Source organism: Dermochelys coriacea, chromosome 12 (genome assembly GCF_009764565.3).
Source record: "Dermochelys coriacea isolate rDerCor1 chromosome 12, rDerCor1.pri.v4, whole genome shotgun sequence".
Taxonomy (NCBI): domain Eukaryota; kingdom Metazoa; phylum Chordata; order Testudines; family Dermochelyidae; genus Dermochelys; species Dermochelys coriacea.
Window position 1 is genome coordinate 17,540,634 of NC_050079.1, and position 72,089 is coordinate 17,612,722.

The 72,089-nt window shown below is 41.8% G+C and overlaps 1 long non-coding RNA gene across 2 annotated transcripts; it reads left to right on the top strand.

The window, feature by feature from the left end:
• Nucleotides 1-9,054: 9,054 nt before the first annotated feature.
• LOC122456286 lies at nt 9,055-58,614 on the top strand. 2 transcript variants are annotated; one of them, XR_006275107.1, is made up of 5 exons: nt 9,055-9,590; nt 34,333-34,411; nt 37,889-38,017; nt 38,125-38,212; nt 58,508-58,614. It is a non-coding gene; the product is annotated as an uncharacterized LOC122456286 (long non-coding RNA). The 2 variants fall into 2 exon arrangements; XR_006275106.1 differs by lacking the exon at nt 58,508-58,614 and adding an exon at nt 38,351-39,211.
• The last annotated feature ends 13,475 nt before the right edge of the window (nt 58,615-72,089 follow it).

Consider the following 72,089-nt stretch of genomic DNA (forward strand, 5'->3'; position numbering starts at 1 on the left):
GGGAACAATTGAAATTTATAAGGAAGGATTCATGATGGAAGGCAGTGGGGTTGTTTTCACTTTGAGTTATAATTTGCACCAAACCGTTGTCTCTCTGTGGTGGGGGACTCCACACGCCTGTCTTTATGAAACGCACGTTATTGCTTTCCCCAGAAGCTTTTAACTGTTTCCCTGCCCACTTTCTCTCCCCTTTCCATTCCACGCCTTAGGCTGGTGGTTAGTACCCTTTTTTTGACACAGGAGGACCCTAGAAGCGTCCCCTCCCCCTTTACATCCATGCGTCTTGCTTGTGATTTTCCTACGCCTCTGATCACCCCCTCAGCCTTTCTTTTACTTGACTTGTGATAAATCATGGACTTGAGTCTCCAGGTTCTACGTCAACGCGTGAATCCATGGCCAACAGTAGCGGCTCCTTCACCCCTTGTGAGAGGAGAAGGGGTTCCTCGTTGGAGTCTTCCTGCAGCGACCTCTCCACTGTAGGCTCGATGATCAAAAGGGAAGACAAGGCAAAAGTCGTCGGCATTCCGGATTAAATTACAGGCCTGATCCTGCAGCCGACCCTCAGGCAAACCTCCCTTGAGATGCCGTATGGGTTTTGGTTGTGTAAAGACTAAAGGAGCCGGTCCTGTAGCTCATATGTGCCTCTCCCATAAAACGAGCCGCGCCCACACAATACAGAATTGTTCCACAGGAAAGTCCACACAGGCAAAGGCTGATGCTGCTGTTTTACTCTATGAAAATAAATCGCCATCTTCCCATGACGGTTTCCCCCTGGTTGTGAGAGTCGCGTTAATATTGTACAGTTGGAAATTGGATTTCCCCCAACTGCAGCAAATCACCGAGCTTCTGCCATTGAAAACTCCACAGTTGCTGCCCGGAAAAGTCTTGCTCAGTCAGTTTCCGTGTTATGAGCCCCTCAGCTCCCCTTCACAGCGAGCCCCCTCCTGGCGATTGCACGGACATTCATTAGGCGGGCTCGGAATGATTATACTTTTATTAGTCCAGGTTAAGCAATACACGAGCTCAGCAAGTCTTACTTATCCAGGGGTGCTATGCTACAAGGAATGCTTAATGGGCCCGTGCAGCGGAAGGATTCCCTTGCAGCAGCTGATGAGAATGGACTCAGTGGAAGGGAAGGTAGCACACAGAGAGGAGGGGAGGAGGCAGGACTCTGGTCTAGTCTGGATTCTGGAAATCTTTATATGCCAACGAGTGGCAGCTGTGCAATGAGCTGAGCAAACAAACACGCTCCGTAGTGGGACTCCGCAACCCACCTGAGCCCCGAGCTACGGCCACAGAGCAGCAGTTCTCGGAGCTGATTGGCAGCCCCACGTTGTAAGGTGGCAGGCTGATGTTTATGGGAACTCAGACCAGAAACTCCTGGCAGACTAATCTTGACTTTCTAGTTCCCTGGCATGATCATGGGAAAACGTTCCGGGCTGCTGGATCAGGAATCTGTAACATAGTGTGGGCTTTTTTCTTTCATTCCTTTCGAATGGATTGTTGTAGGTATTTTAGCTTGGTAATAATGGAAGGCGAGGAGCAGACCCTACTTTCAAAAGGTTGACGTGGGATTTTCTAGAACGCCCTTTTGTAGGGCTTGTGAGTTGGCTGGAATATCAGAGTTTCTGGAAAAGACTAAAATATAAAAATCTGAGATCATTCCAGCATATTGGCTCTCTCCATTTTGCATCATATTTTACTCTCATTATATTTCCGGGACTGGAATTTATGGTATTTGATTGCGACCACGTGTACTGGTGTGATATGACTGTAACTTATTAAAAAGCGGGGTGGGTATAGGCATATTATTTTCTATATATAGTAACTTATTAAAAAGCGGGGTGGGTATAGGCATATTATATATTATAGCTTTTAATAGATATAGTGGAGACGACGACAAGGAGCTTAGAAGCACTCTTTGAAACTTACTCAATGGATCAACTCAAGGGACATGGAACTGAGAAGAAAAAAGGCGACACTGCAACCTCAGAAAAGTGCATCTGCCCAAAGCATGGAATAAGATCAAGGCTGAGGTGCTATTTGAAGGCCAGCATGGGATCCATATCTTTACTATTTTGATTTTGTAAAATGTTGGATCTTTTTACCAATTTCTCATGCTAGGTTTCTTAAATCCAATATTCTGAATCTAAGGGATTGTATTTCAGAGTAATGCAAACGATAATACTTTCCAAAAGCTTTACCTTACAACCTAGACTGTAAAAGAAAAATCCTTTCAATGATCCCATTGAGTTCAACAGGAGTCGGATCCAGCCCTAAAAAAACTCTAGCCTGAGCCACTGAAGTCATTGGGGTTCTGACATCCACTTCAATGGAGACAGGCTCCCGGCCTAAACCCACCTGTTCTTTTTCACGACATTAGGCTGTGGAATATTCCTCCAAGGCTAGAGATGGGAGGCAGGTAGCCTAAGACCTACAGATCACACTTCTGTCTGGACATACTTTTAGTTCCTATGGGTAAAAGTAACCCCCGAAGAAGAGTAAAGCTGAAAGAGAACAGAGATTTGTTTGTCCCTAATGTTGATTGTTTACCTTGTGCATTTGACTACACTTTTTGTATAGACCGCTCAGACTTTGCCCTACACAGTCTGGCCACTTTTCCCTGCTGTTTGTGGAGGGCCTCTCACAGTATAGCAGGGGAGAGCAAAGCATTTTAAATAAATGTGACTGTAAAATCAACTGTAGTACCTAAAACTACTTGAAATTCTCTCTCTCTTTTTTAATTGACTAGATGTCAAGTGGAAAATGGCCCTTTAAAACACTAGACCGTATACTATGGGAACACTCCTGCATTGGCAGGAGGATTGACTTATTATGTGTCTTGCATTTCATCACAAAGTCAATGGGAGTTAGGCCCTTTAATATCTTTGTGAATCCCACCTACTGGTTAGTAGGGCTAGAAACCAGATTCTAGGTCAGAGTCCTCATGACATACTAGCTACTCTCCAAACTACTATCACCATACATACACCATCACACTTATAATTCTCCATCTGCTCATGCTATAGCAATTGTATTTTGAATTATAAAGAAAAGGCAGATCGGTCCAGATCCATAACGGTATTTAGGCTCCTAACTTCCATTGACATCAATAGACGTTAGGAGCCTGAATGCCTCTGCGGATGTGGGCCATGGTATCTCGTGCTAAATCCTGCTCATTTTACTGACACCAGTTGTCCCATTAAGCCATAATGCTGTCGTGTCGATCAGCCAGTTTGTGATGAAGAGTGTACTGTCTGGCCGCTATATATCTTAAAGTGCTGCGAGTCCTCTGAGAGCCATTAGATGATAAATGATACTAGCATGCAAAATCCCACTAATAATATGCATTACCATCATGTCCGTCATTCATTATACAGTATCGCTTTAGATATATGCCACCAAAGAATCAAGTAAGTGGCAAATTAATTTGTCTGGTTTGAGAAACATCTTTTTTTTTTAAAATTTATTTCTGAAGATGCGATTTGCGGTTAGTCAGTATGAACCAGTTCATTAAGACGCGGAGAGGCTGGCAAGACCTGGGGGGGGGGGGTCTGGAAAGAAGTATTTCGGTTCCCACTGTTCAGCGCTTAGCTAGTATATGGGGAGGGGCGACAGGGAAAATATTGATTGGTTCGATTAGATCAATCTATTTTCTGTAACATTATTTCTTAGTTCAGTATTTCGCCTCTAAATAATACACAACCATCCCAAGTGAGAGAACCCCAGTTCTGCGCTGGACAGGGATGGCTCTAAAGCGGAGTGAAGGATCTACACCCAGTGGCCGCCGAGCAGTTAGAATTGGTTGGGTGAGCATGGAGTCTAAGGCTGCTCGCCTTGCTGAGCTCCTGTGATGTGCTGGGTTCCTGTGAGCACTGTTTCATTTGCTCGTCCTGCCCAAGCAGGAGTATTTATTCAGACCATTCAAAGTTCATCTCACAGCTAAGGGAAGGAGACACAGAGCGGTTAGGTGATTTGGCTAAAGTCTCACATAAGCGAGCCAGGGCAGAGCTAAATAAATTTCCTGCGCTGTACTCGAATCTAACCAATAGGCAAAGCTGTCTTCCCAAGAGAACTGTCTGCGTATGTTGGACAGAAGCTTTTGTTTAAACACAATTATATTTAATGAGCAGGAGGAAACGATGTGTAAGCAATATTAAGGTCAGGGCACTGACAGACGCCAATGTCTTTGGAAAGGAAAGCTCGCCCTCGCTTATTGTGTCAAGCCGTGCACATGCTATGACCCCTGCACATTTTGGGCACAACTAGGTAAGGATGTGTGCCAGCCTTCACGACGATTTTCCTTTCTATTCGCTTGTTGTTATAGCATTAAAGTGACATTAGTCAGCATGTGGTGTGTGTGTCTGTGATCACAGTCAAATCAGAAAAGGAGTTGTGCGGGTTGAGGAACTTTTTCTCCACAACAATTAAATTATAAGGAGTTTGTATCTCTCAGATTTATGGCCCAGGCATTAAAAAGTTGGGACAATTAGGCATGAATACTTTACTTTTTTGTGAGCATCGTATACTAGTATTGTGAGTTTCCCATTGCTGTTTTAATGAGGAAACATTTAATGTTTGCATCATAATTTCCCTTTTTTGGGGGGTGGGGACGGTCCTTTAGTGAACGATATTGAAGTACTTTAAGTTTTAAACACAACCCACTGGGAAGAGGAAAAAATTCCAGACTCAGTACAGGGGCTCTCCCAATGTTGGGTATAACTGTGGAATTATTTAACACTGGAATAATATTTTGGATTTGATCTAACGGATTGGGGGGCGGTTGCAGCAGAAGTATGAAGATGCTCTGAGAACCAGTCTCAGTCCGGGTCAGCGGCAAAGGAATAATAACAATAATAAATCCCTACAGCTAAGCTTTTATTTATAAGTTATACACGAGAATTATTTTAATAGAAGCACGTGGTCCGCTATATCCAGAGCCAGAAGAAACTTTTTTATGAGAGCTCATTTGATTGTTCTTTATATTGAATTCCGCGCCCCGTACAATGATCGGGTGTGTGTGTATCGTGATTGTGAGGAGCTCACAGTGCACCTGGTTTGTGAGCCCGTCGTTCTGCGATCAGCACGAGAATCACAACTCCAGGGCCACTCCTGCACCGCACCGCAGAGCGAGGGCCCGATCCTGCTCCAGCCCTAAGGAACAGCTCGTCTGAGCTCATTTGCTGTCTTTATGAAGGGGATACGAACCCACTCTGAACTGTCACCTGGATTTCAAATCCCGTGTTAAATCAAGAGAGCAGGTTCCTGGGAATTTAGCTTACCTAGAAACGTGACTCCCTGCGTGTTTGTTGCAGGTAACATAAGCAATGGAATTTCTTCAATGCAATCTGCATCTGGGCTGGACATACGGAAGGAAAGGTGCCTTGACTTTGCAGTACACAAAGTACTCCCCGCACAGACAGTCCCCTCCCCAGACACCTCCCTCTCCTTGCTACTTAAGCTCCCACAAATTAAACATTCTGTTAAAGTCGGGGGGGGGGGAATCCCCCTGTAAGAATTCAACCAATCTTTACTCCCACCCAGGAAATATTCACGTGGACTCTATGTGCAAACATTATGGCATAAATACCAAGCACAAGCCTTTAAGTGTTGCATTCGTCTGCAGATCACACAGAATTAAGGGAAGCCTTTGTTTTTTTTATTTATTAGTCTTGGTGCATCTTTTTTCCTTTCAATTATGGAGTCCTAAAATACGTCTCCCTTGTGCTTTGGATCCCTCAAACCACTGACCACTCCCTTTTAACTATTTGGCAGACATCAATCATTTTCCTGCAGAGGACTCGGCGAGTTGCACTGAAATGAATTTATTTAAACATCCCTTCAGATCTTTTGATTTCACCTGATCCCAGTTAATAAAGCAGGCAAAGGAGAATCCTTCCGCATTGGATTTTGCTAAGATCGTTACATTACAAACTGATCCCTGTTTACATTCACCTCAGGATAAATCGTCATCTTCAGCTGGTCTGATGTGTAAACGTTCTGTGCACTTTACCCACTAATTTTCTAGAACGTGTAGGTCGCTTCCCTTACAGAAACCGAAGGGTCCCTTGAAGGGAGACAGCGTGGCACGCAAGAATACCCCGGGAGGAACTACCACAGAAGCCCGAGTCAGCGTTTGAACGAGGAGCTCAACTTTCGTGAACCTTTCTCCCTTCTGAATTACTCGTTTCCATCTCGCGGCAGCCTTGCCATTAGGGCTAATTACTACTCTTTATTGGCAAAAAGAAAAGGAGGACTTGTGGCACCTTAGAGACTAACACATTTATTTGAGCACAAGCTTTCGTGAGCTACAGCTCACTTCATCGGATGCATGCAGTGGAAAATACAGTCGGGAGATTTATATACACAGAGAATATGAAACAATGGGTGTTACCATACACACTGTAAGGAGAGTGATCAGGTAAGGTGAAAAAAGAAAAGGAGGACTTGTGGCACTTTAGAGACTAACAAATTTATTTGAGCCTAAGCTTTCGTGAGCTACAGCTGAATGCATCAGATGAAGTGAGCTGTAGCTCACGAAAGCTTATGGTCAAATAAATTTGTTAGTCTCTAAGGTGCCACAAGTCCTCCTTTTCTTTTTGCGGATACAGACTAACACGGCTGCTACTCTGAAACCTGCTCTTTATTGGACAGCTAGCGACTGGATTTTACTGAATTTACTGAAGAAGCACGCAACTAGATTGAAACCCCCAACATTAGAAACCAAGCCACAGTCAACAATGGGCTCAAATCCTACGCCCCCGTCCGACGTGCAGAAAGGAGGTCATTGGCTAGTTCACTGCGCAGAAGTGGGGGTGGCTGATTCCCCCCGGCCGCCAACCTTAAAATTATCCTGCTAAAAAGTGCAAGAATAGGTTTGGGTCAGCAGATGTCTGGGAGCGTAAAGCCGGTCACTGCTCCTGCCGCGCTCTTTAGTTGCAGGGCTTTGACAATTTACGATCATTAAGAACAACAACAACAAGAGCTCTAAAATCCCACCTCGGGATTTAAACTGCGCTTCTTACACAAGCCCAAAACTATGTGATTGACCGCAGAGCTTGGAGTATGCTTAACATCCTAGGATTTTATTAGACTTGTCTGCCTTTCCCTTTAACATCAGTGCACCACGCTCTGGCTTTTTTTGGGTTGCAATTGTGTAACTAGCTACACATGAGCTACACTGGTAGTAATTGGGCACAGTGTATAAGGTACACCCCGAGTTCAGCCTGCAGCTTTCTCCTGGCTCCTGTTGTAACAGCCCGTGTGTAGGGAGGATCTCCAGCTGCCGCAGGACAGAGCTTTGCCCCCCTAGCAAGTCTTTGGAACTGAACAGCTGGTTAGCATGAGGGGCCCTTGTGTCTGTTTTGCCATCGGACTGCAAACAGCATTTGGCTGGCCCGGAGAAGGAATGCAAAGGGTATATATAGCCTTGGGCCTCCGTCTCTGATAGAGGGGGAGACTAGCCCTTGGAGCGGGAGGTTCCAGGGATCCCCCTTAGGCTCTTCTGATTGTAGGTGGGGTTGGATGTCTCCTCTCTGCCGTATATATCAACGCTACTGCTAGTACCTACATCCGCTGCCCACATGAAGGTGGATCAGAAATGTATATGAAGGGCCAATATCCATACTTGTAGCGTGTAAAATCGAACCCGATTTCAGAGCTAGGAGATCGTTACACTCCCGTGCCTGCGCCTGGTTCGAGGCTGGTAAGGGGGGCCCTGAAGTTCAGGAGCAAGGAGCAAACCCCAACAAAACAGGGAGCGCGTTGATTTAAAATGCCTTCCCTCGGAATTCCCCAAACCCTGCCCAACCGCAGCGCGTGCGGGGGGTGGTGTCCGTGTCTGCGGTGTCCGGTGTCTCGGTGCTGCCTCTTGAGATGACCTTGCTGGGTCGGGCGCGAACTGAACCTGTGAACGCCGCACGGAGCCGTTGCCAGCAGGGCAGTGATGCAAGGTGGCTATCTGGCCCGCAGCAACTGGAGTTTGGGGCTTTCTGACAGCAGGCCTTGTCCCGCAGCCCCGAGTCAGGGAAACCCCCAGTTTTGTTACCACTAAGGTCTGCCCGAGGAGATTTTAAGGTCAAGGCTCCACTGTAGAAGATCAAAGCCCCCCTAGCTGATGAAATCATGTGACCTGTTCAGTCTCCTCTTTCAGGAGACCATCTCTAGAGCTGAGATACCAAGGTAAGGTGCCCTAGACACGCCTGGCATTTTAATATAGATGACTGGATATTCCCATCGGGGGGGGCGGGGGAGAAGGCGGATGTGATTTTTTTTTTTAACCCTGTGCTAGATTTTACACCATTATGCTAGAGGGAAGAGAGGCTCTCCCTCCTGAACTAGAAGACGTTGATCACGTTTGAGAGCGGTCATCCTCTCCGTTCACACGGGTCTCTGTGAGTCTATTTTCCCTGATTCACACACTCCCATGAATGAGTAGGGACGCGCCTACAAAGCGAAACTGCTGATTTCCCCTCCCCCAGTTCCCCACAGAGCTTCCACCTCTCGGTTTACACAAGCCCCCACACCTACTTCATTTCGGATCCTGTTTGCCCGGGCTTGGCACTTGGGACGCTCAGATGGAACCGTTCGCACTTTCTAAGAGCCTTGCATATATTTTCAATTGCTGTAAGTCATGTTTTGATTGAATTTAGCGCTGATTAGAGTTGAGCATCAGTTTACACAACAAGAATTTGTTTCATTCAGCTAAATTAGCATGACGTATTCGGTTTATGAGCCATATAGCTAATGGTAATGACCAGAGCTGATTGATTTCTAATGTGATTGTAATTACACAGATGTAAGGGAATTAAAAAAAAATCCACACGCCGTTAATTGGGATTTTTTTTGTGGGGGGAGAGTAGTGGAGAAAAAGGGGAGAAACCAACCCCCCCCCCCTCCCGGTTGTATGAACGATAAATGAATATATAAACGAATAGCTCTGGGCAGAGAGCAGATTTTGTTTAAAGGAAAAAGTCCCATGCACTTAACTCACTGAATGGTTAAGCTATGTAGCCTGTATTGCACCGTATCACTTCCTCTCTGCTAACCCCCTAGGCGCTTCCTAGATCCCAGTAAGTTTGCTCAGAAGCCTCACACACTTGTTTCTCGAAGAACATGCCCACAAAGTATTTCACAGGCTGGGGGCCGATTTCCTAGGCAACTCCTTCCTAGCCCGGGTGCGCTGCCTATGTACTTTGCCAGCCCGCTCCCAACTCCACTCTCAGTAGAAGTCGGACGGCCGCCGGGAACCGGGGCTGCCTGCTCCGGGATCAACGGGATGGCGGGGCCGTGTGAACGCTCGCGCCGAAGCATCCAGCGCTCTCCGGGTGTGGCAGGGCCGCGAGGCGTGCAGAGGCCTGGGAGGGGAGTCTCAGCCAGCATGAGTGTTTGGGGTCACTGAGCGACTGGGGGGAGCGTCTGTAGTTACACAGCCAGCAAGGCGGCGCCTCGCCCGCTGGCTCTCTGCGCGGGGGGCACCAAGATCACCCGCAGCGAACCCTGCTCTGGAGCCAGACACGGCACCAGCCTCCGCATTCGCGGGTGGAGGGCTCGGCGGGCAGAGACGGATGAGGACGCTGGATTTGCAACAGGTAAAGAGCTGGGGCGGGTCTGCAGGCTCCTGGGGCCGGAAGCTGGGGAGGCAGAGCTGTGCCAGGAGGCTGGAGCTGGACAGCTGTAGGGCACAGGCACCGGGCCGCCTGCGTGCAGACCCGTAGGGCGTTTCTCGCGCTTGCAAACGGAAGAGCTGCCGCTAACGGGCGCGGTTGTCAGCGTGTCAATGGGCCGGGGGAACGCGGCTAAAATCTGGGTTCGAGCGACCCCGCAACGTCGCGCAGGCTTCCCCGGGGCCCACGTCCACGCGGGGTGCAAGGCGTGAGGCGACAGCAGGCTTTGGGGTCCTCTCCTGGAGAACTAGGGCTAGGGATCCACCTGCTGGTAGCTTTTAGCGGGGGGGGGGTTGCTCGGCTGAGGTAGGTGCTTTGGGGGCGGCGGTGGGGGGCAGTGGACGCACGGCCAAAGGCCACCGGCGTTTGGCAGGAGCCCAGCTGCGAGGGGAGGGCTGGCGGGGTGTGGGCCGTGTGCACACCTGCTCGGCGTGTGTAAAACACGCGGACCCTTGCTACAAGAGTGGACTTCAAAGCCGCGCCGGCGCCGGAGTCACTCCGCTGGGGGCGCAGCGCCCTGCGCCTCTTAGGACGCCGGCTCCAAGTTTCCAGGGGGACCCGCGAGTAACGCCGCGGGGCAGGGTTTGCGAGTTGCCCGAAGTTCCGCTAAACCGGGGCGGGGGTAGGAAAGAGACCCGGATTTCAGCCTGCGGGTGAGCCCGCTTCCCCCGTCCGCCCCGCTTGCAGACTTGGGCTGGTGTCCCGTCCCCGGCCCTCCATGCACCGTGCTCGGCTCTGGCCCCGGCTGCTGGAAACCCTCCGGACGCCACCACGCTCAGCCCTGCGGACGGTCCCCGGAAAGTTGCCAGCCCCGGGCCCTGTGGCTTCTCCGGCCTTTGCTGGCTCGAAGCAGCGTGGGGGCGAAAGCTGGCTTGTGCCAAGGGGGCGTTGTCTTTGCCATGAGGCCTCTCTGCGGAGCTGGTGTAATGTATTGTCACTCACCTGCACCGTTGTTGTAAGGGGAATGAAACAAAGTTCCCTTGCCCTGAAACGGGTATGTGGGATGGCCAATTATAGGGAAATAGTTTAATCTCTAAGCAACACCTGGTACTCGGCACAGAAGGAAAAAGTACAGCCTCCAATTTGTATAATGGGGGTGCTGAGAGCAATTGAACCAAACTGTAAACCCTGGATATAATGGAAACCCCTTCAAGCCTGGGGTTACAGCAGCACCCCTAGCATCTTGATCACACCCTTCCACTGCTTTAGAACTGCATTCCAGAGAGGGTGTGGATACTTTTTAATTAGTTAATTTTAGCTGAGTTCAAAACCTCAAATATATAAGCCCTCCATCATCGAATGTTTCCCTTCTCCAGAAAGGCTGGGGGAGGTCTGTCACAGATGCTGCAAGTCAGTGTTTGTATCATTTTCCTCTGGGAGTGGGCTGTCTTGTTTCAAACCCTCATTAGAAGTTGGTGTATTTGGATAAGAATATTATAAGATATTCTAGCATCACACAGACATTTAAAGCTGGGAAGGAAATTTATAGACGGCACTCTATAGTTACCTTGGAAACTCTTCAGGGCAAGGAGTGTCTCTTATTCTATAATTGTACAATGGGGTCTGGATCTTGGTTGGGGGGCTCTTCAGATGTTACTATAATACAAAAAGGAACAAAGAAATTTCCGTATTGGAACAGACCTGAGGTCCATCCACTGTAGTCCAGTATTCTGCCTGACAGTAGTACTTTGGAGAAAGGTGTAAGAACCCAGCAATAGGCAGACATGGCTAACCATGGATATAAGTTTTCATCCTGATCTCTAATAGTTAGAAATTGACTTAACTCCTGACATATGAGGTTTAAAATCCCTTCCAGAATATTGTTAATTCTGATAATTCTGGATATTCCTGTTTATAAATGTCCATTCTCTTTTGTTAATTTGTTTTGCCACAGAAAACCACTGAGGTCATGAGTTCCACAGTCTAATTACATGTTGTGTGGAAAAAGTATTTCCTCTTATTGATTTTTGTCTTTTCTACTTCTTATATGATTGGTTTTTTTTTCTTTGCTCTTGTATTATGAGACATGGAGAACAGAAGGGTAAAGTGGTCATGTGGTATAGGGACATGTCTTTTGCTCAGAGTGCCAGAAGTTCTGAGATCAAATCTCAAGGGAAGCCTGCCTAGGGGAGTAATATTTTATTCTTAATAGAGCCCTGTATCTTTTGCAAATATGAAATAACACAAAAGAAAATGAAATAGATCATACAGAACAAAAAACTCTCCTTGCTGCTAGCGACAGCATCTGTTGATTCAGTCACATGGGGCTGCATCTGGCTTCCTGTTCTACGCATTGCAACATGGCACATGGGGTCACAACATTGTTCAAATTTGGCCTGGCTTCCCCTCCATCATCTTTAAAAAGGTACGTCTAATTCAAAAGGAATTATTTTTGGGAAGTTTTATGGCCTGTGTTATACAGAAGGTCAGATTAGATGATTACAATAGTCCCTTCTGGCTTGGGAATCTTTGAAGTCTCCTGAGCTACCTTCTCTATCCTATTCATTATTTTATAAACATTTATCATGTCCCCCATTCTCATTCATCTCTTTTCAAAAGTGAACAATCCCAGTCTTTTCAGCCTTTCTACATGGGAGTTTTTCCAGGGCCTTGATCATCCTCAGAACCTCCCCCACTTCTGGAATATTTGAGATGGAGTGACCTGTTCTGCTCCAGTATTCCAGATGAGGCTGCATTGATTATATAAAGGCATTATAATATATTCCATATTTGCCATCCCATTTGTTATACATCCTAACATCTTAGATTTTTTTGACCACAGCTGCACACAGAAAGCAGAGGTACTAATAAGCTGTCTGCAGTGATGCCCAGGTCCCTCTTGGGCTAATACAGTTAATTTATTTCCCAGTAAGGTGAATGAGAAGTTTAAATTTTCTCCTCTAAAGTGCATATTGCTGCATTTACCAATGGTGAATTTCATTTACCATTGAATATATAACAAACAATAAGGTTTGGTAAAATATTTAACTGGGTTTTAGCTATGGTGACAGCCAAGTTGCCAGTGATGAAAGGTTCTGAAGAACACAGGACATCCATGTTACCTGTAAAAGGCCCACTTGCTGTCCAAAAGTACAAATGTAGCCTGCTCCAAAGCCCACTGACGTCAATAGGAGTCTTTCTGTTGACTTCAGTGGACTTTAGATGAGGCCCATGAATTGAAACATAGCTTCTGTCTTGAAGTGTATATATAGAATGGTGGCTCTTTGCTACTAAAGGCAGGATTCAGGATAAGATATGGTCTGAAAGTGACCATTTATCTCTTGTAGGGTATTAGGCCAGATTCTCCATTACATGAGATTTTGCCAATTGTTTTTCATAGGGAGAAACAGAACAGGAGGTCATGATGGAGATTTCTTAAAATATTTCCTAGAATGGTGTTGCAAATGTATAGCCCTGTCCTGCTGCCCTTAAACACACAGTTTCATTGACTTAAGAGGTCTTCTTGCATGGGTCAGAAATTACTCAGATGCATAAGGATTTGCAGGATCAAATTCATATTAACCTTCTGGTCTATTTTTTTCCCCCTAGTTTGACCATTGGCCTACATATCTGTTATGTGAATGACCAGAGCTTTCTAGATCATACAAAACCCCGTAACCACTTCATACAGCCATGTAATATATTGACAAAGAATATCTGTGAGGCGGTATATGGAGATGTAATATGAAAAAGCATTTCCAATATAGTTTGAACACTGTTGAGTCCACAAACTAGGTCAACAACATACTTATTTTGTCTTGGGCCAAATTTTTAAATTGGATAATCTTGAGTCAAGTTGCTCATTTTTCTGCAACAGCAGATTATGGTGGGTCTTTATGTTTTAAAAAAATATGACGTTTATAATATTACCTCACAAGCGCACACTGGTAGAGCAACTAACTTTTGTAACCAGCAGTATAAATACTAGATGCTGAGGGCTGAGGTGGAAAAAACTCAGAAGATATTTGGTCTTTCTTGTGTTCTTCCTCCCTGCCAGAATTACTTCCTTGGGCAATGTCTGCATATTCATTTATATTTCTTCAGTTTATCTCTGCTGAAAATTGCCTTTCAGGTATTGTAGAATTTCAGGATCTATCAGGAGCTAATATATAATTATCTATTGATATTTCTGTGGCACCAAATGCAATGAATAACTGAGTGTATATTTTTTGGGTTGGCATAGAAGTGCTGCAGTACAGGTAGAAAGGAATTGGCAGATTTTGGAGATGAAGAAATAGTAGGATTAGCAAAAGCATTGTTCAGGAGAGTGGAGTTGAAAATAACACTGTTTGCAAACCTGAGGATGGTTGAATTGCCGTGGTGATCAAAATGTGTGTGTGGGGGGAAGAAGGCTAGGGAGAAAAGATAAGGAGTTCACTTTGCCTCATGTTTAGCTTGATTTCATGGTGGACCTTCCAGGCAGAGAGATCAGTCAGAGATGTGAGTCTGAATGGAGGGGAAAAGGTATCGCTGGGAGTTCTCCATCATGACCAATGCATCTTTATACTATGACTCTGCTCCTTCATTACTCCCATCAAGCAGTGTGACTATATCTGGGTACTCCAGAAGAGCCTTTCAGTTGGGGAATCCACCGCTGCAATTTATCCAAGGTTCAATTTACTCTGTCTGGTCCAAACTACTGGGCTACTCTAGATAGAGTATGTGTGTGTGAATACAGACAGAAAGAGGGTCAGGCCTGGAATTTATCTGAGCTATATACATGTTGGAACTGGGAATGGTTAGAGAACTAGTAGCTGGGATTTCCTGTGCAGGCGGAGTGTGACTGTATGCTGTGACGCTTCTGTCTCTGAGAGAAAGATGGGAAGACATCTGGCTTCTTCTGAATTTCAAGCTCTTATCAGTACTCTAAGAATTTTCCTGTTGCTCCAGAAGAGGCAGCAATGCTGTTGCTGGAAATGAAAAACAAGCCACACAATACTGGGGCATATAGAGTTGTATGTAGCATCTACTGCCCAGTAGAAACCCACAAGTGTCCCACAGCTAGCACCGTGTATGCTTTTATTTTTAAATTTATGGTGTACATGCACAGAGGTGCGCACAAGTATGTGATATGATAGCTGTTCCACAGCCCTAACATTGCCCTTTTTTTCAATGCTTTGGTAAATCTATCCATATTTCAACATGTGCAAGAGACATCTGGTGCTGTGTATTCCATAAAGCAAGAGAAGGAAAAAAATCCCTAAAGTAATGACAAATATATATAGCCTTGTCTTGGGATAAAAAAAGTGCCGTAACTTTTGTGTGTATGCAATATATAATATGTAAATGGCTCACATCAAAGATAGAATAAAAACTGCACATAGTATAACAAAGGTACCTCTTTAAAAGGTTAGTGCTGGCAGTTTGAAGAATAAAGGCTTATGAAAAGAATGTTGGCAGATCTCTGCATGCTGACTTCCACTAAAGTTAAGAGTTTCAAAATGTTTCCTTTGTGCGTTAGTGCATGGGGAAGTTTACAGAAGTGTACTTATAATAAACCTACATTAATTTCAGTAGAGTGGCACCAGTATAAAACTTGTGGAACAGAGAAGAAAATCAGGCTCCAAGTATTTTTAAAATGTAAGATGTACATGCTCAGATTCCATGGGCCAGTGGTTTTCAACCTTTTTTTCTTTTGCAGACCAGTAAAAAATTTGAATGGCCTTGGAAATTGTGTTTCCCCTTTAAAAATCTTACACATAGTCTGTGGACCCGCAGGGATCTGTGGACCACAAGTTGGAAATCGCTGCCCGAGGACAGCTACCTAATACATGGGCTTTTGACACACAACTTCTGTATGCTGATAGCAGTTGTGATGCAGCAGGCTAAAGCCCATTGGTTATAGCCTAGCAGCTGAAAAGACAAATGAGTACTATAGAACTGTAGGTCAAGCACAGAATTATAATTTGATGATGATGACTTATTTTTTTTACCATTTAAGAATGTTTAATGCTTGCTTTATTTAATGGATTCCAAGTAAGCTGGAAGATGCTTAAAATATAACCTTGGGGATAAGGTGGGATGTGGATGGTGAAGTGGACTAGTTTATTATTCCATAATGAAATTCTGTCTTGCAAAGGGTGGTGTTTCTAAATTTAAAACAGGTAGGAGCTGGTCTGATTAGTGCAATTAATGTCAGCATATTCCAAAGAGAGGAAGAAGATTCTCTGCTCAGGCTGGCTTCACGTGTATTCCCTTAATTTGAAGTTGTGTGACTATATTTTTCTGAATGCATCCTTCACATTCTACCTTAGTGATGACAGCACATCACACCACACTGTGTTTCTGTCACATTGTACCTACAGCACTGTCTAACGAATACCAGTGCACAAAGGCTTTTGTACATCTTGCACCTGACCGAGCTCCCAACTGACTCATAGATTATTTTAATTCAACCCTTTATCTTTGCAGTTTTATTTTCCTTTCTGTTGCGTTATGGGCAAGGCTGTGGCTAGCCCCATGTGAATGTGGTATGTCAGGGGAAGATGCCAGGAGCTCTCTTCATCATCTCTGCAGGGAGAGCCATGATCTCTGCTTTGCACTCCCTGAGCACAGAGACAAAGGGAGTATCCTGCTACCAGTGGTACTAAACACTTGAAAGGGAGCAGGCTATGGTCTTGATTCCATAGCAGCCAGCACACAGTAAGATGGGTGTGTGTGGGGGGGGGGAAGAGGGGAGTGCATACTGCAGCTCTAAAGAAGCCCAGTTCCTCAGTACTTTCCACAAGTACTACCAGTGTAGTTACTTATGTGCATTGCAGGTAGAATCCCTCAGATGCTGAAGTGTCTCTCCACATACGTCCTCTCTGCAGCTTTGGCTCTTGGTGCCATGATGAGCCCTATACATTTCTCAGACAGCTACACAGTATAACTTTCCAATTTACCCTAGTTCACTATTCTTCACTTTCTAAGATAGCCCATGTTCTTATTTTCTCCTGTCTAGGTTAGACCATCTTTTCTGTCCACTAGTAAGTCCCCTTTGGGGCTCACTTTCTCCTCCCCATTATCTGTCACTTTAAATTAAACATTCCCTTCCTACTCTTCCCCAGTTTCCTCCCATGTCCTTTTCCAATTAGCTCACACTACTTTAGAGTTCAATCCATTCAGTACTTTTCTCTTCCCAATTCAGCCTATTTTTTGTTTTGTTCCTATTCCAGGTGAGCCCAGTTTGTATCCAGCATTGGGCTTTCTGGTGGAAATGGAATGTTACCCTTGACTGAGGTACTGAGCACATGCTCATTCCATTGGCATCAAAGGAGGATATGGGTGTGCAGCCCTCCCATTGGGGATCAGGCTACATGGTCCCAATTCAGCAAGGCATTTAAGGATGTGCTTGATGTGAAAAATGTGAATATTCCATTGACATCAATGAGGTTACTTGCATGCTTAAAGAAAACGTCTTTGCTGGATTTGGAGCTAACTTAAATACCATTTTAGTGGTGCTCACAGAATGATATCTGTTACTCATTAAGACAGAGGAACAAAAATCCAAGACCTGGTTTGAATTATAAACATCCTCTGAGAGTTGTAACCTGGTACTCACTTCCCCCTTGCTCCATTGGGAAGAAAATTGGGTCAGCCCTTTTGATGGCACAACTTATTTCATCCTCCATGCTGGCTGCTAAAGGGTGGAGCTTTGGGTTCACCTACTCTCTACTGCTGCCAGCCCACTTCCCTCTCACCTCCACAGCAGGGAGGCATGATGAGAGCCCATCAGCATGTGCCCATGTGGGTAACCCATGCAGGGAGGAAGGAAGCTGCTATGTCATTTACTCCCCTACATGGATATGCAGCCTGACTCATGATTCAGCCCAAAAAGCTTCCTGCAGCTCCCATGGTTTTAAATAAACAAGGAAATAAAATGGTTCCCACTGAGCAATATTAAACATGTGTTAGGAGATATTTCTTTCAGGGAATTTAGACAATCCTATTTTTGCCTAGAAAGCAGTGCACCTCAAATAGGGAGTCTTTTTACTTTCTACTAAATCTATGCTATTTCTTCCCAAATACTTCTGTTTCTGCTCCTGGAGATAAAATATATAATTTGTAGCCAGTAGCTGTCTTTGGCCAATGGAAGTTTTTTATTTTTTGACAGAAGAACAGGAGTACTTGCTTTCGACACTGAAATTGTTTTGTTGGCAAAGGTTCACTGAAGAAATGGAGGAGGAGGAGGAGAACTTGCACTGAAATTATTTATTCCTCTTCTATTTCACCACATCTCCTTTTTATGGTCTCCTGAGTGTTAGTTAGGATGGCAATTACTGACATATCAACCATGTTATGAATTTGTCATAGTCAACCTTCTTTCAATTGATAGCATATTTATCAATTATCTACCGGAAATGCTTTTTTTTTTTAATTATGGAGTGGTCTTTCAGAAATGGATTATTTTTATCACTTGGATGCCAAAAAGGCTAATATGCCTTGAGAGTTCTTGACACCTCTTTTACAGATGAATCGCTAATTAACAGCTTCTTAGCGATTTTTGCAAGGAATTCTTATAGAAAACAGTTGTCCTTCAGTTTGTTTCAGTTCAAACTGTTTTGTTTCACTGATTTCCCGCTCTCCCCCTCCCCTCCAATGCTGTTTTCTCAAACTGAAGAGCCACTAGAATGCTAATCCCAGTAACTGGTATTGCACAGTGTACTGCGTTTTTGTAGGCTCTGCTTGATATTCTACTCTCCCCTCCTTGTGAATGTAGAGTGCACTTCCCCTAACTCAGCTGGTTCTCTCTGCAGATGTTGGGTTTTCCCTGTAGTATTAAGAAGATTGAAGAGTCAGCTACTGAGGAAAACCTCTTGCTTGCCTTACTCACATAAATGGTCCCATTGAAGCCAACAGATTGCACATGTGAGTGAGACAGGCTGGATATGAGTTATCTGAAACAGTCATCAGTCATTGATGGCTGTATTTAGAATATGGCAGGACACCTAGCTTTAAGTTGTTTAATTTTTTACATTAATATGAATCAAATTCACACAAAAGTGTGTGTGTGTAAAAGCACTCATTAAAACAGGCCAGATTGTGCCTTCTGTGCATAGATCATACCTTGTCTGTGTGGAAAGCAGTGGGAGAGGGCATTAATCAGCTGCCTCTGTGATGCTGTAACCTTTGTTCCTTGTAGACAGCTCTCCATGGGCCTGGAGATGCACAAATGGGGAAGGACCAGCAGGAGGTGCAGGTTCATTATCCTTTCCACAACTCCACAGGCAATACTGTATATGTGGGAGATAATACTGTCCCCTGAGGTGGTATTAGCTTCTGAGCAGAGCCCCTCAACTGTTTGAGGGGGGCCTGAAAATCAGCTTCTGCTAGGTGAAGTCCTGTCAACATGGCTCCAGCAGTTTTTCCTTGTATCCACAGGGCTGGCTCTAGGCACCAGCAAAACAAGCAGGTGCTTGGGGCGGCACATTTCTAGGGGCGGCATTCTGCTGCCAGCCATGCCGCCCCTAGAAATGTGCCCCTGCCACCCCAGCTTGCCTCCGCCTGCTCCCCTGAGCGCGCCGCCACTGCTCTGCTTCTCCCCCCTCCCTCCTGGGCTTGCCGCTCGCCAAACTGCTATTTCGTGCAGCAAGCCTGACAAGAAGCCGAGCGGCGGCATGTTCGGGGGAGCAGAAGTGAGCTAGGGTGGAGGGTTGCTGGGCGGGGGAGCCACAGGAAGCAATGGGGGAGGTAATGCAGCATGCCCGGGGAAGGAGGCAGGGCCAGGAATTTGGGGAAGGAGTTGGGAAGGGGCGGAGTTGGCGCGGAGCTGGGGGTGGGAGGGACACAAAAAAAAAGTGGGGGCGGCCAAAAATTTTTTTGCTTGGGGAGGCAAAAATCCTAGAGCTGGCCCTGTGTATCCGAGTATTGCACAGTATGTCCAGCACTTTCAAGCATAGGTGCCTGAAATTTAAAATGTTGGCCTATCTTTATGTACTTCATGCATGCACTTCTCTAAAATGTGCCTCATGTTCTAGAATCATGTGCCAACTTGGGAGTGTGCAGGATAGGACATTTGCTTCCCTTGAGCCTTCTCATGACAGGCTTGTCTTGAAATAGGGAAGAGGTAAATACGGACAGGGAAGAAAAGGAGAACAGCTGTACTAAACTGAAGAACTGGAAAAGAAAAGGGATAACCACTTTCCATTTTCAAGTCAGCTTAGTTTATATGGAGGCTAGAACTAGGTGGAGATAAAGAGGTGAAAATAGAGTAGTATGGATAATGGGCCAAGCTAAAAAGTGACCAGTCACCTATTCTAAATTTTAGTTCAATTCTGTTTATTTCTCTCATTCAGTCTTGGTGTACTTAATTATCTCATACAGCCCAGTCCGCGATGTCCTTTCAGTTACAGCTGCATTTCATCTCCTTCTCTCTTGCAACTTAGTGCAGGTTAAGGCTCTCTCCCTATTCTATTTCAGCTCAATTTCTTCTTTTTTAGCATGACTTGGTATTTTTTTCTCTTCCTCTGTCACTTGTTCTGGCTGGTATCATGGTGTCCTCCTTTGTTGAAAAGAAACATCAGTCCAGCAAGATGATAAAAAGAAATTTTTGAAAAAAATTCCTAGGGAGTATCAATCCCTAGCAAAATCCGGGGTAGGGGAGTGAGTGAATTCCAATCACAGAGAACTTCATTTTTGTACAGTATAGCATACTTTTGATATCTTTATGAATTATCTTTCAAGGCACAATAAAAAGGCAACATCAGGAGTCATGAAAAACACAATAAAATCAAAAGCTGGGTGACTGTATAAGAGATATAAATGTCTACTTCAAAATACTGCAGAACAAAAGAAAAGAACCAGGACCAAAACCCAAAAGCACAGTCTGCTCTGGAAAAAGCAACTTCATAAAGATGCAAAAGAAAAGCCAAAAGCATTCACAAATGACAGAATCTAAAAGCAGCTCAAAGTGAATGAAAAAGGTGCGCAATGAAAACTGGTTTTAAAAAAAGGGTCAAGCCAAAAAGTAATAATTTGTACATGGAAAGAGAAAATAATCACAGGTGTCTTCCATTTGTGTAATAAGAATCCATGTTTAAAGAAAACAACAAAACATAAAAATATAGTCCAATCAATACTTATGCCAAATAATGTATTGGCAAAAAAGACTGTCCTTCATAGCTTTTAGGTGCACTAAAGCCCAGATCATGAAGTACTCAGTCTTTATTCAGACAAAACTCACTAGTCTATAGGATTTTGCCTGAGTGAGGATCTGGGCATGACAGAATAATAAAGGAAGACCCACCTGCCACCCAATACAGAACTCTAACTGGGAAATGCCAAATGCAGCTGTCGGCATGGAGTCCCTCTACTATCAACATCAGGAACTACTTCTCCTAGTAAGGCTTTTGACACAGTCCTTCATGACATTCTCAAAGCAAACTAGGGAAATGTGGTCTAAGTGAAATTACTGTAATGTAGGTGCACAATTGATTGAAATACAATAATCAGAGTAGTTATGAATGATTCCCTGTCAAACTGGGAGGGTATATCTAGTGGGGTCCCTCAGGGGTCAGTCCTGGGTCCACTACTATTCAATATCATTGAGTTGGATTACAAGAGTGGACAATATGCTTATAAAATCTGCAGATGACATCAAGCTGGGAAAGGTTGTGAGCACTCTGGAGGAGAGGCTTAGAATTCAAAATGACCTTGACAAATTGGTCTGAATTCAGCAAGATGGAAATTCAATAAACACAAGTGCAAAGTCAAAGTACTTCAGTTAGGAAGGAAAAATCAAATGCACAGCTACAAATAGGGAATAACTGACTAGATGGTGGTCATGCTGAATAGGATCTGGAGGTTACAGTGGATCACAAACCGAATAGGAATAAATAATGAGATGCAGCTGCAAAAAAAGGCTAATACCATTCTGGAATGTATTAACAGAAGTGTAATATATAAGATACGGAAGGTAATTGTCTCACTCTGCTTGGTACTGGTGATGCCTCAGCTGGAGTACTGTGTGCAATTCTGGACACCACCTTTGAGGAAAAATGTGGACAAACTGGAGAGAGTTCAAAGAAGCAACAAAAATGATAATAGGTTTAGAAAACATGACCTAATGAGCAAAGGTTTTAAAAAACCTGAATATGTTTTGTCTTGGGAAAAGAAGAGTGAGAGAAGACCTGATAAGTCTTCAACTATGTTAAGGTGTATTATAAAGAAGAAACTATTGTTTCAAACTATTGATCTATTGTTCTCCATGCTCCCTGAAGGTAGGACCAGAAGTAATGGGCATAATCTGCAACAAAGGAGATTTAAGTTAGATATTAAGCCTACCTTTCCACCTATAAGGATAGTTAAGCTCTGGAAGGAGCTTCCCAAGGAAGCTGTGGAATATCCTTCATTGAAAGTTCTTTTTATTCCTAGGGGAATTCTGTGCCAAAAAAATAAAAATTCTGCACACAATATTTTAAAATTCTGCACATTTTTTTTGTCAAAATAATGCAATATAATCATGCCAGTTTCAATTATTTTGGTAATTTAAACTACAATAAAATGGATGGAGAATGGGAGTGGGGAGAATTGGAGGAAATCCTCATACCCCCTTTGTCTAATAGTAATGTAGCAGGTTTGACCCTTTATTTCTAGTTATTAGTCAACAAATATATGCAGTCATATGCTCAGTGTTACATCATAGGCAACTGAAGAGCAAGTGAGGGCTGGGGAATCAAGCTCACAATTTATACTGGGTACTGACCATCTCCAGAAAGGTAAGTACCAAAGAGTTCACGGAGCACATTTTGATAAGAATTTTTTTCAGTCCAGTAATGTAGACCACTAATATAATCACTAAAGCACCATAAGCATTTATAAGGCCATACTGTCCTTTACACCACTCTGGCAATATAAAGGGCCTTAACTTTTATACCTGTTTTATACTCCTGGGGGAATTCACAAAGACAATGGGAACAATTCACTAAGCAGACAGGCTGCTACATTCTGCTCTGTTCTGCTCTATGCCTATCTCAGAAACACTCCAAAGCCTTGCCTTACCACACCAAGTGTGCTGCAATAGCGAGCAAGAGGGACAGAGTGTCTCTCTCCCTCCCACATGTCTGACTGCCCAACCCCGCCCTGTCCCAGTGGTGATTTACATCTCTACCGGCTGCTCTGGGCACCCGAACCCACCTGCTTGTGCTGCCAGGGAGGGGTACATGACCAATCTTTTAGGTTTCCCTTGGCTTCCCCATCAGAAGTCATTTTTCTGCGGCAAAGCAAAGAAATCTGCCGGGAACATGAATTCTGCGCAAGCGCAGTGATGCGGAATGCCCCCAGGAGCACTCTTTTTTAAAAACATGTTGGATAAACACCTGCCAGGGTGGTCTAGGTTTACTTGACCCTTCCTCAGTGCAGGGGGTTGGACTTGATGACTTCTCAAGGTCTTTTCTAGCCCTATGTTTCTGTGAGTCTATGACTAACACAAAGCATAACTACTGTAAATAATGTGAGCACTCTCTGCCAGCAGTCAATCACTGCTGCTACCCAGGTCAAGCACCAGTGATTGCCACCAGATTGGAGTGCTGGACTGGTTCCACCACCATAATGGAAATGTTTTTACCACCAGTGGATACTGCCACCATGAACATGGAGCACTGATCACATTCTCAAGACAGTGCCTTCCACAGGTGAAGCCCTTTGTGTGGGATTAGTAGTAAGAATGCAGAAGACCTGATGGGGGGGGCATCAATGATATAGTAACATGATGTGGGGAAGACATGTTCCTTTTTTCCTCTTGTCCCAGATATTATACCACTGGTATGTATGAAGGTGAACAATGGGGTTGTATAGCCTGCCACCACCAACGGCCTGCACTGTCATCACTGTTTTAACTGCAGTGGCCATTTTCAAAGTTAATGTTGAATAAATTCCTTTTTGATCTGACATTGTCTGGTCTGATTGTTTAGGTCATGTTCTGTGTGTGTGCAGACACTGGTATGTTGTGTAATGAATCAATTTCCTCCAAGGTTGAGACTAGCATCTCTTCAGCTTTACCAATATATTAGAAATAAGGAGCCTTTCTTTCCAATTAAAAAATAAACAGGTGACACAATGGGTCTGTGATTCTTTCATATTATCCAAGAATAAGCTAATGCAGAGGGGAACCACCAACTTTTACCTGTTCCCAATGAACTCCTTTTGTCTAGAGCACCAAGTTCTTTCAGTAACTGACCAGGAAAACTTAGCCACCACAATGTGCTTTCTTGAGGATCCTTAGTCTGTCTTCTTTTTCTGGAAGAAGTTATCACCATCTCTATTTTCCACATGTGACACAAGAATGTCTTGTCATATTCATTTTTTCCATTGAGGGCCACGGGTCAGCATCAATAATATCTTTTAAGTTTCCAAAAATTTAGCTCTTTAATTTTAACAAAGCCTTCTCTGTGAAGCTTTCTCCTTTGTGTTCCAGTTTCTACAGAAGAATATTTAACAGAAAGAGTGGGGAAATATGCATCAGGAAAAACTTCATTATTTGAATAATAGGCTGGTAAAGAAAAGGTGACAAAGATTATAAATGGACGGACGTATAGGCCTCTCGTTAAAACTTGTATATAGCCTATTTAGTGTTTTCAGCAATTCCCAGTATTTGCATGTTAGCACTTACTAATAGGAATTGTACTTGCAATATCCCACAAAGCCTTAATAAATGTCCAATGCAAATGTATAAAATTAAGCTCAGCTTTAATAGCTGGCTTGCATGATGCAAAATGAAGATTGTGTTCCTTCCCGAACAGCAATGTTTAATATATTCTCATGCTAGAGTTGCACCAGTAGGACTAAAGCTTTATCTGAGCATTCCAAGAGTAATACAATTCTAAATTTAACTCAAACCCTCTTATTGGGGCACTGGTACCCAGTGCCATGGGGAGAGAGAGAGAGAGAGAGATTGTGTGTGTGTGTGTTCAGACTTTGTTTATGGCATAACTCAGGGGTGAGCAAACTTTTTGGCCCAAGGGCCACATCGGGGTTTAAAAACTGTATGGAGGGTGGGGTAGGAAGGCTATGCTTCCCCAAACAGCCTGCTCCCTCCCACATCCTGCCCCCTGACTGCCCCCCTCAGAACTCCCGACCCATCCAACCCCCCCTGCTCCTTGTCCCCTGACTGCCCCCGCCCCTAACTCCCCCCCTGGAACCCCACTCCCTATCCACCCCCCCACTCTCTGTCCCCTGACTGCCCTGACCCCTATCCACAGTCCCCCCCCGATAGGCCCCATGGGACTCCCACTCCTATCCAACCTCCCCCTTCTCCCTGTCCCCTGACTGCCCCTCTTCCCAGAACCTCCGCCCCATCCAACTGTCCCCTGTCCCCTGACTGCCCCCCGGGACTCCCACACCTATCCAACTGCCCCTGCTCCCAGTCCCCTGACTGCCCCCCGGGACCTCCTGCCCCTTATCCAACCCCGCCCCCACCAGCCACTTTGCCATGCTGCTCAGAGCGGCAGGACAGATTTATTGGAAAGCCTGGGAGGTGGGTGGGCACAAGCCATGCTGCCCATATGGCGGCATGGTTGCAAGTGAGGAGGGACAGTGTGGGTGGGGCTGGGGAGAATGATCCCACGGACCGGATGTGGCCCGCAGACCATAGTTTGCCCACCTCTGGCATAGCTGCTTAGCTAAAGATGGTTACACAAGTTAACTAGACCCTCTGGTGTTGATAGTTAGGGAGGCTTGACTTGTGGCTCAAGTAGAGACCTCTTCATCAGAAAGAAAATATCACAAAGTTTCACTGTGGTTCAGTGCCATCTCTAATAGAGCTGCCTTCTTGCTGATTTAGTGTATATTCTCATAGTTCTTTGAAGAAATTACTGTTTATCAATCCTTTATTTTGAAGATGCCTTCTAATCTATTTTAATTTAACTCAGTGTAATCTAATTAGACATTTGTACCACACTTTTAATTGTAGAATCTGAGCCTATTCTGTGTGCGTGCAACTTCATTCATAACTCTCTCACTTTCCTCACCCTGTCAGCAACTACCAGCACGTAATAAGAATGATTCTTGCCTAGTTAAAATTAGCTGCTACTCACTGTGGTGTGGTTTGTGATGTAATGTATTTTGGTTAGTCATGTATAGACCAGTCATTTTGTTTGTGTGAGATGATGCAACTGCTGATGGTGCATAGGAAGGAAAGAACCCATCTTGACAGAGCCCAGATTGCATTTGCAGACTTGCAATCAAAATCTTTCTCCTCCATAACAAATATCCCTTATAGGTGTATGGAATATATTTGGCACAAAAATCAGTAAGAGGAGTCCTGCTATGCCACTTTGACAGACAGGACTAACATAACCTTCGATCTCCAAAGGCTTTGGAGAGAAGCTAATAGAGATGTGGTGAGGTGGTTCACAAGATCTAACATTTCAAGAGACATCACTATCTATGCCACTGACCTCTCTGATGCAATAGCCCCAAACCTTCTGTCCAAACATTCCATCTTCGGTTTCTCACAGGTCACCACTGTATGCCCACACACCTACAGAGCCATACTCTGCACTCTACAAGTGGCCTGAAATTAGACATAAATAGCACAAGAAGTACTCCCACCCCAAAATTCTGGTCAGAACACTTCTTCATCCAAGCAGAAGTAAGAAATCTGTCACAAGACAAAAGGAAATCCTCATCATGATCCACCCCCAAGAAATCTTGAGGTAAAAATCCTGGCCCCATTGAACTCAATGGCAGAACTCCCCTTGACTTCAATGGAGCTGGGATTTCACCCTTGGACTCTGTCCTGTTCCAAAATGTACATATGGAAATCTATACCCAAACAAAAGGCCCAGGAGCAGAATTAGTGAGGCACTACAACCTCTACTTGCCTACTGCCAGGCCTACACTACAAAGTTTTGCTAGTCTATCTATGTTGGTTAGGAGTGTGTGTCCGGGGTGGAGGGTGGGGGGAATCACACCCCAAAGTAACATAGAATATTGTTGGGCTAGCTTTGCGTACAGTCCTTTTGCTGGTATAGTTTGGGGAGGTGGTTTAACTATAACAACAAAACAATTTCTTTTGCCTGTATATACCGCATCTTCACTAGGGGAGACACTGTGTATTGTACACTTAGACAAGCCCAGAGACTCTAGAACCAAAGTGCCCGTCCCTCTCCCACCCCCTGGGGCCTGCATAGTCTTGTTACTGTTCAGGGGTGAACCACACCTGAGCTTGCTCTTCCAGAATTTCTGTGGGCACCCCTTCCAGGCCTTTCTCTGCAATTCTCCCCAAACAGAACCCTGTAGTTCACCCCACTTTAGACTGGATCACCAGGCTACAATACCCCCTTGTATTTGTCTCAACCAGCCTATCTTGGTTGGGGGTCTGGCTATAGAATCCTCTCGCCAAGTTTGTGACCGTACAAACTTGCTTGACCCAGTACAGCTTCTTCCAAACAAATGATCATTTACTTGTCATTAGGAATATAGCAATCAAAGATAAGGGTTAAAACAACAGGCCTACACACACCACACAATTCTTACCCACCCACTTTGTGACTCTAAGCTTTAGGTAATATCTTTTATTGGACCAACTTCTGTTGGTGAAAAAGACAAGTTTTTGAGCTTATACAGAGCTCGTAAAAAATCCTTTTATTAAAGATTCAGAAAAGAAGGAAAATCAATTAAAGCATTTGAAATAAAGTATCAAATAACACTTTCAATTTAGGAATATCCCTTGTTCCTTTTTTAAAAATTGAGCGTTTTTAGAGGAAAAAGCCTCTTCTTTGTTGAGTCTTTTAGATGGTATTAAAGACTATAATTGTCCTTTTTGGGGGGAAAGAGAAAAAGTTAGTTGAGATGGGATGGAGCTGTCACTGCTGTTAATCTGGTCCTGTTTCCTAGAAGACAAAACAAACACACAAGAAAAAAGAACCGCCAAGGTAGAAAATGCAGCTTCTGTCTCTGGTGTTGATTTGCGCAGCTGGAAAAACACAGACCCAGCACACAGTCTCATCAGCCACTGTCAGACCTGGCAAACTTATGCCAGCAGCAGACTGATTAGGGCATTACTTTTAGGTCCCTCTTTTTTGTCACAGGCTTACAGCAGTGTTGCAAAATATACAGTCCTGGTTCGCTGAGCCAGACTTTATTAGACCAAAGGAAAGAGTAATAGGAAAGAGAAGAAATAAGGTAGAGAAGCAAAAGAACACATGGGGCAGGGGAAGGAGAGAAAGTTGAAGATCCCGGGTGGCGGTTGGGATTCAGCTGGAGCTAGTAGAGGTGCTGGTGTCATCTTAGTCTCTCTCTCTGGTCTGGTCCATATATCCTACAAGATTAGGATAAAGAAGGGCTGGGGTCTCAGGAGCTGGTGAGGATGGCAGCCAAGATGATGAAGCTCACTCCTTCCCCATCTGTCATCAAGTCTAGTAGTAGCCTTTGTCCATATTCATATTTTCCCCCCAAGATGTAGTGAGGTGTTATTTTATTTTTATTTTTAGAACTTCTAAGGGGAATGATGGGTGGAACAGGCTATCTTCTCATTATTTTGTCCCCCAGTAGGCCTAATTTTGATTTATGGATTTTTGGTTCCATGCTTTTTTGTTTACCAAGCATGATTTAAATAATTTGTCATGTTTTTTATTGTTTGGACTAATTCGTCTTCGTTTCAGTTTTACACCATTTTCCATTAACATTTTTGTTAATGTGACATTTTATAACCTTTCACTCACCCTTTTACAGTTGAGCTCACAGTTAGGGTAGGCTCTATTATTAAAGCAGGTTTTTGCTTCCAATACATGCGTTGTGGTTTTAACAAGAGTATGTCATGAGATAATCAGCTTCTTATTATAAATCAAGCCTACAAAGCTGAAGAATTAGGGGAAGCAGTTGAGCTAGGTCTTAAAACCTATCAAACATTTAAACTGGACTTAGTATCAGTTACAAGGATGCAGTGTATAAGGGCCAGTCTGATTTAGTAGAACAGCTGTATGGATATTAGCTATGTTTCAACACAAAGTAATTCCACGTAAATGGGCCAGATCCTTAATTGGTGTAAATTAGCATAGCCCCAGATGTCTAACAACCCTAAGGATGAGTACATGCTTCAAAACCACACATGGCCTGAGGAAAGCTTGGTACAGTTTAAAAGCTAATGTCTTAGAACTAATGGGTCTAGAAATTCTGAAGCAAAGCTGGAGGCTCAATATGTTCATTTGCATGCCAATACTCAGAATGCTCTTCTAAATCAACTCCTATTTCATAGCAGCATTGGAGCCAAAACTCTGGGAACAAGTCAAAAGATTTGGATATGCTTCTGTGTGCACAAGAAATGTCCTCTGAGCTTTGTGAGATTGCAAGAGAAACTGTCCCTTGGCCAATTACAGCATTTAAAATGCTGAGACCCTTTTAAGGATGCTTCAGTCAAAATGTTAGCATTTTAACAGCTATCTGAGGGCTTGGCAAAAAAGACCCAAACACCTCAATTTAATATTAGTCTGACCCTCTTTTGGAATAGTTGTGCTCTTTAAAGCATACACCACCTTTAAGGTGAATGATGTAAAAATGGACTAGATTATCAATTATAGTGGATCAGTGTAGGGCTATATTTCATAGATAAACACATCCTTTATTATTCATAAGCAGAGCACTTGGGGGAAGTGTTTTTGAATAAAGGTGAAAGAAAATGTTCCAGAATGGTGGAAAACAAATTCACACTTGTATTTACAAAAACTGACAACCTCTAAGACTTTGGGTAAACATACATAGAATGGTAGTTGAATAGGGACCCTGAATGACCAGAAATGTCAAGACATATTTACAAATCATCTTTGTAAGATCTCCTGATACACTCCAATTCTCCTCTGCTATCTACATTGCTCCCCTGCTTCCATCACTACAGCTGCCATCTTAGGCCATGTCTACACTATGAAAGTACTCCGATTTACAGAAGTTGATTTTTTGGAACAGATTGTATAAAGTCGAGTCCATGCATCCACACTAAGCATATTAATTCGGTGGTGTGCGTCCACAATACTGTGGCAAGCGTCGACATTCCAAGCGGTGCACTGTGGGTAGCTATCCCACAGTTCCCGATGCCCATTGGAATTCTGGGCTGAGCTCCCAGTGCCTGATGGGGCCAAAAATTTGTTGCAGGTGGTTATGGGTAAATGTCGTCAGTCAACCCTCCCTCCCTCCATGAAAGCAACAGCAGACAATCATTTCGCACCCTGTTCCCTGGATTGCCCGAGCAGACACTATAGCACAGCAAGCATGGAGCCTGTTCAGCTCACCGCAGCAGTTATGACCATTGTAAACACCTTGCGTATTATCGTGCAGTTTATGCAGAACCAGCACCTGAAAAACCAGGTGAAAAGGTGACAGAAGCGCGGTGATGAGGACATGAACACAGATTTCTCTAAAACCGCAGTCCCCAGCAATTTGGAGAGCATGGTGTTACTGGGGCAGACTCATGCTGTGGAACACCAATTTTTGGCCTGGGAAACAAGCACAGAGTGGTGGGAGCATATAGTGTTGCAGGTTTGGGATGATTCCCAGTGGCTCCGAAACTTTCGCATGCGTAAGGTCACTTTCATGGAACTTTGTGACTTGCTTTCCCCTACCCTGAAGTGCAAGAATATCAAGATGAGAGCAGCCCTCACAGTTCACAAGCGAGTGGCAATAGCCCTGTGGAAGCTTGCAACGCCAGACAGCTACCGGTCAGTCAGGAATCAATTTGGAGTGGGCAAATCTACTGTGGGGGTTGCTATGATGCAAGTAGCCAACACAATCATTGAGCTGCTGCTATCAAAGGTAGTGACTCTGGGAAATGTGCAGGTCATACAAGATGGCTTTGCTGCAATGGGATTCCCTAACTGTGGTGGGGCTATAGAGGGCAAGCATATCCCTATCTTGGAACCGGACCACCAGGGCAGCCAGTACATAAACCGTAAGGGATACTTTTTAATGGTGCTGCAAGCACTGGTGGATCACAAGGGACGTTTCACCAACATTAAAGTGGGATGGCCGGGAAAGGTTCATGACGCTCGTGTCTTCAGGAACTCTGGTCTGTTTAAATGGCTGCAGGAAGGGATTTACTTCCCAGACCAGAAAATAGTTGGGGATGTTGAAATGCCTATAGTTATCCTTGGGGACCCAGTCTACCCCTTAATGCCCTGGCTCATGAAGCCGTACACAGGCACCCTGTATAGTAGTCAGGAGCTGTTCAACTATAGGCTGAGCAAGTGCAGAATGGTGATAGAGTGTGCATTTGGACATTTAAAGGGTCACTGGTGCAGTTTACTGACTCACTCAGACCTCAGCGAAACCAATATTCCCATTGTTATTGCTGCGTGCTCCACAATCTCTGTGAGAGTAAGGGGGAGATGTTTATAGCGGGGTGGGAGGTTGATGCAAATTGCCTAGCCACTGAATACATGCAGCCAGACACCAGGGCAGTTAGAAGAGCACAGCAGGAAGTGGTGCGCATCATAGAAGCTTTGAAAACCAGTTTCATGACTGGCCAGGGTACTGTGTGACTCTTCTGTTTGTTTCTCCTTGATTAAAACCCGCCCCCTTGGTTGCCTCTAAATTTCCTGTAAGGCACCCGCCTTCCTCCTTCGATCACAGCTTGCTTGCAAAGGAAATAAAGTCACTATCATTTAAAAAACATGTATTCTTTATTAATTGATTATAAAAATAGGGAGATAACTCACAAGGTAGCCCGGGTGGGGTGTGGGAAGAGGGTCGGAGGGAAGGAAAAGGCCACTTTAAAACTTTTTGAATGACAACCTTCTGTTGCTTGGGCTGTCCACTGGAGTGGAGTGATTGAGTGCCCGAAGCCTCCTCCCCCGCCTGCATTCTTGGGCATCTGGGTGAGGAGGCTTTGGAACTTGGGGAGGAGGGAGGGCGGTTAAAAAGACTGCGGCGGCAGTCTGTGATCCTGTTGCCGTTCATGAACCTCCACCAGACGCCAGATCATGTCCATTTGATCTCGCAGTAGCCCCAGCATTGCCTCATGCTTCCTCTGATCTTCCTGCCGCCACCTCTCCTCATGTTCATCGGCCACTTTCCTTTACTCTGCTATTGTGTCCCGCCACACATTCTGCTGAGCTCTGTCAGTGCCGGACGACTGCATGAGCTCAGAGAACATTTCATCGCACGTGCGTTTTTTTGGCCGCTTTATCTGAGATAGCCTTTGGGATGGAGGAGGGAGGCTTGAAACATTTGCAGCTGTTGGAGGGAAAAAAGGGAGTGAAGTATTTTAAAAGATACATTTTACAGAACAATGGCTATACTCTTTCACGATGAACAACACTATTCACATTACGTAGCACATGTGATTTTGGTACAGGGTCACATTTTGCATCTTATATTGCATCTTTTTTGTCTAATGCTGTTACTCAAAGAATTATGAGACAGGCATCAGCTGACAGCACCAGGGGAAGGATAGGTATTGACAATGACATAAAAGCAGAAAGGGAAGTAAAAGAATAGCCATTGTAGCATTTATCAGTATTTCACGAACAGCCTGCACAGACACAACTCTGGAATAAAACACACATTCATATTGCAGTTTCTTTTTAAGATTGGGGCTATTCACCTGCAGGATCACAAAACAAAAGGTTTGTAACATATTGCAACATATTAGAGATCTTTTCCCATATTGTTATAAGCAGAATAAACATTTAAAAAGGCATTTTCCTTTCCTATACCCATGAGTATATGTTTCCACAGGTCATACCTCCCTGCATATAGGAGTACAGCATATAGTACATATAGGAGTACTTCATATAGGAGTACAGCAGCCACAGAGGTCACTGTAGCCTGGAAGCTGCAGTGGCAGCTGTGAAGCAGCTTTGTTGCCACTCGGCAACCTGTAGGGAAGATCCTCTCCTCAGAATGCCGTAGAAGCCTCTTGCACAAAAGCCATTCACTCAGGCTGTAGCAGGGGAGAGGATTTACCTCTGGCAGCGTAAAGAGGAATTATTTTACATATTTGTAAAAGCCAATCCATTCCAAATAAACTTGATTCATATTTTTAAGACAAAAACATCTGGCTAGAGTACTCAGATAGTATCTTTTCTATAAAAAGAAAAGGAGTACTTGTGGCACCTTAGAGACTAACAAATTTATTAGAGCATAAGCTTTCGTGAGCTACAGCTCACTTCATCGGATGCATTATGCACGAAAGCTTATGCTCTAATAAATTTGTTAGTCTCTAAGGTGCCACAAGTACTCCTTTTCTTTTTGCGAATACAGACTAACACGGCTGCTACTCTGAAACCTATCTTTTCTATGGGGCAGTGGCTAGGACACAAGGCCTTGCTGCTATTCCTCATTCTGCCAATGACTCACTGTGGGAACACAAAGGTGGCCAAAATTTTCCACTAGCTTCAGATGCCTCAATTTTTGGGCACCACATGTGAGAAACCCAGAGGCTGAATTTCAGAAGTGTGGAACACCACAGCCCCTGCTGGGAAGCTTTAACGTACATAGGTGGCACTAAGCAACTTTGTTGGTGCAAACTGATCATTTAGCTAGGTGGATGTAACTGAGGAAAAATAGTGTCAAGACACTTTTCTTGGATGATTCCACAATTTTAATCCCTTGGCTGTGTTCTCTTGGAAGGTCTGGTTTTCCTAAAACTGTACCCGAGTGAACATTGATTTGAATATTTTATTGGAAAAAACTGCAAAGAAGTTAGTGCCATTAAAGGCAAGTGTAATAGAAATAGGCCAGATAGGTTTTATCCTATCCTATCCTATTACCCAAATGAAATGGGTTGGAAGGCCATTATTATAATTAAAAGCAATATTCTAAACATTATTATAAAACATGGAAAAATAACAAAATATTTTTATTATAAATGATGTTTTCAGCTCAGAAAATCACTCTTTTTTATTATTATTTAGGATTCTGCATGTTTTAAATGATCAGTTTAAATGTGTTCAGTTCCATACAGACATGAAATTAAATGTACATAAGCCCAAATAAAAACATGTTTAACTGAAAGCTGCATTTTCAGACAAAATAGAGTTCCATGATAAAAAGGTAATAGAATTAGAGTATGCTAACACAGTTGACAGAAAAGTGATTTTAAAGGCAAAGAGTATATGGGACATTAAAGAAAAAGAAACACAGAGCAAGAGATATCACAATTAGCAAACATCTAGATATACCAAAAGGGATATTCCCAAAGGCATCCATACAGGGCCATGTCCAGGATGTGGAAAGAAAGAAAGATAACTCTCAAACTGAAGGTTGAACAATTTTTCCTCCTATAATTTTGCAATAATGTGATACATTTTGTGCGCTTGCCTCAAATCCTTAGCTGGTTTTCATGAAAGTGAAATGGCATTTCCCATAGGTAAACATACCTTTTTAACACACATGCAAATTTTGCCATAAAAATGGAAACCTTTTCAAAGTTCAAAGTCAGGAAAATTCATCTTTGTTGTGAAATATTGGCATGTTTGCAAAAAGAAAGAAAAAGCTGTATTTACTAGCAGGGTAAATGGTAAAATTTCATTGTGGGCACATTCTTACAAACAGTAAATTCTTAGGCTATGGTACTTGTGAAGTGACACTTGGCAGTTCCGTACAGTCTTGCTACCTAGGACTACAAAGTTAATGAAAAGATGAATGATCTAGCAGTTTCAGTGCAGCAGCCCCGAGTCCTAATCCCAATTCAACACCAAGGTGACTTCAGACAAATATGGGGCCCCATCAAGTCATTTCATTCAAATCTTCTCAGAGGCAAGTTCCGAGGGTCCATATGAACCTTCTCTCCCTAGCAGGCCCATCTGCCCAGACTCCTGTATCATAGAACCGAGGTAAGTACATAGTTGGCAGGGAGCTGGTTGAATTTTTTTTTTGAGAAAACTGTGTTTTTGACAAAGAAAATTTTAGGTTTTTCTCAATTTGGGAGAGGGTTTGAATAGAAATCCAAAAAAACTCTACAGATCTTCTGATGAAAATGAAAACTTTTTTGTTTTCACCAAAGTTTTTTGTGAGAAATGAAACATGTTTCTTGAACGGTTTTAGGTTGGCAATAGGCATTATGCCCAGATCTGGAACCAAACACTGCAATTTTTACACCAGTATAAATCTGGAATAATTACGCTGATGTCATCTGCCAGTTTGGCCTTGTAATCACTAGAGAGAAGCTTAGAGTGGGAAAGATTTTTGTGGGTCACAGTGTCTGTTGTCTTGTAGTCCTTTGCACCGATGCAAAGGGAATGTTAAATATGATCAAATCAGAATGGTAACCATCCTCCTGCCATTTGTGACCATCAATGTGCACTGTGAGGAAATGACTACACAGGCTGCAGGGTAGCAGAGAACTTTTCCTCCAGTCTTTCTCAGAAGTTCTCCCCAGGCTAACACCAGTAAAATAGTATTCCTTGGTTTGCTCCATATAGAATTCTACAGTCCTGGGAGAGTCATAAATGAGCTGAAAAGTCAGCTTTCACTGCAATTTTCTGACTGGTCAAATTCACAGACTGGACTGCCATTTATCTCTAGGGGACTGATTTAAAGCCTGTTGTAGCCATATGTGATTCATATGTGTGAGAGAGTTCCCAGGTACCTCCTGCTTCTGATCATGCTGGCAGCACTGGAAATCCCATCATGTCTCAAAGTCCTAAGAGAACAATTTCATTTTTTTGACAATTAAAGTAAAATAAATGGTACTGCCCTTGTTATGCATTTGAATGAGGACTCTGGCATTTGATATTAAAAACAATTCATTTACAAGAGAAAAAGCAGCCTCATATTGTCAACCTTGTTGCAGACTCATGCTGTCAAACACAGGCTCATTGCAATATTTTATAATAAAAATGGCCATTTAATAGTTTTTAACTAAAAGAAGATAATTTCCTTTTTATTTTTATTTTTGACATGTTTTACTTTTGAAGAATGACTGGGCTTTTGACAGGTGCATTAAGACATGCTACACTTACATGCTGTTAATACTGTGGGGCTTGGGAAATGTCTATGCATTGGCATATGTGACAACTTAGGGTATTAGTTAACAGTGAGACTGTCTGTAAGTAGAATTTTAGCCATAACTGCTGACTTGAGCATTCAGTCAACATTTGCAATCAAGAGCTGAACTATATACAGCAAATAATACAATAGAGATACAAATTGGCATTGTACAGTATGTATTGGTTCAGTCTGAGTGCAGTGGTAATTGCAATATATTGAAGTTTTGTATTGTAATAAAAATAGAGACCATTAGTAGATACCATTTATGTCATTAGTATTTAGTGGTTGTGCGTCGCAGCTTTTTTAGTGCTCATAAAACTGTCTCTGCTTGCAGATATGTCACAGTACTGATATAAATTTAAAGGTTTAGAAATCTATAAGTCATAAAATACAAATAGTAAATAGGAACTCAACATTATAGACAAAAACTTGCATTAGGCATGCAGATGTTTATCTATTTGCATGTCTAGTGCAGAGATTAGCATAATGATGATCACATTTATATTACAGATGGACTTGATTAAATAGACAATTGTAAATAAGGTAAAAAAGAAGCACATTAAGTATGAGTAGCAAAGGGTTTTTTATGCCCCCAGAAACGACTTTGTAAGATGTCTAAAGGTATTACCTTTGACAGTTTTGGATGTATTTATCTATTTCTAGGCTTTTTTAGTAGAGATGTGATGGTTGTTCTACTTACTGATATTTCAACTACCTCCAGCAAGTCACTGCTATCATTAATAACTAGGCCCAAGATCAAAGCACAGAGCTTTTAGCGGTGGCTTTTTGGAGATGCAGACGTAGAATAGGTGAGGGAGCAGTAACAGCACAGGGAGCTGGGAGATTAGTAAAACCCTAAGGCTGAGGTTAGCTGGGGTTTGTTTAGCAGTTGTCACTATGCCAGCCATCCTACGGGAGTTTGTACGATGGCTAGGACATCATGTCAGGGATGGTATGGGCACTGGCATGGTAGCATTGAAGAGAAGTGGGCTTAGAAGGAGGAGCTTTCCTCAACCAGCTGTCTCTATGGAAAGATAGAAAAATATATCAGGAAGGGGCAACTAGAATGGTTAGGTCTTTGGATGCTTTTTGATATGGTCATGGCTGTCGGCTTGGGCTACTCAGCTCAAGAAATATTTGCAAAAAATTCAAGTATTCTGGATGCCCTGTAAGATTCTCTCCAGCACAGCCACCACCAAACCATCCCATTGCTTTGACTTTAGGAACACGACATTGCAATCCGGACTACAATTATTTGGGGGTCGCCAAGAGGCATTCAACATAGGTAATCTCCCTTCCAGGATCTTCCAAGGAGCACCCTGTTGTGCCCATTGCTCCCAGATCTCCTCTGCTTTCCTCCAGCAGCAATTGATTTGTCTGCTCTGCACCTCTGGAGCAAGAGAATCTGAAACTTGTCTCGTGCGTCTCCTTCTCCCCCCGCCCCGACCTTTTAAAGACTGGAAGCTCCCTGGAGCTTGTGTCAGAGTATGCATCAGGAGAGTTGGAAATGAAACAAATTACACAGATACTAAAGAGAACAGAGGAACCTATGAAAACATTTCACTCATTGTGAGTGAAGTGACAAGAAACATGCGATGAAGTGAGCTGTAGCTCATGAAAGCTTATGCTCAAATAAATTTGTTAGTCTTTAAGGTGCCACAAGTACTCCTTTTCTTTTTGCGAATACAGACTAACATGGCTGCTACTATGAAACCTGTCAGATAGGGACTGCATTTCTTCAATTAATTTCCTCTTTCCAATCCTTTTTCTCAACATTTTAAAAATCTAAATCTTTATGAAAATTTTGGTAACCTTGGCTTCATCTTTCAATAGTTCCAACTCCAACTCTAATTAAACAACGAATAAAGTTCAGGATTTCTTGGGTACTGATTGTTAGCTGTGTGGAAGAACTGATTGCCCCGAGGATAGTTAAAATGGTGCAGTGGTGTACCAGGCATTAGCTCCTGTTAAAACAACCAGCCAAAAGCAATTTGCAAGGGTTACAATTGAGACTGTTTTTAGCAGCTCTAGTAATAGCACAGAAGTGAGACATAAGCCTTCAGGAAAAGGATTAATTTTACCCTCACTGATAACACTTCCTATGGCTAAAGTATTTCTCAGATATCGACAGTGGAAAGTGTTAAGCTGGAAAACTGATTGTTCCCTCACAAAGCTTGTTTTTGTGTCTGTTTATTCACTCTACACAGACAGAAAATGTTTAGAGATTTCCATTGCAAACTTCAAAGCATTCAGTGCGGCTATTTATATAAATCTAAATTCTAAAATCTTTTTGAAACTTTTGTCTTTCTTTCTGATTGCAGGATTCAGTATCACTTTAGAATATTGAATATCGCCTGCTTTGAACATACAGTATGGCAAAAAGCGATAATTTAGCACAGAGAGCTACCCTGCTGAGAAAAAATTCTAAAGGAAAATTGTTAGCACCAGAGGTTGGTTGATTTTAGAAATAAGGAAATAATTAAAGAGCATAACATTCTTCTCCCAAGCTCTTTGGATGCCACTAAACTGCTCATTGCTTTATTTGTCTAATTAACAGATATCTCAAAATCCTGTGCCAGATTCTGCAGTGTTCTGTGCATGGACCTCCCATTTGAGGCACTGGGATCAGGATACCTGGGAAACAGGTGAAGTACAAAATAAAGAATATTGTTATATTTGGTGACTAGATCAGGGTGCACCTATTAGCATAGTGAATCTATGGGAGAGGCAGACATATTGACAGCTGTGCTATTTTAAACTGGGTTCTTTTAAAACTATTCCAGTGGATGCCTTTTTGGGGACTCCAGGGTTCCCTTTTGGATGGGATTTCTGCCAACGAGGAAGGGATGAAGGGCTTCATCTGGGTGTCTGCTGGTGGAATTGGGCAGAATCCAGGAGTAAATCTGGCTATAAAACTGCAATATATTTACATTACTATTGTTGTATCAAGTTTTATGGTAAATACATTTATCACTATATATAAGTACAATGTACTCTATCATGTAGGATGTTTACTAGATAATGTTTGAGTCTGAATTTTGAAACCACAATGCTTGAGAATATCCAATATTAAGTAAACCAAGTGCTTGTCCTTAATGAAGATGTCTCTTCTGTGCTAACAGTTGTATGAGAAATATTGGAGATAACTAAAAAACATGTTTATAAATCATACTGTACAATACACACACATACATATTAAGTCTCATGCTATGTAAGGTCTAGTAGTCAAAACAAACACTGGCTACCTGGCCAAAGATACCAAGGTGCAAGAATCTAATCTGGTCTGAGCAATAGTCAACTGTGTGACCTTGGGCAAGCAGCCTGACCCCTTGTGGCTTACTTTATCCATCTGTAAAACTGGGAAGAGCAGGACCTCAATGACAAACAGATGCTGCATCTGAGTCAAGCCGTCTTGGGTAAATAAATTACAAAGAAGCTGATGGCACAATGTAAAGGCTAATAAAGAGAAAATGTGAGTCTTTGTCTCTTATGCACACTTACCATTAAACTGGCAGCATACTGTGTTTACTCTTATTGGGCATGTTTAGTCTCACTGGGTATCCATCAAAACAGATGTGGAGACACTGCTGTTTCCTGCAGTTCAATGCAGTAGGATTACTGTGTTTAGTCTCTTTGGAGTGGATTCAGGCAAGCTTTAGCGTCTTGTTAATGAATCAATAAAACATGTTCCCTTAGGTTTGTGATTCACCCAATTCATTAGAAACTGAATTGGGCGGTGAAGATTTTTTTGGTAATTAAGAATTTTTTCCATAGTCCCTCAATTAAGATGTGGCTTCCTGGGATTCACAAAGCTTCATCAACTGCGCTTTTAGACAGTTTACACACCCTATTGGGACTACAACAAGAATGGTGATAAACTATCTAAGTGTTGTTTTCCAGAAGGCTTTTCTGAACTCAGAAGACACATGGGGCTGGATCTTCAGCAATCAGAACAGTTCCACTGAAATCAGCAAAGCTCTGCTGCTGTATAACTGCTGAGAATCTGGCCCATTAAATCTTTGGCATGACCTAAGCAAGTACGACGTTGAAAGAGGAAGTTTCCATAACGTTTAAAAATAATTGTTGCCCGCTTGCTTAGGGATAAGCCTGGTAATCCTTATTTAGGATATTGAAACTGACAGATCTTGGCAGTAGAGATGTGTAAAATAATCACATACTTGAGAAACCTCTAAAAATGGTGGCTGCTTGATAAATTGCACAGGCAAAGAGCAGATCTGTTTTGCTATAGAAAAGCGGTTTTAGACCTGTTTTACATTCTCCAGCAGAATTCTGCAGAATTGGACTAATGATGACTAGTGTACCTGGCTTTACAAGAAATAGTCCCAGAATTTCATTTAAAAAATCTAAAACATTCATAAAATACACAATCTGTAACCTGCATGGCATATACAAAGTACATGGGGTGTGGTACAAAGGTTTAACAATATGTGTTTGGGATGACTGGCATAACTCACTCCCTGGATAATATGGCACAGGTTGTGGAATCCACTAGAACTTTTCTGTCACAGAACACTATCATATTTATCATATGGCTATTCAATTTATCACATGGTAGCACCTCCAAGTATTTTATTTATATGCATACAAACAGACATATATGGGGGGTGTGTGATATATTCTCTGTATTCTGTATCAACATTAATTGTGTCTAAAAGCTGGGGGATAGGCTTGTGTGTACAGCACTCACTTTAACAATCTCATAAAGTAGAAATATGTATTTACAAGAGCAAATTCTGAGGTGTCTGGGGAAACAGCGATGAGCCACAGTGCTGAGCACAGACAAAACCAGGGAATGAACAACAAACTCAAGAGCGTGGCTGTGACAGTAATACTCATAAACACAGTGCTTTCTTAATAATGATAAATAATTAACAGTCATTCCCCTCCAATATATTGTTATAATACATTTGAGAGATATGAATAAATAATTGTATGCCTTCAGTTTAGACATGCTTTGAATAGGTTATTATAACAAATCAACTGTTAGATCTAACTCAATTGTACATGTCTACTGAATATTATATCATCTTATAATAATTCACTTGGAAAGCAATTCTATCAATCATTATTAAATGATTTATCTATGTTAACTTTAAATAAAGTGTTTTATGAACCATCCTTAGCTCAGCTCAGCCTAAGTCCTAATTCTGCCTTGTTGTTTTCTCTTTGGGCTAGCTGTATACTTATCCTCTCTCATTATCCTTCCTGGATGGCTGTAGAAGTCTTTATAGTTACATTTTTCCTTGAAGGGTGGCTATACATATAAAATAAAATGTTATGGCTCTGCTTGTTACTGTAATGCAGTAACAGATATTGGTGGTACAGTGCTTAAGTGGATGGCTTCCAAATATTATACAGTTTCCTTTATTACACAATTCTTGTTTGTGACCCTCCTTATTGTGTTATCATTTGTGTCACAGGCATCACTGGTCAAGAATTTAATAGGGGTTGGTGAACTTCACAAGATGCAGAGGTTTGTTTGGCTAACTTAACAGAAACCTGCATGGTTATCAAAAGCCTAATGAAGCCTTCCTTTCCACACACCTAACCCCCCCCTCTTTTATTTTTAAGTGTGAATCCTTCCTCACCTTTGGCAGCAGCAATCTTTGAGGGAGGCTCAGCAGCCATTCCACCCCCTAGAATCAGGTGGGCATGCTCTGAAGCCAGCTGCTTTCTCTTTTGAATACTGCATGCCAAAGCTAGGAAGAAGTCAATGGGACTTAACCACATGCCTAAAGTTAAGCATCTTTTAGGTGCTTTGCTGAATTGGGGCCTTAGGACTGTATGAGACTTCCACTGAGAAAACTGTGCTTTTGTAGCCATGTAGACTTCTCTGGGAAAGTTAATGTAGTAGCTGTAATGAGAATGTGACACACGGAGGAGCAGGTAAGAGATTGATCTTTGTTCCCAGTTGTATGGCCTGAGTTGCTTTTGCAGTAGCTAAAGGTGACTTGATGCCGGTAATTCATCTGGTTGTTCAAAAGTTCATGGATGTTCATAAAAGGGGCCTGGATCTTGAAGTTCTTAATACTTTCTTAGTCAATCAAAACACCTATAAAAATCGATACGAGTATTGATTGAGTAAAGATTGAATAAAGAGAGCAGAATTTGACCAAGTATACAGAATACTAGAGGTAAGAATCAGAATTTTGTTCTAGATTAAAATCTGGTTTAAGTGTTGGGAAATAAAGGGAGTGAAGAGCTGAGAGAGCTTAATGACTGCCCCAAGGTCATTATTATGACCAGTGACCAATTCTCTGGCCTGTGTTCTAGAGGAGGTCAGCCTATGACCTAATGGTCTCTTCTCACCTTAATATCTATTAAATTTATTATGCTGAAATGAGGTTTGAGGTTTGCACAGGCACATCTCTGTGGGCTTACACAAACCTTGACTTGAGCTGGCTTCAGGGTTTGAAATACTTTTGTTGTGTTTGCACAAATCTGTATGGACACTTTAAAAGATTTGGCGCTTAGAATCCTCTGTGGCAGCTCAGTGGAGATGTTTGCGCAAATAGATTGTTGGAGAACAATGAAACACGGATAGGAAGTTAACACTGAAAATATAATGCCATTCTCTAGAAACATGATACATTATCATTTAGAGTTGCAGATCCAGGTCTGGTCACTGAAGGCCTGATCCAAAGCAAAACAAATGAACACCCCATAACATAGTTTGACTTGGAAAGGGAGAAACTCCAGAGACACTTTTTAGGAGTTTACTAAGGACTTCACTATTCCTATTGATTTTTATATGGAAGGTCTTAGATTATTACAGTGATGGGTAGCAGTATAAAATCCTATGACAGACAGTCAAATAGGTAGATACAAGGTCCCTACACGTAGGCTGCATCTCATTTGATACAAGAGTTTGTCGAAAACAAAATCTTAAATAGATCTTTTACTAAAGTTTGTTTGATGGTCTGTTCCAGTATGTTAGATACTAAGTGATTACATCAAACATTTGCATGGATGTTTGACAACAGAACTACAGACTGTAGACTCAATTCCATATTTAGCTTAATGCTACTGCTGTGAATAATTTTTTAATAAATTCATTATTTTATCAATGTTCACTAGATGTTTTATGAAATCTAAATTAGATATTTGGGAATAATAACTTAATGGGCCACGGTTAGTGACATCCCCCAGGATAATTTATAATGAAGTTTCAAACCATTAATAATCCTTAATTCATAAATAAAACATTAAGGTTGAAATAAATGGAAAAAATATGATGTGTGATCTTTAAACACTGGTAAATACAGACGCATAACCTGCTGGGATTCCCATATGTTAATGTACATTAGCACTTAGCCATAAGAGTCAGAAGTGCATTACTTGAAGTCTACTGTTTTCAGCCTTTAACATTTAAATCATGCTGCAGCTCATATACCCTTCCCTCTGTGCTCTCACTGCTGTGTGCTCTGTGCTAGTCACAGATACGGCATCTGGGCAGTGGGATTATTGTCAGAATACCATACTGACCTTTGGGGCAATTTAATGAGCTGAAAGGAGTGGGCCACTATGGACTGCAGCAGATTGGTTCTGGATCCTGCTATTGAAGAATAGAGGTAAGGCAGACCATCTGCTCCTCCAAAGAAGCAGCTTAGGGCTTTTTCAGGGGCAGTAGGGAAGCTAGCTTTCCATAGTGAATATCCAGGAGATGTCACCACACCCGTTTACCTCTACTAGCTACTCCCATTCTCCATACAAGGCTGAGGTGGTTTCCAGGCAACCATGGTTACATTCCTGCAGGGAGGCGGGAAGACTCCTGGGGCCCTCCCTCTGGAGAGGACACAACACATATATGAATGGGGGGATGGAAAGTGGGGTTGGGCCTAATATCTCCTTGAGGGAGACAAGAGGGAGCTATGTCAAGAAAGGGTCCATTAGCAAACACTTTCAACCCTCCCTTTCTTTTTTGCTTTACTACCATTGCTCACTCATTATTCCTTATTGTTAGATTTCTCTTTTCTTATGGCTTTTTCTGGATTGCCAGTCTCCTACAGAGATCATAAGGGATCCAAAATAGCTGCTTCATGAGCAAAATCATTGCAACCACCTTGGCCCAGAAAAGACACATCTATAGCTGGAGGGGTGCTCAGTACCTGACTTCAATGGAGAGTTGCAATTGTTCAGCACTTCTTAGCATGTTGCCAATATTTAAAAAGGTCAAATCATATAGCTGGGTAATAAACATGTGAAGTAATGACAAAGTTTTCAAGCCCGGTATCTAAAACTAGGTATCTAAATATTGTCTTTTGTGGGAGCACCTCTGAAAATCAGGCCTTGGGGCTCTGAAGTGCTATGGCAACACAAATAATAATACAGGTACCCAATATAGATTTAGGTACTGAATTTTAGGCACACATGGTGAGTATTTTGGCCTAAAATCCTTCCTGATGACTCATATATAAATGTATTTTTGATTATAGTAAATCCAAAAGTCACTCCAATTTGTTCTTCATATGATATATTTTTGAAAATAATAAAAATATTACACACAATGAATGAGACTGGTTATTCACTGGGTGGAACTTTCACTGATTTTCCTGCTGCAAATTCCTGATAATTATTGAACTACTGAAGGGTCATATGCAAGAAATCTGGATACAGAAAACAAATTAGATGTTTTGTTGATAAAAGACGTTGGTTGCTAGGAAGTGAGCTGTCAAGTGTCTGTTTATATGGGGTTTATTGTCAGTGTGGAGTAAATGCAGTCTTGTCTGCCTTTTAGATGTTGTTTCACTACATAGTGAAACTATTATATATTGAATCTAATGAAAAAACAATAATCCCATAATTTGTCCAAAATTAATGTGAATTACAAAGTTTGCAATGAAAAAGGCTTTATTATGCAACCATAAAACTGCTTGCTATACATTTCTGAATATTTGTGTAATTATAGTTTTGCAGATGAAAGAGCTGAAGAAAAGGCAACAATTCAGATTTTTTTTTCTTTAAGTAGACAGGGAAAGATGCAAAAGACATTTGATTGCCAGTCATAGTCCATAAGAATGCACACACAAGTGCTGTTACTTTTGCAAATCACCTGGGATACCTGACAATGCTAAAAGCATGCCAGCTGACTTGCAAAACATAGACACTTGCAGGAGAAATGTGGGAGACGAGCATGGGCTCCTCCATGGCCCATACCACCTGGTAGGGCATCTAAAAGTTAGGCAGTGCAATGCTGAGTCTAAGTCCCCTTTTTGGATCCAACCCTTAAGAGCCTACTTGAAGTCACCTACTACAGGACAGGCCCAACAAAGAAAACAACAGAACGCCACTAGCCATCACCTTCAGCCCCCAACTAAAACCTCTCCAACGCATCATCAAGGATCTACAACCTATCCTGAAGGACGACCCATCACTCTCACAGATCTTGGGAGACTGACCAGTCCTTGCTTACAGACAGCCCCCCAATCTGAAGCAAATACTCACCAGCAACCACACACCACACAACAGAACCACTAACCCAGGAACCTATCCTTGCAACAAAGCCCGTTGCCAACTCTGTCCACATATCTATTCAGGGGATACCATCATAGGGCCTAATCACATCAGCCACACTATCAGAGGCTCGAACTAATTAATATGTAATTTGGATGTTTATAAAAAGCGGTAGATTGTAAGGGGTAGTCAGAGTACCATAGGAGAAATCCATTGTGACCCACCTAGCATCTGGAGAAGGTAACTGATCACTATCTTTCTCTGTATGTCTCATCACAAGGTACGCTTTTGGTTCAAATAAAAGTTTGAAATTAATAAACCTGAGTGTCCAGGACCAAGTATGTAGCATTCTCACCAACAGAGATCCAATGTCCGTTCCCCTCTCTGACAGAAGTGGAGAAAGGATTTGAACGTCGGTTTCCCCCATCGCAGGAGAGTGCCTAAACACTGGGCTGTGAGGTATTTTTGATGAAGGTCTGTCTTTCTTGTTGAAGCTGTTCCATTGCATATAATTTAAATATTCACTGGAGCTAGAGAGTCTCCCATATCCCAGGTGAGTGCTCTAACCACCTGGCTAAAGATTATAAGGGGCCACTGCCACCACCTCTTCCAGTTGGCATCTTTTGTGTGCTCAGAGCATGCCTCTGTGATTGGCCCCCAAAGGCAAGACAGGTGGGGGAATGCCTAGGTTGTGATTGCTCTTGGGGCATAGGTATGAGTTAAGTGCTGAGTTGCTGGGCTGAGTCAGGACTTAGGGCTGTGCACATGCCTCGTCATCTTCATGTCTCAGGGACTTCAACAGTGGAACCTTAGGTGGCGACAGTGTTAGTGAGTGAAAGTGGTGCCTAAATTTTGAATTTAAGTGCCTAAGGTGGCAGTCAGGAACCTAATTCCCCCTTGTGAATCCCACCCTTAGGTGCTTTTGAAAATTATACCCTGAGGCCCAGATCCCCAAAGGTATTAAGGCTTCTAACTTCTGTGGGAGTTGGATGCTAAATATCTTTCAGGACGTGGGCGTAACTCACCCACTCTGTGATACAGCTTTGCTCCACAAGCTTTGGAAGATGAGGAAACCTGAGGCTGGTTTTGACCCTGGGTTTCACATGCCAAAGTATGCCATTCTATCCCTAAGCAAGAATCTTTCTCCTTTTTTTGGTAAAAAAATAATTCAAATGTCAATTTTCAATGAAGCACTCTATCCTACCGTCCTTATGCAGATACAACTCCTGTTAACTCAGTAGGAGATTGTCTGTGTAAAAACGGTAGGATTAGACCTTAATTTTTTATTTAAGCAATTTGTTGCCCTATGAACACATGGTGCATGTCTATAAAAAGCAAGACCCATGGGAATATATCACATCATACAGTTCCATGCCACATTTTTGTTATGCAGTGTGGCAGAAGACACACAAAAAATGCATAGCTCTCCAAATAAGCAATAAATGTATGTAAGAACGTAAGAGCTGCCATGTTCAGAAAGATTATGGTTAATCTTGCCTGGTATCCTGTTTCCTGTTTGCCTCTGGGGAAGTGTACAGAACAGGGTAATTATGGAGTGATCCACCTCGTCTTCCATGCCGAGCTTCTGATAGTCAGATGTTTAGGGTCCCCTCAAGTATGTAGTTGTGTCCCTGATCATCTTAGTTAATAGCCATTGATGGACCCATCTTCCATGAACTTGTCCACTCCTTCTTTTCCAAACCAAGTTATCCTTTTGGCCATTCAACTTCCTAGCTGTGTGGAAAAAGTATTTCCTTTTGTTTGTATTTTGCTGCTTATTTATTTCATTGTGAAATCATGAACCAAGTGACCCCTGGCTTTTGTATTGTATGAAAGGGTAAATCTTTTTCCACACCATTCATGATTTTATAGACCTTTATCATATTCCCTTTAGTTATCAGGTTTCTACACTGAGCAGTCCTAATCTTGATAGTCTCTCCTTGTATGGAAGCTGTTCTATACTCATGATCATCTGTGAACCTTTTCCAGTTCTATTATATTCTTCTTGAGAAGGGGTGACCAGAACTGGATATAGTATTCTAGGTGTGGGTGCACCATGGATTTATATAGGGGCATTATGAAATTTTCTGTCTTATTTTTTATGCCTTTTCTAATAGTTAACATACTGTTAGCCTTTTTGACTTCTGTGGAACACTGAGTGAAAGTTTCAGAGAACTATCCACCGGGACTCCATGCTCTCTCTTGGGTGGTAACAGCTAATTTAGACCTCATCGTTGTATATGTGTAGTTGGGTTTTTTTTCCAGTGTGGATCATTTTGCACTTGTCAACATTAAATTTCATCTGCCATTTTGTTGTCCGGTCATCCAGTTTTATGAGATCCATCAGTAATTCCTTACAGTGTGCTTTGGACTTAACTAGCAGGAATAATGTATTGTCTGCAAATTTTATCACCTCACTCCCTTTTCCAGGTCATTAATGAATATGTTAAACAGCACAGGTCCCAGTACATGTATTTGGGGGATTCCGTTTGTTGTTCACTTCTCTTCATTATGAAAACTCACCATTTTTCCTACCCTTTGTTTCTTATCTTTCAAACAGTTACAGATCCATAACAAGAAGGTCTCTCTTACCTCATGGCTGTTTAGTTTTCTCAAGAGGCTTTCGTATGGGATCTTGTCAAAGACTTCTTGAAAGTCCAAGTACACTATATCAATTGGATCACCCTTGTTCGCATGCTTGTTGACTCCATCAAAGAATTCTAATAGATTGGAGAAGGCAATGTTTCCCTTTAAAGAAGCCATTTTGGCTTGTCCCCAATAAATTGTGTTTATGTGTCCGATAATTCTGTTCTTTAATATAGTTTCTACCAATTTTTCCATTACTTAAATTAGGCTCACCACCCTATAAGCCAGGATAGCCTCTGGAGTCCTTTTTAAAAATTGGCGTTATATTAGCTACCTTCCAATGGTTTAGTACAGAGGCTGATTTCAGTGCTAGGTTACATATCACAGTCAGTAGTTCTGCAATTTTGTATTTGCATTACTTCAGAACTCTTGGGTGAATACTATCTGATCCTGGTGATTTATTACTGTTTAATTTATCAATTTGTTCTAAAACCTCTTCTAGTGACACCTCTATTTGAGACAGTACTTCAGAGTTGTCACCCACATGAGAGCTATTCTTTTTGAGTATCTCCCCCACATCCTCGGCAGTGAAGACCAATGCAAAGAATCCATTTAGTTTCTCTGCAATGGCCTTTGTTGTTCTTGAGTGCTGCCTTAACACCTTGGTTGTCTAGTGGCCTCACTGTCTGGGGGCTTTCTGCTTCTGATGTACTTAAACATTTTTACTGTTAATTTTCGCATCTTTGCAAATAGCTTCTCAAATTATTATTTGTTTTGGCCTCTCATATTATACTTGTGCATTTTATTTGCCAGAGTTTGTCCTGCTTCCTATTTTCCTCATTGACTTCCAAATTTTAAAGGATGACATTTTACCTCTATTGGCCTCCATTACCCTGCAGTTTAATCATGGTGGCATTCTTTGGTCCTCCTGCTGTCTTTTTTTGATTTGATGTATACATTTAGTATGAGTCTCTATTTTAGTGTTTTTAAGTAGTCTTCACGTTGCTTGCAGGCATTTTATCCTTGAGACTGCTCTTTTTAATTTCCATCTAACTAGCATTCTTATTCTGGTATATTTAGCTTTTTTAAGTTAAATGTTACTGTGGGGTTTTTATTTATTTATTTATTTATTTTTGGTATTTTTCCCTCTACAAGGATGTTAAATTTAATTACATTGTGATCATTATTACTGATTGGTTCAGATAAAGTTACTTTTTGGACAAGATCCTGTGCTCCACCTAGGATAAACCAAGAACTGCCTCTCCCCTTGTGAATTCCACAACTAGCTGCTCCAAGAAGCAGTCATTTTATGGTGTCTAGAAATGTTATCTCTGCATCACACCATGAGGTGACATTTACCCAGTCAATATGAGGGTAGTTGAAATCACCCATTATTATTGTGTTTTCTGATTTTGAAGCTTCTGACCTCCCTAAGCATTTCACAATCACGTCACCATCCTGGTCAGGTGGTCAGTAATATATTCCTATACTCCTATACTCTTATTGTTCAAGCATGGAATTTCTATCCATAGAGATTCTATGCTGCAATGTGATTCATTTAAGATTTTCAGCTTATTTGACTCCGGGTTTTTTTTTAACATGTAGTGTGAATTCCCCACCAGTGCAACCTACTCTGTCATTCCCATATATTTTGTACCCTGCCCATTACTGTGTCCCATTGATTATCCTCATTTCACCAAGTTTCCACAATGCCTATTATACCACTATCCTCATTTAAATCCAGTTCATGCTGTCTGGAGTGGCTTACGACTATGAGTGCCTACCTCAGGGCAGACTGTCAGAAAACAGGGCAGATACTCTAAACTGATGATGTGTTTATAATTAGATTTCACCAAGCCCATAACAAATGTGAACTCCTGGATCACTATACCAGTGATACTATATACTAAACCCCTCCTCCCTACACCATCATCTCATTCACATTTAGACTGAAATTCTGCCTGTTTAATACTTTTTGTCCTTGAGAAGTTAGGTACAATTTCAGGACTTAATATTTATACTTGTATGGTAAGACCTGAGTTATCTCTCACCTTCTGAAAAGCTGAGCATCTTTATTATAGAAAATTTCAGTTCTGTAAATCTTTGTTGTTCATTGTAAGGAAATTCAGGCTTTCTGCTTCAAGTGATAAAGCACTTACATTCTTAGACTTTTATTTGGTTTGTCTGCAATGAGCAAGACTAGAATTCTGTGTCAAGCATCCCACAGAGGCACTCTACCAAACTGATCGCTGCTGATCATTTGCCCTTGTCTACCTTTTAAAACATTTCTATTGTTACACATCTTCATTCTGTGCTTTCTTTTTTTGTTGAGGGTCATGAAAGTGAAACAGAAAATAAAAGAAACTACCAATCACATCTAGGCATCTTCAGGCACCACCCCCGCAGCTTCCATGGGCCGAGGTTCCCAGCCAATGCAGACAGCATGCAGAGCTGCCTGGCCACGCCTCTGCCTAGCAGCCAAGAGAGGGGGATGTCTTCGCTTCCAGGGAGCCCCCCCCACGTAAGTGCTGCCCAGAGCCCGCCTTACCCCATCCTATGCCCCAACATCCTGCCCCCTCCCACACCCAAACTCTGCTGCTGCGGGGGAGGGGCAGTGGCCCAAGACTGCCCGGGCAGTGGCCCAAGACTGCCCCAGCAGTGGCCCGTGTGCCTAGAGCAGGGGCTGCCTGAACTTCCCCTGAGCCAGGCACACTGGCTTCAGCAGAAGTCACGGAGGTAACGGAAAGTCACAGAATCTGTGACCTCTGTGACAAATTTGCAGCCTTAACTATCAACAGTGAACAAAATCCCTGTAAAATCCTGGCATTGGAACCACACCTGGGCCAAATACTACGGTGCTTTAAGTTAGAGGTGTGGCCTGATTCTCTACTGGTTTTACAATGGTGGCCCAGATCACAATGCAACTCAATGACAAAACTCACATAAGAGCTCAAGAGTCCTGATACCCAGCCCCACTTCCATCCAATGAGCCACACTGTCTCCTTTATATGTTCTAAATGGCTAGCTCCAATCCTGTTCTCATCGATGTTCAGACTCCTATGGACTTCATTAGGATTTGGATCTGGCTATTAATGGAGGAGGATTAAATATTTAAACAAGATGCTACACATCCCTTGTCTTCACATGAGACTGAGTAAACGGAGAGATTAAATTACCAACTTCACTTGTTTTTGCTGAGACTTTGCTCTAAAATTTGATGATGATGCAACTTTATGGCAGCACAATTTTCCTTTCCAATACTGTATTTTAGTTCCAGATGGGAAGTGGGGATGGGGAAGTCAGAGTGTGCCATCTGTAATATACAACAGGAATTGTATGCGTGGTGATTTAATTTAAATGTTCAGAGGGAAAAATCTAACCTAGGCATTTTATGCACCAAAATATCATGTTAGCCATAGGACAGAAACAAAGGCCACATTGTGTCTGTTTGCTAGAGCTTCCACACTGGCATCTCAGTCTGCAACATTCGGGCTCACAGCTGATTTTCATTCTTTAATAAGATTACCTAGTTCTTATATAGCACTTCACATCCATAGAAATCAAAGCACTTTAATGTCATTATCCCCATTTTAAAGAGGGGGGGAAATGACACACAGAAAGGTGAAGTGACTGGTACAAGGTCACACACCCTAGCAGTGGCAGAGCTAGGAATAAAACCCAGGTCTCCTGAGTCCCAGCCCAGTGCTCAATCCACTTGACTAGACAACACTTGCACACCCAATATAGGGTAGCCAAAGCTTAGAAAAAGGGGAGACTTTTAAAGTATCAAGTACAGTATATTCATTTGGCAACCTCCAACACATACCTGCACAAGTTAAAGCCATGCACGATGAGGGCATGATCCTTGCACTTTTGCCAGTATGAGAATGCTCTTAATAGTAAATGGTGTTGCTGCTCATATAGGTTTGCAACAGTTAAATAATCTTACAATTTAAAACCTCTCAAGTCTCTTTGAATAGCCATCTCTACAATCATGCGTATAAAGTCTCCAAATGATTGGGTAATGGGGCACAAAACACTCAATAATTTAGAAGTCCTTCCATAATATTTCTTTAAGAACATTAGTCAGATTCATGTAATTTCTTAGGCATCTTCTCCCTCAGTATGTATTTAATTCCATTGTGAGTCACATGCACATAGCAAAGGGAGAATGGACCCTCTTCCATAGTCTGAGAGTTGTAAGAAATTTCAGTTAGTTGACTACATAAGGGGTTTGCCAGGCTGCCGGAAATTTTTTATATTCCGAGTTAAATAGAGCAATAAGATGGAATTTAAGCTTTAGTGCAATGGATGGAAGCTCTTCAGTCAATCAAATTATAGTTCAATCAATTCATTTTAATCACTTCTCTGGAGAGAAGTAAACCCATATGCTGAAGAATATGTAGCACTTTTATTGCTGGAAAGTTTAATTGTTTCATTTTTCCTTACCGTCTGTAACACACTAGATTTTTAATCAGTGGGAACTGAAGTTATAATGAAGTAAAGTCCACTTTCCATAGTTCGCAACTAGATGAAAATAATTGGGCTGAGACTCCCATCCAGACGTGTAATGCCTCTGGCATTTTCCTGAAAACTGTACTTAATTGCTTTGCTGATGTTGTTAAGTGGTCCTGAGGGGGATGGAGTAGTAAAGCTACCCACATATGCAAGGAAACAATACAGAAAAGATGTCTTCTAAGGTCCTTAAAGGAAGACCAACTAGTGGTTAGAAGAAAAAACATAGCCTGTTTATTTTCCTTTTCTTTTGTATTCTAGAGAGAGTGCTGAGAGTTTGATAAAATAAACTGTGGAAATTCTATAAACACCTACAACAATTTTAGATAAAAACAGAAAGCTCAGCACAGCAAGTGCAGAGAGTACTAGGGCAAAACTTCTCACTATTGAAACTGTGGATTTCCCTCTGATATTTGACTGGAGATCCAGGAAATAACAATTCTACTTAGAGTCTGAATCTGAGACAGGTAGGTTTGTGGGTGCCACCCTTGAAGCTTTGATGAGCCCTGCTGTTTGAAGTCTCGGAGGCTCTATGCAGCATTTTGGAACAAGCAGGAGTGAGTCTTTGAGCCCAGGTCAATGGACTTGGATTAGTGGGGCTCACACTAGCACTCTAAAAATAGCTGTAGAGCTAGTGCTTTGAAGTTGTGGCTTGGGCTGGAGCACAGGCCCTGATGCCTAAGGAGGGCAGGAGTGGGCAGGCTTCAGAGCTGAGCTGCAACTTCAAAGTGTCGTCTGTAGAACTATTTTTAGAGCACTAATGCAAGCTCCACTGGCATGAGTCTGTTGACCTGGGCTGGGAGGTTTGCTCCTACTCACTTCAAAATGCTGTGTAGACATACTCTGATTGGTTAATCAGTCCCTGGTGATGAGGGGCAGAGCTGAGCTAAGCGGGGAAACTTGGTATTAAAAAGTTACTTGCTAGGCAAACTCCAGAGCTGTGAACAGAGGCAGCTAATAGGAGAGTTTTGGAGGGAGTTGAGAAAGGGAGTGTGAGAGGCTGTGACCCAGGGACCACTTGGGCCCAAAGGGCCCAGGGGTGCATAAGGTTTTACAGGGATCCCATGGGTCAGATATTTGCATAATAATTCACTAAAGGGTGGCATGTGAGGTTTCTACTAAGAGCTGGTAGCCTGCTGGTTGTCATAATCATTGCAAAATGTAGTATAGATAATATTTAAGGAGTTATGTATCTATACTGAAAATAATAGTCTGAAGGTCTTGGAGTTATGGCGGCTCACCAGGAGGTGATGTACCTCAAAGATGTTCCTTTCAGGCAGGAGGTAACTGACATTTATCTTCCTGTCTGGCCATTTATGTACTGTGTATTGTAACCCTCACACTTATGCCTATCTGCATACTGAGCCAGGTGCAAATTGAGAGATGAGAGAATCTACAGAAGAAACAAACAGCTGGGGTGTGTCCTGTTTATGAATAAAAACAAAGGTTTGGTATGGAGTGGAAAGAGACACACTGAATCCTTCATCTAGGAGGCAAACTGACCACGAGCATGTGTCATGAAAGAAGGATCACCGGCAGCTTGCCTGTAATGTGCTACAGAGATTTTGGATGAGCAATACTTCATTAGACATGAGAGCATCTTGTTAATTATATCTAGACACTAGAATGTGTGTTATGATTTTATTTTATATGTAATCATTTTTCCAATATGTCTACTTGCAACTATTTGAATCTGTATGCTTTGTTAAATAAACTTATGCTAGATTTCACTATAATCAAATATAAGTACTGTGAATTGAGTGGTGATCTAAGGTGAAACTGGTATGCTGGTTGCACTGCTTCTTTGAAAGCAGCAGATTGGTGAATATTTTGAGTGTCCAGTGGACACTCCAGGGGTTGGACATTCCAGAGAGACACTCAGAGGGCTTGAGGTCTGGAGTATGCCTATTGCTTACCTGTAGAGTGACCGCGGGGCCTCCAAGGCCTAGATGGGAGTGCTTGTGTTGCCTGTGGCCAGTGGAGTTGGGGAGCTGATACATGGCAGGCACAGACAAAGGTTCCTCATGCTAAGGGTAGGTGCTAGCAAAATGCCTCACAACCTTGGGTATCCCTGAGAAACCTCTGAAAGGCTTTCCTCCAAGGTTAAGCTCTACATGAGATTTCATAGTGGCCAGTGATGAAATAGTGGTGATGAACTGCAACAGATGTGCCACATTTTCTTTCCTGCCTGATGGGACTTTCTGTGTATAAAGTGCAAGTTGGTGACTGTGTTGGAAGAAAAGATTCTTGGATTGGAAGGGCAAGGATAGATGCTACAGAGAATCAGAGAAGCTGAGTAGTTCCTAGATAGCCAGGTTTGGGAAACATCAGTACCCCAGGTTCAAGCAAGAAAGGAGCTTGCCACCAAGGAGTTGAGAGAGGAGCCAGAGAAGAGGCCTGGCAGTTTGTAACCACCAGACACAAGAGGTCACAGCAGCATTCTACATGGCTGATGACAGAGAAGGATGAGCAGGCTGTGGCCATCAGAGAGAAGAGGACCAAGATGTATTCCACACAACTAGAAGTTTCCAATCAATACCAGGTCCTCAGCGAGTAAGCTGCGGAAGACACCTTCAAGATCCAGCTTGTCAGAGGGAATGGAGACATGTATGGAACACACCTCTGGATGGCAGCTCATCCCAATTTGTAAGAAAATCAACCTTGCCCACAAAGAGATCTCAAACTATCAAAGGAAGATAGACCACTCTTGTTGGAAATTCAGAACTCAGGAGAATCAAAAGAACATTGTGCATGTGACAGGCAATAAATTGGTGCGCTGTTTTCCCAGAGCTAAAACACAGGACATCACTCTGAGACTGGATAGGCTTCTGAAGCCAAGGCGCAAGGACCTATAGGTGATTGTTCATATCAGCACTAATGACACTACATTGGGGGATATCTCACAGGTAGTAGGTTACTTTAGGGAACTCAGAAGTATGCTGAAGAAGACGACTATCCAAGCGGTCTTCTTGGACATCCTTTATGTCCTGGGAGAGAAGGAAGACAGAAGATTCTGGAAGTGCACTGCTGGCTAGGAAAGTGGTGGAGGGTTTTGGTTTTGTGGAACACTGGTTCATCTTCCATGAGGAGTGGGGATGACCACCCTCTCAGTAGAAGAGGAACCAATTTCCTCAGGGCCAGGCTGGCTAGAGTAGTCAGGAGGACAATAAACTAATAACAAAGGGGGAGAGTAAAAAGAGGGAAGACATGAGCAATCATTTAGCAACAAAATCGAGATGTTGAAAACAAAGTTAATCAAGGAATGAAAAGTAATTCTTTTAGTGCCTATACACCAATGCTAGGATCCTGTGTAACAGACAAGAGGAATTGAAATTGCTCATTTATGAGCATAGATGCAATCTAGTTGGTATTACTGAAACCCAGTGGGATGATTTGCATGACTGAAATATTAAAATTGATGGTTATAACCTATTTAGGTTATCTCAATAAAATTTGAGATTTAAATATCTGAAATCATGAAATTTATGATTTTTAGATCCTATGACTGTGAAATTGACAAATGGACTGTGAAGTTGGTAGGGCCCTAGTATAGTGCAGTAATATTCAGACCTCAGTGGTTCAGGAGCCAAATTATCAATCAACATTACCTAAAGAGCTACATAGTGTGAATTCATTGTTTCATTTTTTAATATATATATATATATATATATATACACAGCAAAATGACTAAGTAGTCTGCAATTGGTTAATAACACTGTAAAATCATCCTGATTGGTTAATAACTTAGACTGGTTAATCATTTAATCATACAATGTTCTAATATGAAAAAGCTGCAGGAGACACATTACAGAGCCACTTGTGGCTCCTGAGCCTCAGTCTGAGTATCACTGTTATAGTGTATAACACACAGCTGGTTCTGCTTTGCTCTCATCCATGTGATTTTCTTAAGCTAAGGTCAGGATTTTGCCCAGCAATTAGCACAATAACATGCATAATGTTGTGCACGTTCTTCTAGTGTGGAAACATTAGGTTGGTCTTCGGACTAATGAAGTCATTTAGATTTTTTGGAAGGAGGACACTAGGACTGTGCAAAGAAGATAAATGGTTTACAGTGGCTTGTGAATTAATTCTGGAATTCATTTCCAGGAAAGTCAGCCATTTAATAAGTCAGGTATGTTTATAATGTGCACATCTGTCTTTTAAAGATTGGAGGTTTGAGGCCAAATATTTGCTCTCAGTTAGCAGCTGTATATTACATCTGTGTCTAAGGCCCCAGTTACAGCTCCATTATCTGTAACCCAGTTAGAAAGTACTTCCAATTTCAGTTTGTAGATGGGCCTGGTCATATTTTAACTATTGTAACCTCTTGGGTATAGCCAAGATTTTAGGATACTTCTGGCACATAGTTAAGGGCTTACAAAATAAAATCATGGTGACAAGTGTGTTATCACTGAGTCCCTGAGAAAATTGTAATTGAGGGGTAGTTTGGCCCTTACACCTGTTTAATCCTGGAACAATTTCACTGAAGTCAGCAGGCCATATTCTGCTCTTAGTTATGCTGGCACAATAGAGCAAAATTTGGGCCAGAATTGTTAAGTGATCACTATTGCTATGGGATTGCTATAAGGGCTCCAATCATGGAAAATGAAATTTCCTAAATTGTTCAGGGCCAAGTACTATCCAGAGAATTACAGTGCAAGCTTTCTCTGCTCTTTTGTCAATAATCACACTCCACTTCAATGGGTTAGATTCTGCACTCATTTATACCAAAGTTAATCTAGAGTAGCTCCACTGAAGTCAAGAGGGTTACACTGGTGTAAAACCAGTGAAAGGGGAGAACCAGGCCCACTGAATTTAAATCTGGAGGAAAATTTTAGCATCCAGATTTCATCATTGTGCCATTTCTTGAGCCATAGCTATCTATTTGGCAATAGAAATGGGAGCTGCTGCCTATAGGATCTAAACCAAGCTCAAACTCATTTCAGACAAGCTGTATTGGAATATGATTTTGGCACTCAAAGATTTAGCCTCATTGACTGAACTAGCATATCCTGAGGAGTAAAAATCTTTAGTGAATGTTGAAAGTGGAGAGAAAACCTTCTTTGACTTTAGATGTGGAATTCTGAGTGAGCAACTGAGGGAACAGCATAGGATCAAATGAACAGCACTTAGATAAGAAAAACTGTCCCACAGATTTTTTGGTTTTCAACATTTTTAAACAATGCTACCCTGATTCATGTAAGGGTGTCCAAATGCACAAGCAATAGGATTTTTAAAAGGGGATGAGCATATGCTAGTTTTCTGATAGTAGAAAGAAATAAGTGCTTTAGCAATGGGTATTTGCCCTGTTCAATCTTTCTCTGGATATTAGCAATTTGTGTACTGTGAAATGATAGATTACTTGACTGTTTTTGGTGAAATGGAGTCATGAAGTCAGCAGTGAAGTTCACTTAAGTGGATAACTAAGTGATAAATAAAGAGCCAATTTTTCAGACAGGGCATCTCTGTTTATGACCCCCCCCCAGTAGAATTTGCATGCACAAGCCCTGGTACATAAAGCAAGTAGACACCCACCAGTTAAGCTGATTGGGTGTGCAACTCCCATTTGCATGGCCACATTCTACAGTTTTCACCAGCAACATATTCTACATGCAAAAAATATAGTCACAAAGTTATAAAACTGGTTGAAACACCTTTGAAAATGAGACCCTGCATGGGTGAACACACTATTTAACCACAGAATGTTTCTGTATGCCTGTCAATTAAACTGTTAGATCAACTGCCCTACAGGGCTCGACACTGGCCTATCGTCATAGCTCCACATTAGGGGTGGTGTAGAGATTTACGGTGGAGCAAGTGCAGCAAGTCATGGAGCCCCGGGGGGTGGGTGGGTGCAGTTCGGACCCCACAACCTGGCTGATATAGGAACAGATGAGCCACAGCTCTGCCCCATACCATCTCCATTGGAGTGGCTAGAGACAGAAGCAGTACTTGTTCTGTGGTGACTCTGCTGTCCCTGAGCTCAAGGACTTAGGTTGTGCCTGACATGAACACCCTGTGATATAGCTTTGCTAACGAACATATTGTACTATTGCTGTGCTGTGCCTTATGTTGTGATGGCTAATGGAAGAGGGCAAGGAATACGGGAAATGGACTGATTCTAGCTTGGTTTCAGAGTAGCAGCCGTGTTAGTCTGTATTCGCAAAAAGAAAAGGAGTACTTGTGGCACCTTAGAGACTAACAAATTTATTTGAGCATAAGCTTTCGTGAGCTACAGCTCACTTCATCCGATGAAGTGAGCTGTAGCTCACGAAAGCTTATGCTCAAATAAATTTGTTAGTCTCTAAGGTGCCACAAGTACTCCTTTTCTTTTTGATTCTAGCTTGGTTTTTGTACTCCTCCAGATTCTGCTAATTCTGAAAGACCACACCTCCCTCCATGTAGCCTTGCCATAGAAGAAGAGAAACAAAAGTAGAAAAAGGATAAAGGACCTAAGGTGGCTGGCCACATCCATCTAGTCTTTTGTGTCAGCCTTTTCCTTGTACAATTACTTTGCAGTCTTACTTAATTACTTTGTAAAAAAAAATCTTGTATTTCAAATGTCTGAATTTTTCTTTCTTGAAAATTCCTCCAATCTTTCAAAGTGAAAGTGAAAGTGAATGCTTTATTTACTGAAAGAATGAGGAGTACTTGTGGCACCTTAGAGACTAACAAATTTATTTGAGCATAAGCTTTCGTGGGCTAAAGCCCACTTCATTAGATGCATGCAGTGGAAAATACAGTAGGAAGATAGATAGGTAGATAGATAGATAGATAGATACAGAGAACATGAAAAAATGGGCGTTGCCAATGGTATGGTATGGCAACCCCCATTTTTTCATGTTCTCTCTATCTATCTGTCTTCCTACTGTATTTTCCACTGCATGCATCTAATGCGCCAGTCAAATATGCAAATTCAATACCATACAGGAGGCTTAAAATACTATAACATAAGCGGTTTGAAAGAGGTTTTTTTATATGTACAAGTACTGATAATTATAATAATGGAGATTACTTGTTCTAAAAAAGAATGGGAAAGGAGCTAGTTTAACCTTCAGAAAGGCTTATGTAGGCAGAGTGTATTTATAGAAAATGAAATATGCATAGTAAAATATCTAAGCCACCAGAAGTGTAACATTCTGCACATTAGGTATATATAGCTAAAACATTTCACACATCATAGTTAACTATAGGCTAAATGTCATGGGTGAAATCCTGGCCTAACGAAAGTTAATGGGAGTTTTGCCATTGACTTGAATAGGTTGAGGATTTCACACCTAATGCATCATACTACAATGAGTGCCATTAATAACTATTATGAATATGTTATATTAAATACCCAATATTAACTACTGACCATACATATTTTAACTGATGAAGAATAACAGTGAGATTTATATAGCCCGTCATCTAACAGGAGCACTGAACAGTTCAGGTACTTTGAATGGACATCAGCATCAAAGTGTACTGGATCTTTACAAGGTTTCGGAATCAGCTGTTTCCTCATCTTATAGATTCCATTCTGATTTTTTTTATGCCTGCCAGTTTTTGCTTCTGACAAATCTTGTATGCAGCAAGAGGGGTGCATTAGCTGCATACCGTGTGCAAACAGCAGTTCACAGGCAAAGAGGTCCATAGTGTAGTGAGGATGGATAGCAAATATAGATACAAGAATGATACTGTATTGATTACTAGGGAACTGTGGAGATCTCTACACACTCCTAACACTTCACACAATACTCAGCAACATCTGTGCATACACAGGGATTAATCAGTAGGTTGCATAATACAGCAAGGTGAATCCACATCTATCATGCTGGCATGCTTGATGCATGAAAACAGCCTTAAAAAGGGGTGGTTCAAACAATGGACAAACACTTGTTTGTTTCTCTTTGTGTTGGCAGCAGGGGAGGGAATTAGAATGCTTCATTCATAATGGGCTCCCATCCTTCCTGCCCAAGAATTTTTACTTACTTTAGTTTAAGATGATAATTGATTCTATTATCAAGACAATATTTATCTCCCAAAAACAAACCAAAATTCAGTGTAATAAAAGCAGTGTAATTACCTGGCATGCTGTAGCACATGGCTTGCTTTATACATTTCATTAAATATTTTGCTCTGTTTTGTAATAACGGGGAATTATTCAAAAACAATTTCTTTAACCGTATGGGAAAAGCCTCAGCTGATTGCATATTTTTGTCATGCGTCTCCCCGCCCCTCCTGGCCTCCAGCTTTCCTCCCCCGCCCCAGTTAAAGTTAGGTGCTGGAAGTAGTTATACTTCATTTGAACAAATCAATGTATGCCTCACATTCTCAAACACTGAGCTTGGAAAGAAAAGACTAAATTTACATTGATTATGTTGTGCAATTTCCATGGAAGAAAAACAAAACATACTTTGTGCATAAGAAACATTATTTTATCACAATTTACCCCTTTTAAACCTAGTTCCCTTTTTTGGCATGTGCCAATAGCAAGTAGCTTAGCTCAATAAGGGATGTCAGATGCTCTTTTGTTTGAAAAGGGTATGTTGGCCAGAAATGTAGATGTATGCAGCATGGAGGATCTTAGTGGGATGCCTTCAGAAAGGAGTGTGGAAACTGGGACTGGTCCTTCAATTCCCTGAAGTAGGTCTACCATTTTCCATAATCATTAAAGCCCCAGATTATCACTCCCAATGACAAGCCCATGGAACGGAAATCTATTGGAGGAAATGGCCAGTGGAGTCTTGCCCAAGTTCCTCAATATTATCCCCTGAGGGTGAAATAAGGTTTACACCTCCGCATACATCCCTAAGTAAAAGGTTACAGGGCACACTCCCATGAGCAGCTGGAGGTCAGGGGACACTAGTGCAGAGGCATCAGATTGTTAGTCTTGCTCTGGCCTCTGGTGCCCCGCCCCCAGCTCCTTGGCAATGCAGCTCCATTTAATCTGATCTACCATAGAATCATAGAACTGGAAAGGACCTTGAGAGGTCATCTAGTCCAGCTCCTACACTTCTGGCAGGACTAAGTATTAGCTATACCATTCCACACAGGTGTTTGTCTAACCTGCTATTAAAAATCTCCAGAGATGGAGAATCCACAACCTCCTAGGCAATTTATTCCAGTCCTTAACCACCCTGACTGTTAGGAACTATTTCCTAATGTCCAACCTAAACCTCGCTTCCTTCAATTTAAGCCCATTGCTTCTTGGCCTATCCTCAGAGGTTAAGAAGAACAACCCTTTACCATGGACTGCCCTTGGCCACTGCTTCCCCCTGTACAGATTCTAGCCCCTGTGGAAATGGCTTCTGTGGGGTTCAGAGGGTGGAGGGTGGGCGTGACACTGTGGCCACATTTAAGCTAAATTTATCCCATTACATTTCCCCAAACTTGGCAATTACTTTTTAAATAAAATCTTCCATTCTTACTTTCAGCCATTGTTCTCCATGGTGACACCGTCTTCCTGGCTGACCTGTTCGTATACTGTACAAACCTCACCCCCTGTCAGATCCTGGGTAAATTTATACTTTCCAGTAAAATTTCCATGGTCCTAAACTCTCTCTAAAAATAAGAACTACTGCAACAAGCACTTCCAACATGACATTGTAGCAACAAAATTGCTGATTTGCAGATGTTTTGAAATCATTGCTGAGATGGTGCTGCTGGGAAAGAAATGGTTTACATCAGTGGTGTTGGAACAGTTTTTATCATGGGGGTGCTGAAGGCGGAAACCTTGTATTTGGCTTGTTATTAAAACTTCAGGCCAGGGCAGGCAGCAGCACCACTAGCACTTCTAGTTCCAGCAGCTATGGGTCACAGTGTATTGCTTAAAGTAAGGTGCGTAGCACATTGATAGTGCCAACAAATGGATATTTGCCAGCTGGCTCATTGCTATCAATTTTCTTTAGAGTTAAATAAAACATTTTAAAATGCTTTAAACTCTTTGTATTAAATAGATTAAAGCGAGCTCACTTCACTGTTCAGGTGGAGAAAACACTTTTGATCTACCTGATGCAGAATCACTGTTGATTCTTGAACCTCCGATGGCATAAGGAATCCTTAATTTATCTGCTCTCCTTACAATTTTCATTCCCTTAGTAGACTTCCTTGATATTTTTAGGACACCCATTGAAACTTTGCCATCTGCAAGTCTCAAGTTTGTCACTTGAATGACAGCCATTGGTGACCTTCTTGGTGCCCTTTTAGCCTTCTATGTTTGAAATGTGAAAGAGAGCTTTGCTGCTTTTATATAATCTGGACTGTGTCCTTCAAACCATCTGCTGATTACAAAATCCATATTATTAGTTGAAATGTGCCATGCCAACATCTGATCAAATGTCCGTATTTCATCTATGTACTATATCACCTTGAAGTGTCCTTTTATTAAGTTTAGTGTTTTAGTCTTTCTATGCTGGTAATGAAGTTTTTTTCAGTGCAAGAATTATTTTGCTCATTTTGAAGAGTTGCTCCTGGCTATGTGTTTATCTTATATATAAGGAAGGTTGTAATAACAATGTGTCACTTAGTTTTGTCTATATTCAAATTTTCTAACCCCCTCCCCCGTCAGATAATCAAAAGGAAATTTTTAACAACATCATATGCATTCTCCGTAATTTTCACTGGCTACCAATATGTTTCACATGGAATTCAAGGTATTGTTTTTTAACCTATACAGCTCTGAATAGTCTGTGACCTGGCTAAACCTGGCTAAATCTAAGCAAAGATGCAAAGGAAGCAAACAAAATAATGACGCAAAAGTCAGAATATGGCAACATGGGCTATTGAGAAAGATGATATTTAAAAAGTAATTTTCAAACAAACAAACAAATGGAAAAGTTAGAAAAGTGAAATGATTCTTTCTAGCTTCTGGTGGAAGATGATTAAGAATAATTAATATAAACCAGATACAAATCTGAAGTGCCAGAATTTAGGAAGATGAATATTTGACAGTTTGTCAAATAAACACATCTTATTGCCACAAAGGAAAAATTCAAGTTTTTTCATGTACAATAGATGGCAGTTAACTCATTTGACAGATTGACAGTTTTACCAACACCAATATTTACTGGTTTTACATGGTTATTGCAACATTTCCTCAATACATTTTTGGGGGCAGAGCAGACTCAGTATTTACCTCTTCATGCCCACTCAATTCATTCTACAAGACCAAAAGTATACTGAGAAGCAGAGAAAGAAACAACTTCTGTTTAAATGGCTTAATTCCTAGGCAGGCTAGATGATTTCTCCAATGGACCAAAGTTGGTTATCCACTTTGGTTATCAAGTGGATCCAAGAAATGTTCTATTCTATACTGAAAACATTTTAAAAGAAGGTAAAATTTTTGCATTCTCCAGCAAGAATACCTGCAGTCAATAGGAAAACTATAGCTGTAGATGTTTCACGTCAATCATTGTTCTAACAAAATCTACACACTTTACTCCCTATAGTCCCATTCAACTCAAATAGAACTACGCATGTGTGTAAAATGAGGCTGGTGTTTGCATTGGGCTGGAAGTGCAGAGTGGACCAGGAGTTGCACTTGTGCTCTTTGGCTAATAGGATCATGACTCCAAAATAATGCTGCACAATCTTCATAGGCAGCACAAATATCGGTATACTCATGTTTCAAAAATACAGTTGATGGGCTTTAGTAATTACATGAAGCTCCATGCAAATAAGAAACTGGATACATATGTTGGCAGGTTGAGACATGGATGTTGATTGTTGGGCATTTTGAAGAACGTAAACTGTCACCCAGTTCAGTTTTTAGCAAATGAATATTCTGAAAGCCTGATCCTCCATCCTGCCATGGCTGGCCGGGCCTGACTCCAGGACTGATTCTTCATAGGAATGACTTCAGGTTTGATTCCAAGGCCCCAGTTCTTATTTACATTTACTTTTGCAGTATACAGGGGCCTAATTCTTACCTTAAGGCTCCTTTACCCTGCTGGAGTCGGGTTTTCTTAGTGTAACTGGGCCTTAGTGTAAATAAGAATCAAGCTCTATGGCACCGGGATTTTCTTCTACTGCTCAAGCAATTTTTCATGATCACTCACTTAATATTAATTTTCCTCCTATGAACTCACAGTAACTAAATAATTGTTAGAAGCAATTATTACAAGACACTTCACAATTTTGTCATTAATGGAAACTGATGGCAACTGATAGCTTTAGCACACTTGGGGCTGAGTCCTTTTCTGATCTTTACCCCCATTCAACTCTAGGTCTCTTTAGTAGGAAAACAAACAAATATTACAGCATAGCAAAAGTGCAACCAGGCCCTTCTGCATCCCAGACCTTCAGATTTTATCACCACTCTGACCCACAGCTTCACAGATTTGATTTGAACGTCTTAACCTGTGGGTGCTCCATGCCTCACAAAGTCCCTTCCCCCTCACTCCCTGCCATTGCTGTCTCCTTAGACAGCATCTGAAAAAGCTCAATGGTCCACTGATTCCTGGCCAACTCTTTGCACGGAGGCTCAATTGTCTACATCTTAGTAAACTTGGACCAGTGAAAAGATGAGCCATCTTTTCACTGCCCGATTGATAAATGAGGAGGGTCAATTTTGGAATAATTCAGTTAGCTTTAGAAGAGCTTGAAGAAACTCACCAAGCTGCTTGCTTGTACAATCGTTGGACTAGATGACCTTCTGGGGTCCCTTCCAACCCTGATATTCTATGAATCCCAGCTCTGAATGCCCAAACAATCTAATCAGGATGGATGTCCCAGTGTCCTAGTGTTGCTCTGATATAGTACCATCTTGTGATACGTTAGCCATATAAAAACACTGACTCAAAAGGTAATAAAAACAAACGTCTCCAGCACAAATTAAGTTCTAAAAACTAAAGTGCTTTAAATGGTATAAATCACAGTAAGAATATGTAAATTTGGCCATAACTTCAGTAGTTTTGCATGTAGCATCACACACTACCTGCATGATTAATGAAGGAAATGCCTTCCAATTATGGATTGCTGAAGGTGCACGGATAGCTACATGCATATAATTATATATCCAAGTGAACAGATGGAAATTTTGCAACATCAAAACCTTTTCTCATTATTTGCTGTTTCTTGTTCTGTAAATTCTAAGAAACCATGGAGTACTATACACCTTGATATGTAATTTCTAAGCAAAACATAAAGAAGATGAGATAAAGCTTTGGACATGACAGAGTGACTTATCAGAGTGGTGTCATCAGTGATAATCTGAAAAGGATCCAGAAAGCAATGAAACAAGGGACAGATGCTGCTTTTACAACCACTGGTAAAGCATGGCTCCAGGGTTATGATTTTAATGAAATTTCCAGATATACTGTATAATTGGTATTTAAAGGCAGAGTTAGGCTAAAAGGGCCTGGATCCATCATTATATTACCATTCATACTTGCAAAGTTTCCTCCCCCTCCCACTCCAATAGATACTTTCTGCACAAACAGAATCAACTCACACACCCTTCCAAAAATTGAACACCAGCACTTTGCCTAGTGGTATAATCACAGAGGAGAGTACACTTGCAATTGGACCTGAAAACCTGCCTCACTGGCCTAAGCAATAATGCCAAAGTTGGCTCTGCCTGTTACTAAAGCCAGGTATAGATTTCCTCTGTGTTCCGGTGAGTGTATGTTTCACATGTTTTGTAAAAGGATGGTAAGTTTTGACCCCGTGTTGTGAAAAATGCCTGGGGAGATAGTCCAGCTTGCTGAATCACTCCTAGTTATGTTTCAGACAGCAATATGGCTAAACCCAAGGACCAAATAAAAAGTATTGGATACAGAAAGAAATTAAAATAGGAGGCAGAGGAACTTTTTAGGCAGATGATAGGCAAGATCTTCAGCTGGTACAAATCAATGCAGCTGAGGATCTGGCCATAGGCCTATACTAACTTCCAATGAACTCAAATGAGCGTTTTTCAATTGATTCCAATCCATGTTGGATCAGACCTTTTCTACCCAGCATGCTGTTTGTTGAATGGTTGGTAACACAATTTCTCTCTTTGAAATAATAATAAATGCTGTCATTTTTTCTGATGTGCTATCTAACTTTAATATTTTTGCTTAATATTTATTTTTTATATTTACTCAAGCTGGTCAAACTTTTTGTATCCAAACAGTTTTTGGAGTGGAAAATAGGGTGGAAAATGGCTTTTTTCAGTAAATGGATATTTTTATGGGGGAAAAAAAGTTCTTTTCATTAAATATTTTGGGGGGTTCACCAAACCATTCCCCCTCTTTTTTAAATCACTTTTTGGGTTTTGGATGGGATAACATTGGCTGCAAGTCTAGATTCAGTCAATAGTTTGGGTCACACTCTATAGTAAGATTCCACTTACAGATGCTTTATAAAAGGGTTAATGAATGAGTAATAGATGTTCTATGCATTTTGCAGACATGAGTTATAAGCATAAGTAGAAGATGAAATAGAGGACTGTAAGACATAGGTATAAGCAACCTGTTAGACTGTAACAGTCTATAACAATTTAACAATTAAAATATCATTTATTAATCCTTTATAAACTACTTATAAATAGAATCTCAATATGTAGTGCACAGTATGAAGTACTAAACTCTGTCATTAAAACGTACATAATTCACATCTGGCCAGGTAACTGATATCAACCAGGAAAGAAAATGAAATCATAGCATGAGAGGAACCAGTTCAGACTCGATCTGTAATGATCTGCTGTGCCAAGTCTACTTTTATACTCAGAGACTCTCTGATTCTTGGCTCTATGAGCTTCAACCCATGAAAAAATGATGGGTTAGCCAAAGTGGAGTTTGCCCTCCTCCTTCATAACTCCCCCATCTCTTCATCATCTTTATTACCATAGCTTCACCATCCCTTTTCCTTGACTTCATTTTATACTGCTATTTGAGTAGTTCAAAATGGGTGAAATTTACACTTTTGCAGAAGGTTCTTACAAGGCATATGCACCTTTTAACTGAGATGTATGCAGTACCGCAGCCCTTGTGCTGACCCTCTGCATTCATCCAATGCAATTTTAGTACTTCAGCCTTTGACTTTTTACAGTGACTCTTGCTTCTCTGAAAACTGTAAAGTAATGAGGAATAATCGTCGAATATGATAGTTCTATGTTAGTTTAAGGTTTAAGATGTCAGCTGGTATTATTAGAATATCTCTGTTGTAGGCTATTGAACTGAATATGATTAAAATACAATAATTTCAAGAGAGCCAACGTTTATGTACATTTAAAGGTTCAATGAAATGTAAATTAAGAAATGATTTTTAGTGTTCACTGGATTAGAATCAGAGATAAATAATTCCCCAGCTGCATCGTTGTCTTGAAATATTTCTGCAGTTTGTTACAAAGATGAATATTACGTTCATTGTATAATAGCAGCTTGAAAAACCCACTTAGATTTTATTTTCCATCCTAGACAAATGATGCCTTTTATCATATATTTTAAATGGTAAGCTATATTAATAACGCAAAATCACCTCACAAACATCTACAAGCTGGTACTAAAAATACAACATAATTGATTACCTTTTCTTCTTTTTATAAGAAAGGTAAAGTCACTAGATAATTTTGCCCAAATGTTTCTAATTTTCAAGCATTTGCAGGTTCCTTTACAAATTATTTTCTTTTTACACATTTTTTACATTTTCTTTGTTTAGCGTTGATGGCTACCACTGGTTCCAGAGAAGGGACATAGATGTAGTTTTCACACAAGAAGAGATGTTAATATAATAATCCATACCATGCCCAGAGGCCCATGCACCAATTCTGCTACTAGATCCATGAGGACAAATTCATGAGCCCTACTGAGCTCTGAATAGGCTCAGGCAAGCGTCAGCCTGCATAGATCTAGTTACAGGATTGGGGCCTAAAATGGAAAAGCAACGTTGCATGCATTAGACTCAAACATCGGTAAATCAGCAGATGTGAAATGAATCAATTCACTGACTACTGTGGTAAGTACTGTGGTTGAACTCAGTGAAGTTGCATCCTTTTTGCACCAGTGCTGAATTTGTTCCTATGGATGTAGTTATTCTTGATGAGAGCTCTGTACAATTCTCCAGAGTTTGCCTCTAATAATTAAAATATATACAGCTAAGTGCTCCGTTCTCTTAGCTATACCTGGGGAAAGTATTGGTTGGAGCTTTCTCTTGTGAATGGCAGAACTCTGAGCTTTTCCTATGTGCAATAGTATGTGAGTTACTTATGCAGTGGGCAGAAAGGGCTCCACTTCTGCTCCACCCCTCACCCCCACCGCACTTTTTTTTCTAGACACTGTGTCTGGTGGTTCACTTTTCTTTCCTTCTGAAAACTAAACTGGCTGGTTAGGAAGAGATTTGTGGCGACTAGTGATGTGGTTTTGGCCTAGGACATTTTATTTTGTTTTGTTTCATCTGTTCGTTAATCTATCACTGTAAATCTAGAGTGCAGTGTAACAACTCCACACTGGACCTGAAGGGGTTAATGAGAGCCTGTGGGCTTAATCAGCCTTAGCCTTCTACACCTGCAGTAGGTATCAAGTCTGGAAGGAGGCATTAAAAGGGCTGAAGGTGGCTTGGATGGGGCTGGCCAGGAAGGAAAGCAGATTGCTGGCTCTCACTCAGCAGGGGAAGGCTGGCCTGCTAAATGTTCTGAGCCTTGGGACTAATGGGGGCAAAGGACCCAGGTGAAGGAGAGCTGGCTATGATCCTGCAGCTGGCCTAAGCTACAAATCCACCTCCAAGGAGGAAGCTGGTGGCAAAGGTGACATTTGCCATCCCCCACGATGTTCAAGGAGTCCCAAATTATTGTCAGAAGATCAAAATCTGTACAAACTTATCCAATGTTAAGCAGTAGAATAGCAGCAGATTGGAGTTTTTGTCCTTTATATAAATTACAGTAAAATACTGACACAGTAGCCAAATTTTAATTTTTAAAAAAACTCTTAAGAGCCAAGATTTTCAGGTGTTTAACCCTGGATGTCTGGAAGGCTGGTTCTTTTTTTTTAAATAGCAAAAGTGGAGTGGGTCCAAAATACCCACTTGCTCCTCAAGAATGGAACCCTAGAACCAGCTCTGGCTGAGGGTGTGGGGCTCCTGTCATATGGTGAGAAATGAGACAGACTGTTTGAAATAGAGCCCAGCTACTGTCACAGAGATTGGGAGAGGCTTTGAGGAAACTCCTCTCTAGTTAGTTGTGAAGAAGCTTAGAGGCACCACATTTCCATGGTGGCATTCCCAGATCAGTGGAAGGTGCTGACAAGCAGGGAAAAGTAAGTACATGCCAAAGATGTATTCAGGGACTGAAAGAGGAGTCCGTAGCTGCCTAAACAAGATCCCTGGACTGGAACCCTCAGGAGATGGTGGCCCTGGGTTTCCCTACTGCTTCCAGAAACCAAGAGGGGAAGTACGATGAAAGACTGAAAGATGCCAGGAATGATGAATCCCTGATGGGGTCAAGATCCTGGCACAGAGGCCATGAAACTTTGGGCTTTCCTGTTTTGTTGGACTGGAAGGGATGGGACTCTAGATGACTTGGCCAGAGAGCTGAGTCACAAAAAGAAGTAGACTCCTGCAGGACTGGAACAACTGTCAGCAAGGGATATTAGAGGAGGAGAGCCTGCTACACCAGCCCAGCCACCAGAAGACACAACAGTCGGTGAGTTATAAGTGGATTATAAGTGTTTACAAGTGGATATGTAGACTGTGTGAGTCCAGTTACCTCTGGAGAGGGGGTCTTTACGTTATTAAACAGAAGTTTGTTTTTCTGTCCCAGTGAAATGCTCTGGTTTTTTGCCCAGAAGGGGCTGGAGTTTGTCCCATTCTCTCACTTTAATAACAATCTTTTCCATGTAACAATGATATTCAAGTCAGAGCTCTTGAGGGGGATCCAACATTTGCTTGGGAGTGTGGTATTTCCAGTGAATTTATCTTATCTAAGAAGGCATATATTTGTGATATGTGTTCTCTGTAGCTGAACAATCTCTAATTGAGGTGTAGCTGGAAAAAAAAATTTAGAGATGAGCCCAACATGCAAAATTTTAAATTCAGGTCCGAATTTGAAACATTCAGATTGAGGAGTGTTCAGATCTGGTGCTTTTATGTAAAGAGCGCTTTGAATCTTGATCAAGATACCTAGTTTACAAATTTCTTACAGACCTAAAATTAGGGATGTTTTGGTCCAGGGTTTTGGTTTGGTTTTCAAAGTTCATTTATTAGGTCGGGTTTTCTAGCATCCCCAAATTTAGGGTGGCCAGAAATAAGGTTCTAATCTGGATTCATCTATGCATCAAATATTGTCCCAAAGTCTTCCCTATATTATACTGATTATGGAAAGGACTATGCTGTATATGGCGCCCATTTCAAGTTAGTTTCTTATATTACACTATTTTCAAGCTAGTCCTTAGAGAGATAATATTTCTCCTTTGTAATGATTTTACTATTGGAAAAGTTCATTTTGGAAAATGCCTGAAAAACAATGGGCCCACTTGGGGAATTCTTTTCTTCTTGAAGAATCTATCACTCTGTGGTAGCAGAGTCACTGGGATGTGTTATTTTGCTACATCCTATATCAATCTCTGTTTGATTATTATATTATTGAGTTGCTTGTACCTTGAGAGATTAAAACACAGCTAGGTGAGTAAGAAGCAGAGAGCTACTGTGCACTCTGAATATAAGTCAGACATCAAAATAGTTTTTGAAGTGTAGAACTACTGAGCTTTCACTTTGTCACATGAGCCGAAGCTGCCTTAGGCAAAGAGGAAAGGAGCTATTTTTTTTAAAATCTGCTGCAGCTCTTTTCACTACCTGAAGAACCATACCTTCTGTGGAGCTATGGTTACATGCCTTTCAAACCCATCTTCTGCCTAAGGGCTGTCAGATGTGGTGCTGAAGCGAAGAGAGAGGTTTTTCCCGTTGTGAATCTTTGTAAGTTGGGAACCTGCTGCTTGCTGCAGTAAGTAAATGGTTGGACCACTTTGGAGCAGAACAGAGCTTTATTAATTTAGGAGCCTGGCAACATTCTTCTTTCACTTTTCTCTAGTTTAAGGAGGGTTGTTCTGTTCCAACAAAATTTAGCAGAGTGAGAATGAGTTGCTAATCAGCAGGGATGAAACATCTCATCTCTGAAGAGGAAGATCCATCCTGAACAAAGCCATTCAAATCAGCAATCAGGTTAATTTAGCTTCAGAAGTCCCAACAATATTCTTCCCCCTCCATATTTCCCTGTGATAATTGTGGGTCTGCCATACTGTACATGGCAGCTACATTTGAACAGTACTGCACATTTGTTAACAAGAGGTTCCGCCATATAAGATTTCCATGCCATACTGGTTGAATATTTAAGCACTTATATGGTACTACTGTTGTATCCACACACCTCTCAATTTTTATTGCATTGATCTTTAAAACACTGCAGCAAAATATTATTAGTCCCATTTTTATAGCTGGGTAACTGAGGCACAGAGAGACTAAGTGGCCCAAATTGACACAGGAAGTCTGTGGCAGAACAGGGAATTGAGCCAAGGCATTTCTAGTCCCAAGCTAGCACTAGACCATCCTTCCTTAAGTTCTGTTTCCCAATGCAGGCAATATATAGTGGAATTTTTCCATAGCGGTTCATTATACACTTCTTTGAAATGTAGATTCTCCAGAATATAATCTGGGAGTATTAAAATATATTTATAATAATGGAAGTTTGAACTGTTTGAGTACTAAGCACACATTTACAGAGCAGGGTACAAGTTTATTGGCAAAAGTAAGTGCTCATCCATGTATCTGCCAAAGCCCACATTTAGATGGACTATGTGGGTCACTGAATATGCAGACTCACAGATACACCATAATTTGATATGCATGCACAAAAGTGGGGATTTGGAGGGTGCAACTGGTGCATGCACATATTTCTGGAGACACTGATTGTGCCCTCCTTCAAAAATGTAGTCCTTGCTGTTGCAATAACAGGCTGCATGGTAGACTGTAACAGTACTGGTGCCCATTGGTGAC